This window comes from Haliotis rufescens, unplaced genomic scaffold, assembly GCF_023055435.1.
Source record: "Haliotis rufescens isolate VD_foot unplaced genomic scaffold, xgHalRufe1.0.p SCAF_16, whole genome shotgun sequence".
Taxonomy (NCBI): domain Eukaryota; kingdom Metazoa; phylum Mollusca; class Gastropoda; order Lepetellida; family Haliotidae; genus Haliotis; species Haliotis rufescens.
The window spans coordinates 163-72251 of NW_025963846.1; the positions used below are offsets into that span (position 1 = coordinate 163).

The window sequence follows — 72089 nt, forward strand, 5'->3', positions numbered from 1 at the left end:
AGTCCCGATACTGCTGTTATACATACCACGTTAAGTGCTGCTACGTCTACGTGTACCCCTCTACTACGTCTACAGTCCCGATACTGCTGCTATACATACCACGTTAAGTGCTGCTACGTCTACGTGTACCGCTCTACTACGTCTACAGTCCCGTTGCTGCTGCTATACATACCACGTTAAGTGCAACTACTTCTACGTGTACCGCTCTACTACGTCTACAGCCCCGATACTGCTGCTATACATACCACGTTAAGTGCAACTACTTCTACGTGTTCCGCTCTACTACGTCTACAGCCCCGATACTGCTGCTATACATACCACGTTAAGTGCAACTACTTCTACGTGTACCGCTTTACTACGTCTACAGTCCCGATACTCCTGCTATACATACCACGTTAAGGGCAACTACTTCTACGTGTACCGCTTTACTTCGTCTACAGTCCCGATACTCCTGCTATACATACCACGTTAAGTGCAACTACTTCTACGTGTACCGCTTTACTACGTCTACAGTCCCGATACTGCTGCTATACATACCACGTTAAGTGCAACTACTTCTACGTGTACCGCTCTACTACGTCTACAGTCCCGATACTGCTGCTATACATACCACGTTAAGTGCAACTACTTCTACGTTTACCCCTCTACTACGTCTACAGCCCCGATACTGCTGCTATACATACCACGTTAAGTGCAACTACGTCTACGTGTACCGCTCTACTACGTCTACTTGTACTGTTCAGACACTTGACCGTCTACACCGCCTCTGTTGTCTAGTGGATAGAGAGGAATGTTGATGGCCGCGTCAAACCAAAAGACTTCGAAATATTGTCATTTGTTGTTACCCTGCCCGACACTCGGCATCAAGTGAGTGAGTGAGTTAGGTTTAACGCCGCTTTTAACAGTATTCCAGTCATATCGCGGCGTGTCAGCTTAATGTGGGAGGAAAGCCGAAGTGATGCAGGTCTCAGACGTTTTCCACTTCGGTGAAACCTACGAGCACGGTGTGGTGCTGACAAACTTAGAAACATAATTTGGGCGAACCGGGATTCGAACCCGGTTCTGGCGTGCCCAAGGGACGCAACTCTGCACAGCGAATCGCGGCGCCCTAGACGACTCGGCCCTTCCCCCCCCCCCCCCCCCCCCCCCCCCCCCCCGTGCCCCCCGTGCCCCCCGTGCCCCCCGGCATTAAGTGGACAAAACAAAGACTGGTTAATACGGAGTCAAAATATTGTTTCTGAGTGGGCTAGCACTATAATTTAACGGCCACTCTGTCTCTCTCTCCCTTTCTTTGTTAGTATTCCGTGTCCCCCCCCCCCCCCCCCCCCCCCTCCCCAACAAACACTGTGTAAGATTGAAAACTATGATAAGGAGAATTAAGGGGGCCCTACTGCAAGTTACGTGATTAACACCAAACAGGAGACGAACACGGAAATTTCTGCTTCAGGCCTCCGTGTAACAAGGGAGGTAACTCTGCATGTCCTGTTTATCAGATTTCTCCGCGTCGATCGTGACTATCTTCACTCAACACAAGACCCACACTCATTGTATGTAACAGTGTCGGGGCAGGTTCTCAGTGCGTCCGATCCACACGTGCACGTCAACGGTCAACAAAAGAATGTCTATTTTACAAAGGGAAACTTCTGCAATGTACCTTTTGCAAGGCGAACGCATTATATGCAATATTTTTACCAAATGTCAGGGCTAACAATTAATATAGATAAAACAAAGGCTTTATGGATAGGCGCCCTCGCTGGGAGTAGATTAAAAATATGTGATCAGCTCAACTTGGAGTGGCACACTGGAGACTTTGAAGTTCTAGGTATTATTCTTAACCCGGAATTAAAGGATTTATGGGTAATCAATACTCGTAAAATATTAGAAAATATCACTAAACTTTTAGCAAACTGGAGAAAAAGGCATTTAATTATAACATTAATTGGGAAAATTACAGTTATTAAAACACTTGCTTTACCACAGCTAGTTCACATATTCACGACATTCCCAAATCCGCCCGATGCTTTTATTAAGAAATTAGATTAAAAAAAATTGATTTTCTTTGGAACGGAAAAACAGATAAAATAAAAAGAGAAAATATTAAAAAAAATATATAAAAATGGGGGACTAAGAATGCCTGATATTAAAACTTTTGTGAAATCTCTAAAGATCTCCTTTTTAAATAAATGTATTAAACATCAGAAATGTCAGCAATATGACATTCCAGTAAAAGATTTACTAAGATTAGGTTCAAATGCTTTTATCTACACAAAAGCTTCTAACCCTTATTGGAACAATGTTATTAAAGCTTGGTGTGAATATTTTGGAAAATATGAATTAGACATTTCTCTTATTGAAAACATTATGAATCAACCATTATGGTTAAACCACTACTTAAATTCCCCAAAGTTTTTCATAAAAGATTGGTATAATAAGGGTATTTGGTCCCTAAAACATATTTGTCAGGGAAATAGATTTATTCCATTTGAAATTCTAAAAGAAAGATACAATATTAAAGGGACCTTTTTGCATTATGTTCAACTTATTTCAATTATTCCCCAAGCATGGAAAACAGCAATTAAAAAACAATTTGATGTAGATTTATACTTTGACATGTATATTCTTCCTTAGGACTTATTGATTTGTAAAAAAGGTTCAAGACACTTTTATGATAAACTTATTTTTTCTGACTCACAACCTAAAATATGTAAGAAATGGGAAATTGAATTTGGTGAATGCTTAGAATGGGCTATTTTTTTTGTCTCTTTTAGAAAAGACATTAGAGATATAAAATCGATAGATTTTCAATTTAGATTTCTGCATAGAATGATATATACAAAAAAAGAACTTTATAAAATGAAACTTGTCGATGATGATTTATGTGAATTTTGCAAGATAGAGAAAGAAAACTTGATGCATGTATTTTATGACTGTGAACATGTGTTCGAATTCTGGCAAAACTTGGAGTCTTTCTTGAATTCTGTTGGAAATAATCATATACTTTTTACAAGATTTAATGTATGTTTTGGTGAAATAAGTGCAAAACCTGCAAATAATCATATTATTATGTCAGCTAAGAGACACATTTTTATTTCTAGTTTAAAGAAAAGGAAACCCTCATTGGACGTTTTTAAACAAGTATTAAAAGATGCTATTTATTTGGAATATCTGTCAGCAAAAACTAATAATAAGCTTGGCACTTATAACAAAAAGTGGATTTTGTATTATGGTTTACATGATGCCTTGAATCTTACATAGATTGCTGACTGTGTGTTAATATGGATTGTTTCCAATCTCTCTGACTCTATTGCCAAAGAAAGACTGGAATGTTTTTCCAAGAATAGGATTACAATACTATAATATGGTACTGTTTATAATATTCTTTTATTATTAGCTTATCTTTCTATGATTGCTCATAAATACTACTTTCATGCCAGAACATCTAGCTCGATCCTACACGATCAAGGCCTATCCTCCAAATATGCGGTGCCAAAATGTTAATAATGCTATATATGTATATATCACTGTGTATGTAACCACTGAAACTGGAATAAAAATGATTTGAAAAAAAATATATATATGGTGGTGTAGGGCATTGCTCATGCTATCACTGACTGTTTTACCTGGTCCAGGCTGGAATATTCGCAGGCCGCCATGATATAGCTAGGGTATTGCGTGTCATCGTGCTCGAGCGGTGAAGGACATTGCTCGTGCTATCACTCACTGTTTTACCTGGTCCAGGCTCGAAAATTCGCTGGCAGCCATGATATAGCTAGGGTATTGCGTGTCATCGTGCTCCGGTGGTGTAGGACAATGCTCATGCTATCACCCACTGTTAAAACAGTGGCTTGCTGGCCGCTATAGTATAGCTAGGATATTGCCGACTGTGGCGCACAAACCAATCATGCATATGCAAAGACATGATTGCATGAAGCTCGTGTATCTATCTGACAACAATTTTGATTCATGATTAACGAATAATGGCACACAAAATAACTTTACATATAAACATAAAAATATTATGTCGTAAATCAGCAAACAACAAAATATGTAGCACTCAAGCCGAGCCAAATAAATCCCCATGCCAGCTTGACCCTTCGGGTTTTTATGCGATTGCGACTCGAGAAGGTAATTAAAGGTGAGGTGAAATGGGGTTGAACGTCGCGTCCAAGATTACTGTACTTATATAGAGACGCGCATGTACGTGTGTGTGGCTGTTTGTACTAGTCCGGACTGATGCCGATTTATAGTGCTAGCTCACTGAGATACCATGCCGCAGTTTAACATGAATACCCCACTCAAACACAGTATACTGACTCCGAGCCGACCAGTCCTTGTTTTAACCGAGCGCCAGGCAGGGTAACAACAAGTACCATCTTTTAACGTCTTTTTATGACGCGGGCGGGGATCGAACCCCGGACCTTACACCCTCCGGACGGACGCTCTACCACTAGACCACGGGGGCGGTAGAAGGTAATGAAACTCTCAGTTGAATGTATATGTGTCACCGGGCCACAACGGTAAAGGATATCATCGTTCGGTCTTACGTTACTCTTATTGTTATGAAGTAACGGACGTCCGGCCAGCGGGTACATGCTTGAGCAATAGCTCCACACAGTCTCTGCTTCTCCTTCCTTCCTCGTTGACACGCCAGCTCCATATGTACTGAGGGTCAATAGGGACGGGTATATCCTGGTGTATTCATACAAACAACGCATGTTGTATTCCACCCTGATACTAGGGAAGGAAGCGCACCTGTTGGCCATTGTCATATTCTACTCAGGTTGCCTGGGATTTTTTAGAGACAAAAACATTTTTCTTTACTTTTAATTTCTTTTTGGGGTGGTGGTTGGGCGAAGGGTGTCACTGGTTAAAAAACAATTACTTTTTTATGAAGGAAAACGGCCGTTCAATATACTTTTTGCTCTAACATGTTTGTTTTTCCAGGACCGCCTATGTATTTAAACCCCATTTCACCTCATCCCCAGCATTGGGCGGTCGGGTAGCCTAGTGGTTAAAGCGTTCGCTCGTCACGCAGAAGACCCGGGTTCGATTCCCGACATGGGCACAATGTGTGAAGCTCATTTCTGGTGTCCCCCGCCGTGATATTGCCGGAATATTGCTAAAAGCGGCGTAAAACCATACTCACTCACTCATCCCCGGCATGATTCAAATGATTCGTTCCTGAACAAGGAACAGTCAAAGGTTTAAAATTATTTCTCAGTGTGTCTGATGTGTATATGTTGAAAAAAGTCTGTGGATAAATGACATAACGCTAAACATATTTCCGTCCAATCAAATCACCCTCATGAGCGAAAACGATTTTGTGCAAGTGGTCCCTGGACCAATAGGCTGTCATAAACAACACGTCCTTGGCATTTTACTTTGAACTGTTTGACACATTGGTATACATTGTATCACTAATGCGGGTATAAGGCTTGACACATTGGTATACATTGTATCACAAATGCGGCTACCAGGCTTCACACATTGGTATACCACTAATGCGGGTATCCGGCTTCACGCGATTAAAAAAACCAGATCACATTACATATCACATTACGTGTTTATTCATGTATGAAGCTCCGCACATATATTAACATATAAAAGAATATTGCATTGCCTATATCATTTCAACAACAATGGACGGTTTGTTATGTAGTTCCCAAATATACATCTCAGGGAGGATTAATTGCTCTGTTGGTAATCACAATTTGAAGGCACGCCATGGAAATATGGCAATAAAACAGGGTGTTTTACTTTGCAGATGTCGTTGTAATTGCTAACGATGACGGACGTAAATCAGATTTGAGCTTTTCTGGAGCACATACAATGAATCATACAAACTTAAGTCGTCGAGAGTTCAACTCACTCTCATCCCAGATCATAGAATTATATAAAGCCTAAGGGACGCAACCCTGCACAACAAACTGACAATAGGCAGCTAGGTCACCCGTGTCTCTTCAAGGCCGAGGTAAATAAAAATATATACATATTCATAATAAGGTTCGACTGTACATGAAATGCACTGTCTTAGCACTTTGCTTGAATAACTGCATATTATGCATATCTGCATGTGAATAGCATACAACTGTCTGAGTGAATACAGCGGTGAGTCAGACCTAACAATTCTTTCAGTGGGGTTTCAGTGATGATTCAATAACCCGTGATTTTGTCAGATCCCACCTTTAGAAGAGAAACAATGATAAACCGTGTTAAAATACTTGTGAGTAAATAGAATCATGGCAACACTTACACTGGTATTACTTTATCAACTAACCCATCACATAATACTTTCCAAAGCAACCACAGCTCTACACGGAATGGGAGACACACGAACAACTCGTCTCAACTCAACTCATGTCCATAAATATCTCTCTGGTTCTCTTTTCGCTTTCCTCGTCTTTCACAACTGTCTGTTAAATTCGTGTGACCAAACATCACAGGACCATGGAGCCAGTTTGGTCATGAACTCCTCTTCAAGGCAAGAGACCACGTCACACGCTGAGACAGGGGTCTCTTCTGCGGTTCTCCAAACGTCAACCCACGTTACGTGTTGTGAAGCTGGACATCTCGAGTGTTTGTCACTGCCGGACAATCTTCAAAAGTTCAATGTCAGGAGCTGTTTCAATGAACATTTGTTCTCAAGGACTGTGGTTTCCCAATGACCACACGGGATCGCCAGAATTTGATTCCAGGGATTCCCCAAAGAGTTCAAGATGCCTTCTTCCGAATGGTATGTGAATATTTGACCCTGAGGGGTTTTCTGAGCTTCACGTGAGAGAACTGTTGCCACCGCTTGCCTCTACTGTGCTCAGTTGGGTTGACATCCGGCCCTTTCAATCCTTCTCTCATGTAATGTTCCACTAATTCTTTGAGGTTGTCGAAATCCCTGCCGCCAGGAAAAATGTAGAGGCGAACCCGGGTGCCATGCTGACGCTCGAAGATTAGATAGTTACGTAGTGCATTCAGATGGCTGGAAAAACGAAAAGAATCCTATTAAATCTCCGCCATGTATGAAAATACAAATATAAAAGCAAGAAGGAAATAAGAACAAATCTTCCTCAATAGTCATTGAAGAAAATCCTTTAATGAATTAACTACTATATACACGCGTATCAGAGACCCGTCCATGATCACAAGTAAATGTTTACATGTGTGTCTTTGACATTCACCAGTTCAGTGGAACCCTACAACACTGGTATGGTGATGACAAACACAGAAACATAACCGCGGCAAATCTAGGATAGGAACACACGATCACAGGCTTCTGGCACACCTAAGGGAAGCAACTCTGCGCATCACAACACAATTATGACTTACCTAACGGTGATGACGTATTGTCTTTTGCGCCCAATCCACCAAACAATGAAGTTGCCATCTTCCTGCTGGTACCGTTTCATGGTTGAGCAGATCTGGTTAAAGAAATTTTAAATGTATAAACACATCAGAAGATCTTTACTTCTTTTGAAAATACAGTTTTAGAATGCAATGAATTTGTTTTGTAGGTATATGAAATTGTTTAAAAAAATAAGGGTTCACCGCTATTAGTGTCAGAATAAACATTTCTGTTTGTCTTTGATATGTTTTCTATCATGGTACTTTACGAATGAAATGAAATAAACCAATAGTCGTAAGACCTGACCAGTGCAAGAACCGGGATATGTACCTGAGTCTCTATCTGTGCTTGTCGTAAGAAGCGACTAACAGGATCGGGTGGTCAGGGTCCCTGACTTGGTTGATGCATGTCACCGATCCCAATTTTGTGGAATATTGCTGAGTGCGGCGTTAAACAACCAACAAACTATCATCTCTATCTAATATTCCAGCTATATGACGACGGTCTGTGAATAATCAAGTCCGGACCAGATAATCCAGTGATGGTATCATGAGAATCGATCCACGCATTTGGGATACGATGACATGCATCAACCAAGTGTAGCGAGCCTGACCTCACGATCCCGTTAGTCGCGACTTACGACAAGCATAGTCGCCTTTTACGGCATGGGTTGCTGAAGACCTATTCTACCCCGGATCTTCACGGGTACCCTCCTTAATATGGCTGGTATAATATGCATGAGGCGTGACATGCAACACACTCATTATCTGAATAACTGCTAAATCCAAAATAACTAAACATAATCAGTGTCTCAAAAGTCCCTGAAATGTAAATATACCTGTTTCTTACCGATTCTTCCGTTTCCTGTGGACACCACCCGGGCACTGCATCCAGATCACATAAATCCCTGACGATAGGCCTGTCATGGCTTGTCCTCAGTCTCTTCATTGGTATCGGTGGAGACGGTGTAGGTGGGAGAGACCGAAGCTGGTTCTGGGAGATGTCATCAATGTAAGTATACTGTGAGTCATCAGGTACACCCTCTAGGTATTCCATATCATTAGCACTCCAGTGTCGGTTCATTGGGATCGGTTGTTTTTTGGGTGGAAACTTGGTCATCTGCTGCATGTCAGAGTAGGATGCATCCTGTTCTTCATCTTCAGCACTGAATCGTGCGTACACGAGTCCATCTGAGTTCATCTGAGATGGCATTTCTGCAGGCATGCTCTCCGACCGATTCATTGCCATGTACTCGCTTAATTGCACATGGGGTAATCCTTGTGGTGGGTTGACGCCTGAAGAGGTTGAGAACCCAAAATACCCATTGCTGCTCTGTTGAATCACTAAAGCGACTGTCTGGTGTCTATTAGAATTTTCACTCTCCGTTGAACTCTCCATAGGCTCACCCTCCATTGCACTATCCTGTTTAGATGTCATTGACCCACTGTTTCCTCTGTAACTAAGGTATCCATCAGCATCAGTGTCTATAACAGTAAAAGCTGAAGCATCACTACTCGATCTGCTACGACTGTCAGTATCAATTTCCATCAGCGAACTCTGCGATGCAAATGTTGCATAGCCATGGCTGTCCTTTGAAACAACACACTGAGCAGGAGGTCTCTTAAACTCGTCTGGAACTGACTTTGGTCTCTCCTTCTCTTCCTTACTGTCTCTTTTAGCAGGAACAGTAATGGGTTCACCTTTCTGCCTTAACACAGGAAGAGAATGCGACCCATGCATACCCTGGAGTTCTCCTTTCTCCTGAGCCACAACATCTATATAACCATCCTTCCTTTGCTGAAGAACACACGGCTTGGGCTTTACATTCGTCATAGGCATTCGTGGGAAGGAGGAAGGTGGGGGCATTCTGTCATGACTAACATAAATTTCATTTTTCACACATGGCAAAGGCTTTGAATGAGGCATAGATGATGCCATAGAGCTTGGGCTTTCTGGACGAAATGTCGCAGACTGGTTTGAAAATCGGAGCACAGGGTGTGTATGAGGAACGTAATCAGACACTTTTGGTGTGTGCCTATTTGGCTTAGAGTCTACTGACTTCCTCTGCGGCTCACATCTTTTCATTAGTGTAATGTCATCCTCATCCTCAAAGGATGCGGATCTGAAATGATCAGGTTCGAATAGGTACCCTTTTGGGTAAGTACCCGAGGGCAGTGTTCTTAGAGTCGGATACGATTCAACCACTGAGCAAGATGGCTTCTTCAACAACGTTTGACGGTCCACATGTGATGAACTACATGACCATTCAAAACTTGGGAAATGATGCGGACTTGAGTTTGAGGAGCTTGGCAAGTTCTGACAAGGCAACGGCTTTATTGCAGATTCTCTCTCTGAGAGATTATTGTATCTGTCGTAAGTTTCAGGATGAGCATAACCTGTATTTGAATGGACTTTGGGTGCAGTGACAGAACATAGATTGTTAGATGTTGATGCTTCATCTGTCACTGGTATATTAAAAGGGAGCGATGTTGCCTGGGAAGTGGAACGGTATCCAGGGTCGTACCCACTTGGGTAACTTGGTGCACCCTCAGCCACACATGGTTTTGGAGTAGATATCTGGAAGCTGCCATAGACGCTTCTCTCGGATTCATCTGTAATTTCTCCTTTCTTAACAGATAGCTGTGTTCCCTGAAATAAAAGCGAGTTTAAATAAAATTAATAATTAAAATAAAAAAGTCTTCGCATCAAGAACAAATCTACAAAACAACATGACTGAATAATTAGTTCGAGTGGTAGAATTGTGTGAGTGGCGGTTGTACTTGTAGGCAGGATATCCTTACCCTTTTCGCGAACACCTGGCGCCAACACTGATTTTAAGAGATCCATGTATAATTTTGACTGCTATTTTGCCTTTTCTGTCCAATGGAATCGTGACTGATAATTTTTGGATTTTTTAAAAATTTCAACCCATTCTTATATCCACATATCTTAATCCGTGTAGTTTCATCAATGATCATGCTATTAGTTTCCACTTAATTCTGTGTCGTGAAGTTCAAAATAGTCCACAACGCTCAATGAGCCTAGACGCGCGGGGGCATTTAAGCTCGGTCTAAAGACCTGAGGTAATTTATACAGGCCACCTCACGAAATGCGTGCATTATTATTCGAGCAGCCAAAGAGACAATCCTGTGTGAGTTCGGTCTGAAGACCTGAGGTAATGTATACAGGCCACCTCACGAAATGCGTGCAATATTTTTCGAGCAGCCAAAGAGACAATCCTGTGTGAGCTCGCGACTCAAAGGTAAACAAGTCCCGTTACAGGGTAAGGATAGTTACAGAATAGTTAAAGACACGAGATCTGTTCTGTTTACAGGTAAAACAGTAACGCCATTATTATAAACATACCGAGTAAATTATTACATATTCTTGCTATAATAATTACATTGGTGCACAAACGACGTAGAAGTTAAGTATAGTTGGCAATTGTTATTGGTATGTGCTCATATATAATCAACTAACTCAGTTAACATCGCAATATCATATTAATCATTACAAAGTAGCAAATATCAATAAAGAAGAACGTGACATGACGGTGATAATGTTATTCTAACTCTGTGTAAGCGATTGATGACATACAATATAATATCAGTGTAAGGGACCCCAGGCATACAATAAGAAAAATGTTGATTGTACCTTAAGATGATAAGCAGGCGTTTGCCAGGTTATCTTGGGGTTTGGACCCGTAATAACGTAGCTTGGCAGGCCCGAGAGAACGTTTTCTAGACTTGCTGCCAAAGAAGAATCCTTCTTGGTGGTCACCGACAGGTACTTGAACTGTCCTCTTTCGTCTTCAATCTTGACGTTAAGCTGCATGGAATGTAAATCTGAAAGGGAAGGGTTCACAATCGTTTACAGTTATTTAACAACATCCATGCAGTGTTATATCTTCCCATCGGTGTCGGCACACCTTCATAACACGTGCCCTGCTTTTCAAACACATTGTCCAACAGAAGCTTCTATCTTCGTGTATGAGTAATAGTTGTTTGCAAATACCACTTCAAAATACCTCCATTGTCTACACCATGGATAGTTCAGGTATTCACTCAAAACAGAACATTTCGTTCCAGGTCAGTAGTTTTGAGACCGACTGGGCGTGCTCGCGGTTGGGGATTGACACAGTCCTCTGTAATTACATACATGTATAAGGGGTCGGGCTGACCTTTGACGAGTTGAAGGGACGTATCGGATTTAATGCTGGGGCAATTCACTGACATAGACACATATATAAAGACCATCTGACACATGCTGCTATTTAGGAAGGCGAAACTACCAATGATAGCTGAAGTCATTAACAATTCAAATCAGTTTGCTTTGAGTGTGACGGACCTGCCTGCACATTGTTGGATTAGAAACGGAAACAAATAATAAATACATAATCAAGCATCCTAAAATATGAGGTAAAGGCAAGCAAAAAAGTAATATTTTCACCAACACACCGAATTTCATTTTCAGCGTTGTTGCAGCGGCGTGTTTTCTGCAAAGGAATCTTCTATGCTACTTGAAGGAGGGCGATACAACGATCCCATTATTAAGCCTTCAGACAAAGCAGAGCAGGGTCGTATAACTACGGATATCTACGTCACAGGACCTGGCACTCGTTCCCAGGGTCATAAGGGGTCAGATGTAAATCACGTTTTGCCCTCGCTCTCCACTCTCTCCCCTCGGCTGTGCATGCAGCCTGTGTGGGCATTCCCCAGCCCGTGCATTCCCCAGAAATAAACAGCCCACATCATTTGTGATAGGAAAGGACACTGGGAGGTGTTGAAGAACAATGGTATAGCCTGCATGCTGTCAGGTGCCGGGGGGCGTTTCATGTCAGATGTTTTGATAGATACTGTATATTTCCCTAGCTCACAAGGACATGATTTAAATGCATCATGGCTACTGCTGACTCTGGTCGTATCACGAGTTGTTTGCACAGGCGTCGATCTATTTCCTTATGAAATGAATTTATGTGTACCGCACTTTATTCCCGGAAAAAGGGAAGTTAGACCATTCCTCAATAAATTATGTGTATTTTTTTTCATGGATAGTTCATGGTGACTCAATGATAGTGATTAATAAACATATGCTTATAATATAGACGTGCTCTTTAGCACTCGGAACGTGTACTCAACAGGCGTCATTCAAAATTAGCATATCTTTTTTGGCTTTAACAAAATCAGTAAATGCGCTTAAGTGTTACTGGATTTCTGGTCCATCACTTGATTGTCTTGTTGACCCTAGAAGGTCCGGGTTAGAAATGGTCTTCAGCAACCCACGCTTGCCATAAAAGGCGACTACGCTTGTCGTAAAAGGCGACTAACGGGATCGGGTGGTCAGGCTCGCTGACTTGGTTGATGCTTGTCATCAGTCCCAATTGCGTGGATCGATGCTCATGATATCAATCACTGGATTGTTTGGTCCAGACTCGGTTATTTACCGACCGCCATCATATACCTGGAATATTGCTGAGTGCGGCCTAAAACAACCAACCAACCAACCAAATGTTTGTCAGGCAGCAAACACATTTTTTGTGTGGAAGTTGTGCGAGTTGCGGGTGCTACCTGTAGAACCGGATATATGCTTTACGCGAACACCTGGTGTCATCACTGATTTTCCGTGATCCTTTTATATACTTTTAACTGTAATTTTGCCTTTAATGCCCAATGAAAATTTTTTGTCAGATGGTCGAGTCTAGTCATACTCTGACGTTAATGTTATATATTAACATGGTTTCGTCTCTTTTCTTTACTCACATTTCACATCAAATCACAACACCCCAACCAAACCCATATATATTGTTTGTTGTTTAACGCCACACCAAGCAATATTCCAGCTATATGACGGCCGTCTGTAAATAATCGAGTCTGGACCAGACAATCCAGTATACATTGTTTGTTGTTTAACGCCGCACTCAGCAATATTCCAGCTATATGACGGCGGTCTGTAAATAATCGAGTCTGGACCAGACAATCCAGTATAAATTTGTTTGATGTTTAACGCCGCACTCAGCAATATTCCAGCTGTATGACGGCGGTCTGTAAAAAATCGAGTCTGGACCAGACAATCCAGTATACATTGTTTGTTGTTTAATGCCGCACGGAGCAATATTCCAGCTACATGACGGCGGTCTGTAAATAATCGAGTTTGGACCAGACAATCCAGTATACATTGTTGTTTAACGCCGCACCCAGCAATATTCCAGCTATATGATGGCGGTCTGTAATTAATCGAGTTTGGACCAGACAATCCAGTGATTGAGATCATGAGCATCGATCCACGCAAATGGGATACGATGATATGCATCAACCCATCAGCAAGCCTGATCAACCGATCCCGTTGGTCGCCTCTAACGACAAGCATAGTCACCCTTTACGGCAAGCATGGGTTGCTGAAGACCTATTCTACCCCGGATCTTCACGGGTCGAAGTTAAATTAACAACAGTTATATCAATGCTATGTTTTTGAACGACGTTATCACACAAAATAATGGCCACTGTTGTTAGCTTTGTAATTAAAAATCATGTTAAAGGTAAAGAAGGAAGTTTCAAGAGGCAGATAATTTCTTATACGTACAAAATCCATCTGTAAAACACTGTATCACATTTGTTTCGACGGCACCCAAACGCGTTCATCCAGATCGACAACTTCTCGCTAAGTAATATTCCCAGGAGGAAATGGAAAATCAATGTTAAAGGTGAACATTTCCTGTAAAAGGCTTTTCTGAACAACCACTCCGTCCCGTAACCGGCCATTGTGCGGTTGGGTTTTACCATAAACTCGGTTTGTCATTAACACCTGCCGGGTGAATGCCATATCCGGTTTAACCTGAATCCTGTTACGGCTGCAAGCTCCATGCATGACATGAATCACGTGAATGATTATGAATAAGGGTGTTCTTGAAAGTGAAGGTAATGTGCACATTTAAACAATTTCATTTCCATAGATTTATATATGGTTCAAACTTTCTCAAGCGAAGATTGTCAAGTGTAAAGAAACATACTTAGTTATATACAACGAGTTTGCCTTTTACGCCAACAGAATCTGTGTCGGTCTGGCGTTAATGTTTTATATTATTTTGTAACATTTTCACATAAGCTGAGACAATAGTTTCTTCTTAATCTAGGGATGTGAACATTAGCCTAAACCTTTTAAAGAAGGACTAACGAGGTCAGGATCGGTAAACATGTAAGAACAGCAGAGTGGGCAAGCGGTCAAAAGCGCCATGCTAGCAAGCGCCGGGTGCTGAGATCTATCCCGCTAGTGCCCGGGTTGTTATTCAGCCTTGGGACGAATGTTTACAGGTCTTTACAGTGTTGTCACTACCCCTAGTGTACAGTACATACACCCTGTGCACTCAAAAGAACCCACTCGTCCGATTGTAGATGAGTGAGTGAGGGAGTTTTGTTTAACGCCGCTTTTAACAGTATTCCAGTTATATCGCGGCGTGTCAGCTTAATGTGGGAGGAAAGCTGGAAGTGATGCATGTCTCAGACATTCACCGCTTCGGTGAAACCCACGAGCACGGGTATGGTGCTCACAAACCCTGAAACTTAAACGGGGCGAACCGGGATTCGAACCCACAATCATAGGTTTCTGGTGTGCCTAAGGGTCGCAACTCTGCACAGCGAATCGCAGCGCCTTAGACGACTTGGCCACCCGTGCCACCCGTGCCACCTTAGACGCCTGGACCACCCGTGCCACCTTAGACGACTGTGCCACCCGTGCAACCTTAGACGACTGTGCCACCCGTGCAACCTTAGACGACTGTGCCACCCGCGCAACCTTAGACGACTGGACCACCCGTGCCACCTTAGACGACTGGACCACCCGTGCAGTTTAAAACAGCAATGGTTAGTTCCTCTTGTATATAGACGTGAAGGTTATTCAATTGTCGTGTTTCATCAAGTTCGTACGGAGTTTTAAGACAATTGTTTGAGTCATAAGATTTGTAATTAATCAAATTTTCCTGCCGTCCTCAACACGAGTTGTGCTAAAACACCTACGCTAAACTCAACCACGCTGAGTCTCAAGACTCTGGAGAATAAATCAAAAAGGGAGTCCAACTCAAGTCTAGAATGATTTGGCAAGTCTAGATTGTCTCAGCTCTACTCAATTAAGCATTCTTCTGGGATCCGTTCAGATTTTAGTTTTACGTATTTTGTACATGTTTATTCATAAATAATACAACTTTAATTCTGGGACTATATATAATGTTAATCTAGACCTAAATATGTAGTATTGCATACGTTAATCCATATTGTCGCGGATATGTTATGTATCTACTACTACCGCCTCCGTGGTGTAGTGGATAGAGTGTCTGCCTGGAGAGCGGAAGGCCGATGGTTCGGTCCCCAGGCCGCGTCATAACACAAGAGGACCGCCTCCGTGGTCTAGTGGTAGAGCGTCCGCCCGGAGAGCGGAAGGTTCGGGGCTCCATCCCCGGCCGCGTCATACCAAAAGACGTTAAAAGATGGTACTTGTTGTTACCCTGTCTAGCGATCGGCATTAAGGGGTTGAAGCAAGGACTGGTCGGCTCGGAGTCAGTATACTGTGTCTGAGTGGGGTATTCGTGTTAAACTGCGGCATGGTATCTCAGTGGGCTAGCACTATAAATCGGCATCAGTCCGGACTAGTACAAGCAGCCACACACACACACACACACACACACACACACGTGCATGTACGTCGCTATATAAGTGCAATAATCTTGGACGCGACGTTAAACCCAATTTCACCTCACCTCACATAACACAAGATGGTACCCGCTGTTACCCACCCGGCGTTCGCGTGAAGGGGATAACACAAGGGGTGGAGTCAGCACAACCCGTCTGAGGGGGTATCCATGTTGAACTGCGGAATGATATCTCAGTGGACTAGCACTATAAAACCGTCAGTCAGGACTAGTACATGCACCCACACACGTGCCTGCACGTCGCTGTGTAATTGAAATAATCTTGAACGCGAAGTTTAACGTTTCTATCTCACCTGAACATAATCTAAAATATTCATACTTACTTGTATCACCCCAAACGTCACCATTGTTTGATCTAACATAGCCTCTGCCTGAAGCCATCACCAAGGCCTGGTACATTCTTACGCATGCATGACTCGTATTACCACATCTATACTAGCAGCAACAGCTGTTACTGTAGGCGTGTCCAGGTATGTATTGAAAGTCTCCATAGAAACACACTTGTTCGGTCAATATGTAGTCAGACACACACGTTTCCATAACTGTACTAAGGCTGTGATCATCTATACTGTGTTTGTTTTGTTTGTTTTTTATTTAACGCCGCACTCAGCGATATTCCAGCTATATGACGACGATCTGTAAATAATCGAGTCTGGACAAGACAATCCAGTGATTGACGTCATGAACATTGATCCACGCAATTGGAATACGATAACATGCATCAACCAAGTCAGCGAGCCTGACCTCCAGATCCCGTTAGTCGCCTCTTAAATGCATTGTCAACTTTTACGGCAAGCATGTGGGTTGCTGAAGACCTATTCTACCCCGGATCTTCACGGGTCTCATCTATGCTAATTAGACATGATATACCTGTATATCGTGATTGTGATAGTAGCATTCATGTGCCTTTAACAATGTATATACGTCCATAATTACCCAATCTCCAGAGAAATCAATTTAGATTGCGTGCGTATTGACCGCGAAACAACCACGGGTTTTAATGTGTACAGTGCGAGACATATACCCTTAGGTTGATAAATGCCTTGTTCTGAAACTCATTAACCTTGGCGTCTTACTAATTACTCAAATTAACATGTAGTGAGTCATACTTGGCTTTCGGCCTCGCAACGCAACACATTCGCTTTATACTGATCTCCTTGAATATGTTGCCTATGCACGTATAACGCATGAGTCATTTCACTAGTTTATTAATGCTATTGATTGTGTTTGTATGTGTGGCACTCTCTATCCCAGCAGTTTAACGAGGCAGCCCTGCATCATGGCATCCCTGTTGCTAAGCTACAGGTAAATCATTGATTCGGAGGGACATGCGCAGTCAACTGATAGCAAATTCCAGTCAGGGCGTGGTCCTCATGCAAGCTTAAGGGTACTCCATGACACGAGGTCGTTACAGTGTCTGGGCAAATAGCTGATCGTGATCACGATGGCTTCCTTCGATGTAATTGATCAATTTACTAGAAATGCATAATTATACCAGAGACCATATAATTATATGGTCTCTGATTATACGTACAATAAGTACGATGTAACACCCGCTCGTATTGTTTCAATATCATAGAAATACAGATGTTACTAATTGAAGCACGCTCATTGATTTTAATATTTAAGTGTTTCGTATAAGAAGTAATTGAGTTTGTAGTGCATCTATATATATGTTTGAATAAAGTCTATGAAAATGTATTAATACACATCTTCAACACATATATTGTTTACCGAAGCTTAAACACTTCCCGGTGGTTATTTTATAGACACGGAGACAATTGTAACATGTTGTCATGTTGAACTTTAAAATCGACATTATAAATACTAAATTTCCGCTCTGTAGATTACTGTAAACGGTTAGCGTGTCAGATTGTAGATTTGAGTGCATAGTATTCGAAGCTAGTCATATGTCGATGAGTCACACAATAAAGTCAACATTACTGTGCTGCAGTACACGACAGGACATAATTTTATCCCCATGCATGTAGACATACATCTAACGTGCACCCGGAAGATGGGACAACTGTCCCCCTATTTTAAAGTATACTAGAAACATTATGCATTTTGAAGTTTTATAGGTGATCGGCTGTAAACGTATAGCATTTCTACAACTTATTTGGTGATATGTTGCAACAAAAATAATACGACTACCTAACTACATATGTGCATTCATTTAGATTGTATGTTAAGTGTCATCCCAGATGAAAAAAACCCAATGTATCCGCTCTTGCTGTTATAATATCATATTATGACACGTGTAAAAAACACCATACAATAATCTGTATTATAAATAACATTCCATATGATTTGTTCATAAAAACCTTGCACTTTACAGATGGGTTTATTAAGTGAAAGACAGGATCATATATCTGTGTGCTTTATGTCGGATAAACGATTATATGAGATTGAAAAGCATTTGATCGTGTTTGTCTTGTCAAATACAATTTCAAACAAAAAGAGATTTCAAAGGAAATGATAATCAGTTAACGGTTCTAATTCATTAATAAGTCATTGATATTGACCACAATAATGGAATTACATATTCATTCAACAATAGTAAAATATTAACATGTAAATTCTGCAGGTATTTTTTGTTTTTGAATAACCATTATAATCAATAACAACAATCTCTATCACCAATTTCAAAAAGGCCCATCAGTAATATTTATATGTACAGTTCTGTGTCTTTAAGCTCAAACAATAAGCGACATAAGGAAATCAATGAGATAGCAATTCCCAGGACATGCTTCCTGTCGCAAGTTACCTAACATTATCGTAACAGCGGCATGAACACCAGGAAGTGATATCGGTAACAGCTCGTCAATTCCATCCACTCTATTGTTCGTGCTCATGGCGATTATCTGCCAACACGGCCAGTTGTCACTCCAGCGTATAATGTACCCCTGGGTGGTTACAGCCATACTAAATCCTATTAGACCTTTTGCAGTGATTTACTAATGCTTCGTGAAGATTGTTTGTAATGTGGATTACATTTTTAAGCTTCATGATACAGAATTGTCTTTCATTGTTAAGGTCAAACACCTTTAACACAGCGTATGTAATAATAAAAACAATTTGTGTGAATGGTAGAGTGAACAATCGAGGCAGCACAAGCTGATACTGTCCAAATGTTCAATTTTCTCATGTGTAATCACATCACAACGCTGCAAAGAAAATTAGATAATAAATATCTCTAAAATAAATGTATTTCTCCTGATATGCAGTGGGAGATTTTGAGCACATTTTTTGTGTGCAATGTTCATGTTTCAGAAGACAATATTGGCATAACCTGTCTTCAAAGGGTATGTCATAGAGTATACCAATATTCACTGCATGTCTAAAGCTAAATGTAAACATAATTTCATGATCTATAAATCTTCATTCAACCTTTCACCAAGGGAATACACGGTATTTGTAGTTTCAAAGTAATATTTCTTGTCACGGTGGTCAATATACGGAATGAAAGCGAAGGGCGTATCTGTCTACTCTACAAGCGCGTTATCCGTTCATCATTTCCGAAATGACTAAATGACCCTTCATAGGGTTTGGTCGAGTTACGTTTGGTGTTCGAAGAAATGTGTTACAGATAACCATTTAGAATCATGAGTCAGTTCAGTTCGACCTACTGTTCTATTATTAAAACCCCGATGAACAAATCCTTTCCCTTCACCCAAACATCAGCTTGTGTGTAACCAAATATTATGAGCATCACGTCAATTAGATTTTTATATTGAATTCATGATCATTTGAACGATATGAAAAAATCAACAAATAGCGCGTTACTTTGTAATATTTGAAGTGTAAAATAAATAAATAATATATTTCAATAAAGATATATAATAGAAGAAATAATTCTGGTTCCTGAGGTGATTAATTAAGAATACCTGTAAAGAATTCATGTTTTCATGGAAAATTCATTGGGAGTAAGGATTCCAAAGGAAACAATGAAATGAACTCGAGGAGAAGAATGAATAATTCATGACATTGGTGTGGCATTGTCACTTGTCATTGTTATTATGAATGACTCATAGAAAACGATTTTTCTTATGAAACTGTGCCTATACATTAATTGATTATTGCCTTAATTTCCCGTTCTGAAGACAGTCGTGTTTGGATAGAACTCGCAGCATTGTTACAAACAGATCGAAATTTCTCTTTGTGAAAATTACATGCCATTATTGAGATTGATCAAGCATGGCCAAGCAAATATTATAAATACAAGCGACGAAAACATTTCAATAATCATCAGAAATCTCTTCTGGAAGCAGAGTCCATTGTACGATTCTGACATGGGCATGCGTTTATGAATCACTGTGAAATATTGATGTACCAGGTGTTTGCGAAAAGATGATCATATCCTGCCCTAAGGGTGGACCCCGTCACAAACACATGCACAGGCAGGTCAATTATTCAAATGTGTTAACACTGGAAATTTTATTTTTATTTTGTCAAAAATGTGTAATATGTTGAAGGATAACATTACACCCGTCACCTTTGCAGAGGGGAACACCGGTACATAATAGCGTTCTCAGCAAAGACATTGCATGATTTTGGCCCCGAGGCCATCGACTGACCAGTGCTCTTGCCCAAACTAATCATATACTACATTTAATATGAAACTGTTTTGCAACAGATATCATGCTTTCAGTATTTTACATCCTTCATAGAATATTGTAAGTCGTATACTTGTTTTATGCAATTTTATATTAAACGTAATATATATTCAGAAATCATAACTATAGACACTTTTAAGGGTGACAGGTGAATAAGGTTTTATTCACTGCTAGATTACTTGACAACGTGAGTCATATAACAATAGATGGTTAAAGATTGAATATATTCGCACATATAGTGAGTCACTTCAACAGATGTTACATGGATACATATTTTCACGATGCCAATCAATATACACGAACAATATAAAAAGTTCCAATTATTCATTCAAACATACAAATACAAAATATACTTGATAACCTGCATATTATATCAGGGTAAAACAACTTTAATACACCATGAGCGTTAAACAAAACATGAGGCTCAGATATAATTTCTACACGTACCTTTGCATGCTTTCACTACGAGATCGACACAGTCCTCTCTATTCTGTCGTCTCAATGCATTCAGAAGGACGAAGACGGTGCTCCCACTTCTTTTACCCCAATCTCGGAGCATACGACATCCTGGAAATACCTGAGCAACCTGCGCATGGCGTCTGATCTGCTCCAGTTCAGCTACAGAACTGATACCTAGCTCTTCCGCCACCCCTTCCCAATTGCCGGTCACCCCACGGACCTCATTGAATAGCTGCAACCCCAGGTTATCCAGTGCCTGACCGGGTAGCTGATCCACCCGCAGATCCAAAATCTGTGGGGACAGATTTTCGATCGAGGACACCCGTCTCTCGAGATCCATCCTCCAACTCTCGCTCATGATGAAAAATGTAGTCCGTTCGTATCTATACAGATATAAAGTCCTTCTTGGAAAGTTATCTTTCAATCGCGGAAGTCCCTTTGGATGACATGCCCGACCTCAATCGGCCTCGTCACACCGCAACAGGTCCACGGTCACATCGTATCGATATAATGTCGGGATGTGTCATCTGGCGTCTAATCAAGTCATTCCCTCTTTTTCATCATAGCTTCTGTTGATATTGAACACTGTTCGCCGTTGTAAGCGAGTGTTTACTGTTTCGCCGAAAGGTGTTGTGACTTGAAACATGCCTACACACGTCACAAGAAGACTGGTTGCTGATTGGTTGTTGTAAATAGGTCGGGGGAAGTCGTTCTATTGTCAACACAATACGTCATGACCAAGAGCAGGTCGTGTGCATGAACTTTTACCGATCGTCTTGCGACACGCTCTGATTGACACCATGTAAAGAGAATTTTTTTAAGCTACACAGATGAAATTCTGAGGAAATAATGTCAAAGCGAACGGTTTAATACAGATGTATGTTTGTTGTGTGTTCATGCTTTTATGCTGGTTTTGTGGATGGCATGGGTGGATACAGGGGGGGGTGCGGGGGTGCGCACCCCCCCCCCCTTTATTTCGAAAAAAATCTTTATTTCTGTATAAATTACCACCAAAGACAATAAATAGATCTTAATTGTGCTGTAGCCGCCCATGGATGGATGTAACTACACGTAGTACCATACAGCGAAACTTCACTGAGCCGGCCTGTTTCAGTTAATCTTCTGAATGAATGAATGAATGAATGAATGAGCGAATGAATGAATGAATGAATGAATGAATGAATGAATGAATGAATGATATATTTACAGATGTACTTCCTTTGAATGTTTTAAGTCTATTTATTTTTACAAAATGTGTGAACCTGGATTGGTAGACAAGTAACGACTTATATTCATACCGCTTTAGTTTTACGTACAATGTCATCAATTATAATGTACAGTCAAGAGTAAGTAAGGTAATTATTGAGCATAAAGACACAGTTGTCGACTCTGAAGAGAAACGTTGTCAGCAAAAATCAGATACATGTGAGATTAAGCGATAGTGTGCTCTTAAAAAAATTTAAATCTAGATTTTCCATGATTTGTCACGCCTTCCTAAAATGCTGTTCAAAGTGAATTCACTAACACTTGTCAAGAAAACGGAGTTAGTTTAGGAGATTTCTACTCTGCATTAAACCGATCTGGTATCCATTATGACCTACTTCAACGAACACAGCGTTGTGGATCAACAAGGAAGTTGACTGAGGTAAATATGTACCTGTTTTCTTTAATGAAATACATGATATCGAGACCGCCTCCGCAGTCTAGTGGTAGAGGTCAGATTTTTTATCCCCTGTCCCGTCATATTAAAAGACTCGGCTCGGAGTCAGTATAATGTGTTTGAGTGGGGTATTCATGTTAAACTGCAGCATGGTATCTCGGCATTAGTCCGGACAAGCAGCCACACACACACACACGCACACGCACACACGCACGCACGCACCCACAGACACGCACACGCACACGCACACACACACACACACACACACGTCGCTATGCAATAATCTTGGACGCGACGTTAAACCCCAGTTTACCTCATCTCGCATGCTCTGTAATATATATATCGCCAGATCCTGTGAGGTGAGGTAAAATGGGGTACATGCTTGGCAAATTATAAGCATATGATGTTTGCAGTAGTTGTTTGTTTGTTCCACGCCGCTCTCAACTAAAGTACAGATTTATGACGGCAGCATGTCTGTTTGGTTTAGTTGTTGTTTAACGCTGCACTCAGCAATATTCCAGCTATATGATGGGTCTTCAGCAACCCATGCTTGCTGTAAAAGCATCTATGCTTGTCATAAGAAGCGACTCACGGGATCGGGCGGTCAGGCTCGCTGACTTGGTTGATGCATGTCATCGATCCCAATTGATGCTCATGATATCAATCACTGGATTGTCTGGACCTGACAATCCAGTGGTCATGAGCCACGATCCTAGCAAGTGGGATCAATGACATGCATCAACCAAGTCAGCGACCCTGACCACCCGATCCCGTTAGTCGCTATATGGCTGGAATAATGCTGATGCGAGGTGAATGTTTTAACATACACACTTGTCACCTGTAACAAGCACGGGTTGTGGAAAACCTATTCTCTTCCCGGATCTTCACGGGGCCTTGGAGTAAGTAAACATGGAAAACTGAACATGTGATGTAAATGTATACAGAAGCATGGCATTGCATAAACAATTACCCGTGAAGATTCCGGGGTAGAATAGGTCTTCAGCAACCCATCCTTGCCGTAAAAGGTGACTATGCTTGTCGTAAAAGGCGACTAACGGGATCGGGTGGTCAGGCTCGCTGACTTGGTTGATGCATGTCATCGGTCCCAATTGCGTGGATCGATGCTTATGATATTAATCACTTGATTGTCTGGTCCAGACTCGATTATTTACAGACCGCCGTCATATAGCTGGAATATTGCTGAGTGCGGCGTTTAACAACAAACCAACCAAAAAACCCAACCATAAACAATATTTATGTCCACAATCGTGTTTACATGTACCTTACCTCAGAACTAGCTTAAATAACTGTTCTCGGCCGGAAGAGCGGTAAGTTGTCATACGCAGCTATTTAACCTAAAGGCAGCGGATAACGCTTGCAAAGTTTGAAGGGAGTTTGCGCTGTGATCAGATCAGATTGATTTTTGTATGTAATGGCGGTGTTATTATACCCATTGCACAAAACACGACTAGTTTGATTTGTTGGTTGTGTAACGCGGCACTCAGCATTATTTCAGCTATATAACGGCGAATAATCGAATATGATCCAGACAATCAAGTGACTGATATTTGAGCAACGGTCCGCACCATCTGGGTACGATGACGCGTGATATATCAAGTCACCGAGTCAGACCATCCGATCCATTAACCTGTTACGACCAGCATAGGTTAGTGGGGACCAGTCCTAACCAGAATCTCCTCGGGAGGCATGTGGGAACAGAAACCGAAACAATGAAAAATAAGCATGTGTACAAAAGCATACAAACCTCGGATATATTAAAGTAGATTTTTACATTTTCCTCACGCATTGCGAACTGGAGAAAACAAAAATTTGATTTTCTTTGTTCCTGTAATTTCACTCATGCCCAAATAACACATATTTTCGGGCATTCTAGCACAAGTGTTGGGAACTATACAAAGAAAACATATATAGACGACCCGTGAAGATCCGGGGTAGAATAGGTCTTCAGCAACCCATGCTTGCCGTAAAAGGTGACTATGCTTGTCGTAAGAGGCGACTAACGGGATCGGGTGGTCAGACTCGCTGACTTGGTTGATGCATGTCATCGTATCCCAAGTGCGAGGATTGATGCTCATGATGTTGATCACTAGATTGTCTGGTCCAGACTCGATTATTTACCTACCGCCGTCATATAGCTGTAATATTGCTGAGTGCGGCGTTAAACAACAAACCAACCAACCAACCAACATATATAGACAGCGACATCTATGATCTGTGCAAATATCGGATATGACAAATTTCAGTGTGATTTGCACGGGTTACATGGTGACATAATATCCGGAGATGACTGTATTGACTGCATGGAAAAATACATTTTATACATTCAGACTGAAAATATTTATAAGACATTGAAACTTCAAAATGTGATTTGTTTGGACCAGCACCAGACCCCCCGATCCCCCTTTTATATCGACCCTTACTCGGGATCTATAGAACACGGAATCCCCACAGTGCATCGGCTCAAGTATATTTGTTCTGTCGTATTTAATATGTACACGTTGACTCTACACACTGTTGGATATGCAAATATGATTAATGAATATTCAAAATTGTTTATTCATTATTCATAAGGTTCAACAGTATTAATTATTCATAAGGTTCAACAGTATTCATTATTCATGAAGTTCAACAGTATTCATTATTCATGAGGTTCAACAGTATTCAGTATTCATGAAGTTCAACAGTATTCATTATTCGTGAAGTTCAACAGTATTAATTATTCATGAAGTTCAACAGTATTAATTATTCATAAGGTTCAACAGTATTCATTATTCATGAAGTTCAACAGATTTAAGTATTCATAAGGTTCAACAGTATTCATTATTCATGTGGTTCAACAGTATTCATTATTCATGAGATTCAACAGTAGTCATTGTTCAAGAGGTTCAACAGTAGTCATGATTCATAAGGTTCAACAGTTTACATTATTCATGAGGTTCAACAGTATTCAGTATTCAAGAGGTTCAACAGTTTTCATTATTCATGAGGTTCAACGGTATTCAGTATTCAAGAGGTTCAACCGTATTCATTATTCACGAGGTTCAACAGTATTCATTATTCAAGAGGTTCAACAGTATTCATTATTCATGAGGTTCAACAGTATTCATTATTCAAGAGGTTCAACAGTATTCATTATTCATGAGGTTCAACAGTATTCAGTATTCAAGAGGTTCAACAGATTTCATTATTCATGAGGTTCGACGGTATTCAGTATTCAAGAGGTTCAACAGTTTTCATTATTCACGAGGTTCAACAGTATTCATTATTCAAGAGGTTCAACAGTATTCATTATTCATGAGGTTCAACAGTATTCGTTATTCATGAGGTTGAACAGTATTCATTATTCATGAGGTTCAACAGTATTCATTATTCTTGAAGTTCAACAGTATTCATTATTCAAGAGGTTCAACAGTATTCATTATTCAAGAGGTTCAACAGTATTCATTATTCATGAGGTTGAACAGTATTCATTATTCATGAGGTTCAACAGTATTCATTATTCATGAAGTTCAACAGTATTCATTATTCAAGAGGTTCAACAGTATTCATTATTCATGAAGTTCAACAATATTTATTATTCATGAGGTTCAACAGTATTCATTATTCTTGAAGTTCAACAGTATTCATTATTCAAGAGGTTCAACAGTATTCATTATTCATGAGGTTGAACAGTATTCAGTATTCATGAGGTTCAACAGTATTCATTATTCATGAAGTTCAACAGTTTTCATTATTCAAGAGGTTCAACAGTATTCATTATTCATGAAGTTCAACAATATTTATTATTCATGAAGTTCAACAGTATTCAGTATTCATGAGGTTCAACAGTATTCATTATTCATGAAGTTCAACAGTTTTCATTATTCAAGAGGTTCAAAAGTATTCATTATTCATGAAGTTCAACAATATTTATTATTCATGAGGTTCAACAGTATTCATTATTCAAGAGGTTCAACAGTATTCATTATTCATGAGGTTCAACAGTATTCATTATTCAAGAGGTTCAACAGTATTCATTATTCATGAAGTTCAACAGTTTTCATTATTCAAGAGGTTCAACAGTATCCATTATTCATGAAGTTCAACAATATTTATTATTCATGAGGTTCAACAGTATTCATTATTCTTGAAGTTCAACAGTATTCAGTATTCAAGAGGTTCAACGGCATGCATTATTCATGAAGTTCAACAGTATTCAGTATTCAAGAGGTTCAACAGTTTTCATTATTCATGAGGTTCAACAGTATTCATTATTCATAAGGTTCAACAGTATTCAGTATTCATGAGGTTCAACAGTATTCAGTATTCAAGAGGTTCAACAGTATTCAGTATTCAAGAGGTTCAACAGTATTCAGTATTCATGAGGTTCAACAGTATTCAGTATTCAAGAGGTTCAACATGAACGAGGTTAGGATATACGTATAAGCATATGTGAACGGCAAATGCGATTTTTTTAGAAAAATCAGTTTCCGTATGATGGAACTAGTTATTTCATTCATAATTGTATAGATGAATAGATACGCGGAAAAGAGAAGTGAATCAGAACAGAACAGGACACAACTTTATTCTCTCAAGGCTACATAACAAAGCGTATAATGAAGTTGTTATCAGAGATCAATATGCAAATATCTGGCCCCAAATTAAAAATAATTTATCAGAGGTACGTGGTGCCACCGACCAAGTTCCAATGGTAATCGTCGGTTTGAAAGTCTTAACTGTAGTGAAGAGTAAATACACTCTTCAAAAAAAGAAACGCGTCGTTAAAAAATAAGGATATTTACTAAAGCGGATGTAAAAGTATCTACATAGAATATGCGTGAACACAATCAAATGAAATTAGACACAGTGATCGCCAAAAGCATTGTCGTCATTGTCAGCATTAATTCAGTTTAATCATTGCACATGTGTAGCCACAAGGGGGGCGTCATGGTCAGTACTTGGTCACACCACCTCTTGAAGTCGTCACTGCTCGTAACCTTGGCACTGGTTGCACAAGTCGTCGGATTTTTTCGTGGGGAATTCTTCGCCATTCTTCCTGTAAGGCTTTTGCGAGTTGTGCCAGTCTGTAGGAAACGCTGGTGACGTTGACGGACGCGTCGATCAAGTTCGTCCCACAAATGTTCAATCGGGTTGAGATCAGGCGATTTGGACGGCCATGGAAGGACATTGATGTTCTCATTAACAACTTGAAGGAAATTAACTGTTGCACGTGCTGTATGGGGCCGAGCGTTGTCATTTTGGAACAGCTCCCTCTGGCGGTCCAAAGTTGGGAGGAGGTGAGGACGCAGAATTTGGTCTATGTATCGGTTTGCTGTAATATTGCCCTGGACAACCACTAACTGTGATCTAACCGTGTAGGATATGGCTCCCCACACTATGACACTCCCTCCACCAAATCGGTCCACCTGTCGAACGCAGTTCGGCGCAAAACGTTCATGTCGACGTCGGTATACACGTTGTCTCCATCCCGTCGTTGATGAAGAAAACGTGACTCTTCGCTGAACCAAACGCGTCGCCAGTTCCTGAGATCCCATACCTGTACTCTGTTGCACCACCGGACACGTCGTTGACGGTGTAGACGTCGCAAGACAGGTCCAACTTTTGGACGTCTCGCTCGAATTCCCATTTCCCTCAGACGATTTCTGATGGTTTGGTCGGAAATTCTTCGCATACCAGGCACTTGTCCTGCAGTGTCCGTTGCTGTAGCAAATCGATACCGAAGTTGATGCAACCGGATGTACCGATCCTTAGCAGGGGTGGTCACTATTGGTCTTCCACTTTTGGGATGATCTTGAGTCGAAGTAGTGCGGGTATATCGATCCCATAGTCGAGATATGGTGCTTGGGTGAACGTTGAAGTGTCTTGCAACGGCAGACTGGGACTCCCCTGCTTCCAAACGTCCAATGGCGATATTTCGGTCAGCTGCAGTTAATCTTGGCATTTTTCGATCTCCGATCACGTCAGAAAATTCGTAATGAACTGATGAATTTTGTACGGTCTTTCATAGTCAGTGTCTCTACTCTTGTTTCCAACATTTTGCACGTGCATTGTGCTGAAAACTTTTTCTGAAAGCAATTTCCGTGCATCCTTTGCATTTTTGCTGATAAACGTTTACAAAAAACATTTTGAGATGTGTTTGCGCGCAGTGCACAACAAACATGACATGATTAACAGGAAACAAACATAAGAGTTGGAATTCTCAAAACACCTATGCGTTTCTTTTTTTGAAGAGTGTACATTTATTGGTAGATTTTGCAAATAAAATTTTTCTCAATATTAATTATCTTATAGAATGCGCTCTTTGATGAGGAGTCTATGTCAGATTTCCATTTTTAAATATCTTGGTCTTCAACACAATTTTGTACTTTCAATTTCGGTTCATTTGTTTTTTCTATTGGATGAGATGTTAAAATGAAATTGTTTCCTGTCTGGGGGAGAATATTTTGAATACAAATGAGCAATTTGTTTTCTGTTTTTTTTGTTATACATATTTATCTTTTAAATGTTTTTGCCCACTTGCTCATTTTAGAGAACCCATCAGTGTATATATAGGAGTGTGCTTACTTCCATGTTCCGATATAGGGGTGTGTTTTTCTTTACTCGAAGTAATTTTCTTATGAAAGTCAGGTAAACATTTTCAATCATATGGAACCACTAATGTTAGTATATGACTTACAATGGTATCATAAGCTTGAGTTGGGAACTTTACAGACAGGTTGTTAGTTCATAGATTATGATATTTGACAGTTCATAGCCTTAAGGTCTTTTTCACAAAGTGATAGTGTTGTTGATATGAAAGTGCATCTTTTATGGAATATATCTCAAAGATAATCATACCCTTTAAACATTATTAATATTGTTATTTTGTAAGATAAATATATTTTCATATTCTTTCTTTTTCCATTGAATATTATAATTTTCAAGATTTATGTTATTCTTTCATCCATCCCAATATTCGCTTAAAACATGCAATTGTTTCTGTAATTCCAGTTTTGTAGAAACTACAACATCTTTCCTGGGCCAGAGCGTTAACTGACTTTATAGCTAAAATGGAAAGAATTATCATTAAACCGCCCGCATGTTATCAGAAATGAGCGGGCCACTGTAACTTGATAATGCCCTCATATTACTTGACGACGGGCCATTATCACGCCCGTTGTTAGGTGACGTCAAAGGATAGGATCGGTGACGTCACGTTCAATAGTGACGTCATCTGATTAGTTCTATGACGTTTCCATATAGTAAAAGTGGGTAAGTGACATTCGTGTTGATTGCAGTAAATGTTTCAAACACGATATTGTTGTTTCTTTTTATTTGATAAAAAATTCCATCCATTTTAGCTATAATAACGGTAACGATATTTTTCTGGGCATTATCATTTGCAGAAGCTCTCGGTCTTTTCAACTGCCCTTCTTCGTCGGGCAGTTAATGGAAGACCTCGGGCTTCTGCAAATGATAATGCCCTGAAAAATAGCGTTACCCTTATATTATAGCTGAAATGGATAGAATTATCATTAAACCCCCGCATGTTATCAGAAATTCTACCATGAATTTGGAATTTACTGGATTCTGATTGGTCAATCAGAGGCTATTAAATCACAATAAACCCCCTCTGATTGAAACTGCTGGTTTGACGGCCACATCACTGCGGAAGCTAATATTCATGGAATAGTACTATTTTCAGTCATTGTTGGTAGGCATAACCACGCTAAACTTAAAATTTGAAACCTCACGCTGCGCGTTCGGTTCCAAATTCAATTAAGCGGGGTTAAATCTACAGGTAACCTAGCTCTACATTGAAAACACAGTATGTTTATCTCCTAATCAGCGGGCTACTATAAGAGTAACGCTATTTTTCAGGGCATTATCATTTGCAGAAGCCCGAGGTCTTTCATTAACTGCCCGACGAAGGAGGGCAGTTGAAAAGACCGAGGGCTTCTGCAAATGATAATGCCCTGAAAAATAGCGTTACCGTTATTATAGCTAAAATGGATGGAATTTGTTATTAAATAAAAAGAAACAACAACTTCGGTTTTGAAACATTTACTGCAATCAACACGAATGTCACTGACAAACTTTTACAAATATGGAAACGTCATAGAACAAACCAGATGACGTCACTATTGAACGTGACGTCACCTATCCCTATCCTATGACGTCACCTAACAACGGGCATGATAATGGCCCGTGGTCAAGCAATATGAGGGCATTATCAAGTTACAGTGGCCCGCTCATTTCTGATAACATGCGGGCGGTTTAATGATAATTCTATCCATTTTAACTATAATGTAACTTGTTAATGCCCTTAAATTGCTTGACGACGGGCCATTATCACCCCCGTTGTTAGGTGACGTCATAGGGTAGGGATAGGTGACGTCACGTTCAATAGTGACATAGCTTGTTTGTTCTATGGAGTTTCCATATTTGTTAAAATAGGTCAGTGACATTCCTGTTGATTGCAGTGATTGCAGTGAGATTGTTTCAAAACCGATATTGTTATTTCTTTTTATTTGAAAACAAATCCCATCAATTTTAGCTGTAATAACGGTAACGCTCTTTTTAGGGCATTATCATTTGCAGAAGCCCGAGGTCTCCCATTAACTGCCCGACGAAGGAGGGCAGTTGAAAAGATAAGATAATGCCCTGAAAATAGCGTTACCCTTATAATATAAGTCCAGTTTGTTTCCACCCTTGCCGAACTAGGAGCTATATTTTGGCTGGACTAACGAGTAATAGTATTTAAATTAACATATCTCGCAAATCACGTGAAGCACGTGCACATGTTCACAGGGAATAGGTAAGTTGCATTCCAGCTATGTGTTCCCAACTGTTTTCTGCTGTTTAGCAAATTTGTTGAAAACCATTATTTATTTGGTGGCGTTTCGAGGTTCGGTCTTGACTGCCGTCGAGTTCGGACGTCTTTTGCTTCTCAGCAACTTGTCTAGTGTTATACAACACACTTATTGTTTATGATACTTCCTCTTTTGTTCTTTGGCTTTTGATTTCTCTTGTGTTGGAGTGCATTCAAACTTTTAATTTCTATTTGGTGTTTGCTGATTGTTACAGTCAGTTGTTGGGGATTGTCCTCGACAATGGCTGACAACAGAATGGAATGTGAGGAAGGATTTAAAGTGGTGGCTTCAGGGAGGAAGCGAATCGGCCGTATTCCAGATGGTACTTCTAAAAAAGCCTGTGTTGCCAAGCAACCAAATACTGTCCCTCCTACTGCAAGGTCTGATCTTACTTTTGTCTTTGATGAGCCAGCGCGGGTCAAATCAACCACTGTTATCTTCAAAGCCGATGTAGATGAATATGATGATGGTTCACCGACCCTCTGTCAACTTATGACACAGCGTGCTTTGGCTAGAGCCTTGGCTAAGATCACTACAGAAATAGTCAGTGTTAAGCGGATGGCCAGGGGAGATGTTAGTGTCACTGCAAAAACCGTTGAGGCTGCCAAAACACTTTTGCAAGTCACAGAACTTGATGAACATTTTGTCACCCCTCATGAGCCTGAATCCTTAATGAGAACACGTGGAGTCATCTATGGTATTGATCTGGATATTGAGATGAATGAAATTGAGGACGAGTTGAAACCTGTGTTACCTCTAATGTGCTCTGCTGTGCGTCTGACTCGTGGGCCTGATAAAGTTCCCACCAAATCTGTTCTTCTTACATTTACTGGCCAGTCTTTACCGGATCATGTTGTCATTTTCTTCCAGAGATTTCCAATCCGGATATATGTTCCTCCTGCTCTTCGATGCTTCAAGTGTCAGTCCTTTGGGCATGTCTCTGCTAAGTGTAGAAGCACTCATCATGTGTGCGCTAAATGTGGAGGGAAGCACAAATACGAGGAGTGCAATGAAAGTTCCCTTAAATGTAAGAACTGTGGTGGTGCACACTCTGCGGCATATAAAGGTTGCATTAAATACCAGGAAGCTGTCCAGATTCAGAAAGTCCGAGTGGAGGGTAAGTTGTCTTATTCTCAGGCTGTTCGACAGGTGCGTGGAGATTTTGATGTCGCTCAGGTTCCAGCAGTCCCTAAACCACCTCCTGCAGCTAAACCACTGTCTCAGGTTGTTACAATTTTAGATGTTGTGTCTTCTCCAGTCATGGCGACTGCTAGTACTCAGACTGAGACTCTTGAAGTTGAATGTCAGACTGATCCTGTTGTTGACATCATGCCTGAATCATCTTGCAAACCTCTATTTAACAATGTCTCTCCTGTTGACTTTCTCAACTTTGTTATTTGTATAGTTGCTAATCTTGGCACTACTCGTGCATTCAAGTCTGATGGTCTTCAGACGATAGCGTCAGCTGCCCAGTCCCTCTTGGGGTTAAGATTGTCCCCTGATGATCTGACGAGCATGGTTAAGGGTCAACAATGGAAGTCTTAATCCATCCTTCTTATGGATCTCTTGATGCTATATCACTCAGTGCTAACGGTCCAGGATTTAAAGTTTGTATTAAGTTTTGACCCAGATGTTTTGTCTTCAGGAGACATTCTTAACTCCTAACCTAAAGCGTGTGGCAGTTTCACTACTCTATGAACTATCTAGGTACTTAGCAAACCTTTATTATGGGCAAGGTGTACATGGGCCTAGTTGCCCGAACACCTATAAAACTTTCTAAAAATCAATTGGTGGCGTTTCTTTTGCCCGCTAGTTTATATATGTTTGTATGCGTATTCGAGAATGCCCCTTCCCCTCACTAGCAGTGTGCACCGGCATCTCGAAATGTACATTAGCTGAAACGCGTGGTCCAGCTGTTTAATTCATCCCAACTATTTGTTGTGCTATGCTGTGCTAGGCTGTGCTGTGCTGTGCTGTGCCGTGCCGTGCCAGGATCTGCTGATCGTGAGTTCAAATCCCAGATTCGCCCTGATTGTTATCTTTGGTTTGCCAGCACCATACAGTGCTTGTAATGTATCATCAACGTGTCAACTTTCTAAACCTCCTGGGGCGGTCGGGTAGCCTAGTGGTTAAAGCGTTCGCTCGTCACGCCGAAGACCCGGGTTCGATTCCGGACATGGGTACAATGTGTAAAGCCAATTTCTGGTGTCCCCGACCGTGATATTGCTGGAATATTGCTTAAAGCGGTGTAAAACGATACTCACTAACTCTAAACCTTTCGGATCTCCTCCCATATTAAGCTGACACGTTGTGGTGGAACTGAAATATTGTTCAAGTCGGCGTAAACCACAATTGACTCACATGGAGATTACCTGGGGATTTGTGTTGATAAGAGGATGAGTGATAACGTTTCAATTAACCGGACACCAGACCAAAATTATACAGAGAGAGAGAGAGAGAGAGAGAGAGAGAGAGAGAGGTTTATTTTGTGTCACATGCACAAGCGGTCATGGAATTTCTTTTTGACATCTTGAAGGTTAAAAATAAAAGCTTGTACATCCAGCCTGTATTCATTGTGAAAGTTTTACTTTTTTAAATACGGACGAATTTCGAAAAACAAAAAATAGCCACTGACCCTACAGGCAACCACGGACAGTAATTACAGGTGTCCCATTCTTAAGCATATCGACCAGCAAAGCCGCAGGGATTGTAATCCTCCGTGATCAATTAGTCTCTCCTATCACTGAATAACGTACAGCTTGTTTGCTTGTCGTTTAATGCCGCACTCAGCAATTGTCTAGCAATATTCAAATATTCTCGATCAGACAAACCAGTGGTTGGAACATGAACCATGAACCATGAACAACGCCCCTCTCCGTAGGGTCACGATGACACGCAATCATAGAAGTCACCGAACCTGACCATCAGAACCATTTTGGCGCCTAGTCCCTTGCAGCCATTCCGCCATGTCTAAACCATGTTACTTGTTAACAATGATCAAGATTTTTGAGTGTTTTTATGCTAAAAAAAATACACCAGACAATCCAATGATTGACATCATGAGCATCGATGCACGCAAATTGGATACAATGACATGCAATAAACTAAATACCCGTGTCAGACCACCCGACACATGAAGTCGCCTCTCACGACAGGCATGGTTGCTGGGGACCTCTATTCTTACCCGGATAAGATATTTTACGTAAACATCCTAAATTTACAGTGATCAAATCACTTGTTCAGCTCTTGGGCAATAAAAATATTGCCATGTGATTATATGAAGTACATATATTTCCCGATAAATGAACAACAGACACTACAACACGTGCTGCACGTGAATTCCGTGCCCAACATGTTGTTTACCTGTTGTCACAAAATACTTGTATTTGATTATTATAGTCAACCAATAAATAGCTGATCGCCGCAATGTTCAATGAGTGAGTATGGTTTTACGCCGCTTTAAGAAATATTCCAGCAATATCACGGCGGGGGACACCAGAAATAGGCTTCGCACACTGAACAAATGTGGGGATTCGAACCGCCTCTTTAGCGTGATGAGCGAACGCTTAAACCACTAGGCTACCCCACCGCACCAATCTTGAATGGAAATAAATAATTACAATGTGCCCTACTGCACCAACAAATCCCTTGTATCAAAATATTATACCCTATGGGGCGGGGTGCACTTAAGAGAATACATGCTTTAGGGATGCAAATAATTAAAATCAATTTGCGTTTTATCGTCGTGTTATCTATATTCAAAAACATATATCCAAATGGTTCTGTAATATGTTTTGTTACTTTGCAAGAAATAAATTATTACCACAACGCAACTGACGCATCGCAATTAGTCTATACGTTCATACAATTACGCCCCACAAATGATAACAAACAATAAAAGAAAATTCGAAAATAACGACACACATTTTCCAGTATCAAGAAAACGTGTCAACTTGCGTCGTTCCATTTGACATAGTACTGCTGAAATGAACACTTTCTCATATATATTATGGACAAATCCCCAAACACTAATATCACCAGCCTCGTCTTCTGTCTATCACAAAACAACCTTGCATCACTCCGACTTTCAGTTCAAGCCGAGTTGAAGCTCACTCTCTCACAGAAACACGGACCGCCTCCGTGGTCTAGTGGTAGAGCGTCCGCCCGGAGAGCGGAAGGTCCAGGGTTCGATCCCGGGCCGCGTCTTACAAAAAGACGTTAAAAGATTGTACTTGTTGTTTCCCTGTCTGGCGCTCGGCATTAAGGGGCTAAAACAAGGACTGGTCGGCTCGGAGTCAGTATACTGTGTCTGAGTGGGGTATTCATGTTAAACTGCGGCATGGTATCTCAGTGAGCTAGCACTATAAATCGGCATCAGTCCGGACTAGTACAAGCAGCCACACACACACATACACGTGCATGCACGTCGCTATATAAGTGCAATAATCTTGGACGCGACGTTAAACCCAATTTCACCTTACCCACACATAAACACGTAAGTGTCCGTGAAGCCTATGGTGATTGTACGCCCGCTTCATCAATTATTTTGCTGCACGCATTGAAAGATGCCGAAGCTGTATTGTATACTGAGAGGCACAAATAACGCATACTCAAATTTAAGTGTCAATATTTTTTTACTGAAATGAAATATACAAATGGCAATCAATACAAATGACTAATTAAAGATTACACTGATGAATTTCATGAACAGTTACTGTGTGACAAATTAAAGAATTAATGTCTATGAAAATGACGCCAAAGGCGAGTGGTGTCAATAACGAGTGTGTCCTAGTGCAGCAATGCACGCTTGAAGCCGGCGAGGCACTGAGAGACACAGTCGACGAATTGCAGCCTGAGGAATACGTCTCTAATGATGCAGAAGAGCTTGAGTCAGTTGTGGAACCGTCTGTGGAGGATTTTGTTGACGGCGGACACGGCGGCCAAGTTCATCCCACAAATGTTCTATAGGGTTCAAATCTGGGGACCTTGAAGGTCCAACACATTAACGTTGTTCTGTTGCAAGAAGGCATTTGTTATCCTGGCAGTGTGAGGCCTTGCATTGTCATGTTGAAAGACATGGCGACGTAAACCACGTTGAGTCAGTAAATGGCAGCAGAACAGGCTGTAGAACGTTGTCGATGTAACGTCTGGCATTAAGGTTCCCCTGAATAACAAGATCCGAGCGGAAATTTGCATTGATTGCTCCCCAAACCATAACACCCCCACCTCCAAACCGATCACGTTCAATAACACATGGTTGTGTAAATCGTTCATGTTGGCGTCAGTATACACGTAAACGTCCATCAGGGTAGCTGACTGTGAAACGTGATTCATCAGAAAAAACAACTTGTCTCCAATCTCTACCACCGAGATTACCTCCACCAGCTGCCAATCGCTGCCGTGCTAGCCTGTGTGCCTGAGTCAAGATTTGTCCAGGTGGGTAGGGAGGGTCGTCGACACCTCAAATTCCTGGCAGCAAGACGACGACGCACTGTACGGTCACTGATGTGTCTTCCAACGTAGACCAATGGTTGCATTTGCCGTTGACCTGGCAGACGTGAAGCGATTTCTGAGGTGGCTGTTAACGATTTGACGATCTTGTTTCTGTGACGTCACGGGCGATGCACCTGGTCGAGGACGGTCCCTTACGCTGCCTGTGGTTCTCAACCGTAATCTCGATATTGTCGTTTGATGGCAATGGAAATGAGCAGCAACGTGTTCTTGGGTACGATCAGCATTTAACATCCCAATTGCTTCTTTACGCTGATCTTGCGTTAAACGTGGCATTGTGTAGGCAAGTGATGGCAAAATGTCATGGTGTGCATTTATAGGGCCTACCTTTGAGGTTTGCACGTGCATCATGCCTTTCACAAAATGTGCCTCGATAGCAGCAATCCCAGTGGTGTGTTGCGTTTTGGTGATTGGCTTCGTTTCCAGATACAGTTTTTGTTTGCAATCCATATGACATGTCTACAGTAAAAACCAACAATGAACAGTGTCAACAAGGTAAAATGTAAACGGACCTCATATGTTCTTAAAAAAATATATCTTAAAATTGAGTATGCGTTTCTAATGCCTCTCAGTTTACATTGTATTGCTTGTTGTTTAACGCCGCACTTAGCAATATTACAGCTATATGAGGGCAGTCTGCAAGTAATTGAGTCTGGACCAAACAATCCAGTGATTGACAACATGAGCATTGACCCTCCCAATTGGAATACGATGACAGGCATCAACCAACTCAGCGAGCCTGACCACCCGATCCCGTTAGTCGCCTCTTCGACAAGCATAGTCGCCTTTTACGGCAAGCATGGGTTGCTGAAGACCTATTCTACCCCGGATCATCACGGGCTTTCCGAAGCTGTAAACGATGTGTAATTATTACCGAGGCAGTTGATTTAAACGATAGAAGTTAATGCATGCTTTCTTGAAAGATTGAGTTTTTATGATTTTGTTAGTTAAAAATGTCCTCTGGTTTGTATTTAAGAGTATTTAACCTTTTCTAAGATAGGTACATGTATATGTATATGTGTTTGTTTATTGTGTGTGAAGCTACTAATTGCAACAAACCATTATATGCTCAAATATTCGACCTTACTGTCCTTAAATTTGAATACTGAAACCTTGCTCAAGATCAACTTTATTTTTGGTCCGATAATTCTCAAGGATAATATTATATTCCAAACAGCCTGCGTATGAACTAATCACGACCACTTTAATTTGTTTTGACGTCAGAAACACTGACAATTTCGTCGGGTTTTTGGTCGGTAACTTAAACACACAGCCAAAACTCAATGAATGTATACTAGATAAATATCATGTGTCTATCAATGTTAGGCTATGTACTTGTTGTCAACGATATGAATTACTGGACATCTAGATTTCAAACAAGGGCGCTTATTTGACTTCAGACCCGTGGAGATCCGGGGTAGAATAGGTCTTCAGCAACACATGCCTGCCGTAAAAGGCGACTATGCTTGTCGAAGAGGCAACTAACGGGATCGGGTGATCAGACTCGCTGACTTGGTTGATGCATGTACATCGATCCCAATTGTGTGGATCGATGCTCATGATATTAATGACTGGATTGTCTGGTCCAGACTCGAATATTTTTTCAGACTGCCCTCATATAGCTGTAATATTGCTGAGTGCGGCGTTAAACAACAAACTAACCAACCAACTGGCTTCACTTTCATCATTCGGATGCTTCATCATTTGGATTTATGTAGAAAAACAGAAAACCTAAAATACCGGCACTTTCACCGATGGTTAGGCAGAACATTAACTTTTGGGTGTACTGAATAGTTGAATGTAAAACAGTTTGGTAATACTATGGGAAGAAATATGAACGCTGTAAAACTTTTCACAATGTATACCTTTTGAAACTGCGACGTCATCCCAGTGTGGCACTGACAGAAAAACTTGGTGGCACGGTCAATGTGGCCTTTAGCAGTATTCCAGTTATATCATGGCGTGCCAGCTTAATGTGGGAGGAAAGCCCGAAGCGATGCAGGTCTCAGACGTTTACCACTTCGGTGAAACCCACGAGCACGGATATTGCTGACAAACCTAGAAACATAATAGGGGAGAACCGGGATTCGAACCCAAGGGACGCAACTTTGCACAGCGAATCGCGGCGAATTAGACGACTGGGCGCTGTCAGCGGCATTAGAGGTACATTAAGATTGATGCATTGATACATTGACACAGACATCACTATATACAAATATACAATATATATCAACAGATTTTCCAAGCAGTGGCTTCAGTAAATAAAGATGCATGACAGGGTTCAGTTACAAGACATATTGATTTTCTTAGTGTTCCTTATCTTTTGCTATTAAAAAGCAAATTCGTTTTGTACATATTTATTGAAATGTCAAAATATTCTCTAATTAGATAGATAGATATTTTATTCGGTATTTTAGGCCACGTGGCCTATTGTACAGTTGACATTTTAAGTTTCATTTGTTTAGTCACGTGACATACATGATATATAAAAAACTATCTGACAGAGAATATATGTTTCAACAATATGGCCATTGAACGTATAACAGCAGAATTCTTGGATTTCATAAGACTGATCATTAACATCTTGTTTTTATGCCTATTGTTAAATATTGGAATATACATTTCTCTAAGATGTTCATACTTATCACATACTAATAAAACAAAAAATTCATCCTCAATTTCTCCTAATTGGCAGTTTTTACAGATACCCATTCCAACGTCCCTTTCTTCACATCTACGTCTAAGATTTACACTGAAATTGTGTAATGACACTCTGACTTTACATAATGCCGTAACAAGCGATTTATCATCTAACATACGTATATACGTCTCTGGTTCTGTAGCAGACTTGATATCCTTGTAATGGCTAAAGAAACGAGAAGAAGATATACTATCGTGCCAGTTTTGACTATACATAACCTGTAACCTTTGTTTAAAAGAGTACAAGAACAAATTTGTATCCCCTACATCATGGGATATCCACACAAAGGAATAACCACATGAAAATATTGAATATCTGATATTGGAGACTCAATTCGTTTTGCCTTTGTCGTCAAGAACTTTCAGTAGTTTATAACATTGATAAGGATATCTTACCGGCTCCATCCTCAGTAATTGTAACCGACATTTTGTCATTCGAAGTTGACTTAATACATGGATGGGATAACGTCCTGTTTCACCTAAAATAGCTTTGTTGGAAGCATATTTTCAAAGCATTAAAAAGCGCTTAAAGTAGGAAGCATGTACTTTTTCAATAGCGTCATTATATTTTGCGTCCCATATTTCTGCTCCATATAGCAAGATTGGCGCGATGTTGCCGTCACATAAAGTACAAGCTGTAGAAAGGGATACATGTATATTTTGCGCCCCATATTTCTGCTCCATATAGCAAGATTGGCGCGATTGTGCCGCCAATTATAGTACAAGCTGTGGAAAAGGATACATGTATATTTTGCTTGAAAACATTATAGGTAGGTATAATTGCTTTTGATGCTTGCCATGCTAGTTGTTTGCCCGCAACTGACCATGATAGTTTAGATGATAGCGTCAAACCTAAATATTTATAGTAAGTAATAATTTTTAAGGCGATATTATTATATGTCCATTTTTCATTTTTGGCAATGGTACCTCCATTTCTAAAAACAATTACATTTGTTTTTGACAAATTAACTTCCCATCCCCATCTACTGCAAAAAGAATGTAATACATCCAGTTGTTTCTGTAGACCATTAACAGACTATGAAAACATTAATAATATAATATCATCAGCAAATAGAAGTAACATTAAATCTCCAATATCTTGTGTGACAAACACACCATGATGACATTCGTTATATATTTCTGTCACGAGCTCAATAATGAAAAAATAAACAAAACCGGACTTAATATACATCCCTGGCATACACCACTAGATGTTAAGAAGCACTGTGTTCTACCAGATTGTGTTTTAATACAAGCCTTTACCGATGAATACATATTTTTAGAACTAGAAATTAATTAGCTGTTTTTTGTCATTTTGAAATAGTGACAGATAAATAGATAGTGGGGCTCGTGACCCATGACGTTTCAATCGGAAAATATCACATCCATACTGAGATGAATGATAAAATTATATATAGGGGTATAAAACATTAAACAGGTGCTATAAGATGTCTTTTAGTGGCGACTACTGATGTCGAATCAAATTCTGCATCCGTAGCTCTCACATTAACCTAGTGAAAGAAAAGTACGTATGTAGGGGCAACGGGATTGACGACTAACATTTTATCAATCAATGGTTATTGTTAACTATCAACTGTGAGAATCGTACAAGGATAACACAACTGTTAAACGTCTCCGGCAGTACATTGCAGTACGTTGCAGTGCCTTCGTACAGTACCTTAGTAATTAGTCTTAGACGTATTCAGTGCATGGATCAATACTCCACCGTTCCTTCCGTGATATTATATTATGCAAACAACATATCATGTATACATTCTTTCGACGCAGCCTGTTGCCAGGAGTATAACATTCGAAGGAACTGAAGCTCTTCATTATTTGTTTAAGCAGAAAAACATCATCAGTGATAGCCCTTTGCCTGTAAACATTGGTTTATCGTGGCAAGATAATTATTCCTAAAATGAAGACTCAACCCAGTTTAAAGCAGCTGTTATTACTGATGTAATTGCAGCAGAAAAACGACAGGAGTTGTATTCAGTGGCCCGTGGATATCGTTTAACGAACCCACCTATGTCAACTGTGGGCTATAAACCTACCACATGGTCTGCAATATGGTGTCTCGGGCACTGTCTGGCGTCATATTGCGCAAGTGCTTCGTTTAGTAAAACTGAGGGGATTTGCGAACTACACAATGTGAAGTTATACGATGGTACTGCAACATTCGTGGAAAGTAACGACTGGGTTTACTTGGAACCAAAATCAGGTAGGATTTTGTATTTGTTTTTCTCAAAACTATATGAAATCATTTTCATAAGATCATATTCATCTGTTCTCGAAAATACTTGAAAAGGTTCATCTATTCCCAGGTTATAGACCACTGAAAATGTTCTGAATAATAATAGCTCGGGGATCATGAACTATAACTGTTAATACAAAATATTTGTATTAGAACAAAGACAAGTGTTGACGACAAACTATGCAAGAAAGTTTGTCTGTAAAACATAACACCAAAACACATCCGATAGTTTGCACGTGCCGCTCGCAGTAGCGCCACACACGTGCGTATGGTGTCATTCCTGATTTTGACATTTTCAATGAAGGTCGATTTATCTCCGTGGACCATTATTTCTCTCAATCTTATTGAATTTGCTTATCGTAAGTTGTGATTTACTTGATTTCGTTTGTGTATGAACTAGCGATGCGCGTCTGCAACGCGCGGAGCGTCTTCGGGATCTTGGCATGGCGGAAACTGGCAGAAGTTCAATGTTTCCCAGTCTAAGATTAGCAGACAATGTAACATGTACCAAGAAACCTTAAATGTAGACGATCGACCCCGTTCATGGCGTCCCAGGTCAAGGACAAGAGTAGGGGATCGACTGATCGGAAACCCTACTCTACCCAATCGAGCGAATCAAATTAAATTGCTGCCAACTTTTGTCAGGCTAGTGGAGTACGAGCTACGCGTCAGACGATCAGAAAACTCAGCTCCATACCTCATGGAGTTGTACGTGTTGTACCGCTCATTACAAATTGTGATCTTGCCTACAGATGTCAATGGTGTACACAATGTCAAAACTGGGGTAATCGTCGCCTGTCACATGTCATGTTTTCAGATGAGTCCTGATTCACTTTGCATTTCCTTGATAGCCGTTGTCGTGTCTCGCGCCCAGGGACCTCATAATTTGGTTTGGCGGTGATGGTGATCTCGTAATGGTGTGGGGTCGCATCACTATGACTGAGCGAACCCCACTCCATATTGTGCAAGGTAGGGCAACTGGACAGTACTATCGGGACAACATACACACACCAGTTGTTTGCAACGCGTGTGGGTCAACGTTTTGTCGTTCAGGACGACAACGCCCGTGCTCATGGTGTGGGGGTGGGTGGGATTCGCTGTCCAAAGTTGCGTCCCTTGGGCACGCCAGAAACCTATGATTGTGGGTTCGAATAATCTAATCTATGTTTATGTTTCTAGGTTTGTCAGCACCATACCCGTGCTCGTGGGTTTCACCGAAGTGGTAAACGTCTGAGACCTGCATCACTTCGGGCTTTCCTCCGAAATTAAGCTGACACGCCGCGATATAACTGGAATATCGTTAAAAGCGGCGTTAAACCCAACTCACTCACTCACTCACTCACACTGATTTCAGCATCGTTCGGTGTCATAAGTGTGCATGGGTGGCCCAATCCTCTGGGGCGCTGCAAAACCTAGTGCAGAGTTGCGCCCCTTAGTCGTGTCAGAATCGCATGCTCGCGGATTTGTACCCAGAGTAATAATAATTCATGCATGGTCATCACGATACCAGTGCTTATGGTATTCGCTAAAGCGGTAGACCTTAAACTGCATTGGATGATAAGATCCCGCGAACACCAGGGCCCACTTGCACAAAGCGATCTTAGCGCTAAGATGATCGTAACTCCCATACTTTAACATAGGCTTACAATAGTCTTAGCACTAAGATCGCTTTGTGCAAATGGGCCCTGGCATCATTACTATATGCATGATAGTGATTCATAAACACGTGCTCATGATATAGTCGGAATCGTACAATCGACTCTGCTTTATGCAGATATTTCTATTGGATATGGAAAGGGTTTTTGTCGATTTATTTACTTACTTTTATTGAAACACATTCTCTATAAGATGTTGAATACAGTCAGTGTGATGTGAGAAAAAGGATCAAAGGAGACCTGTTGTTTCCTCACCAGCCAAGTGGATATGTATAGAGATTCAGACAGCTTCTTGCTCAAGGCGTCCGACGTTAAGTAATGCTTGAGAAACACAATGAACAATGGATACACAGTTTTACAGTTAGTTGGCATTCACCTGCCAATGTTATCGCTTAGAAACTAATGGGTGTTGTTAAGTATTTCATTAAAATGTAGTAACTTCTTCATTAAGTAACAAGAGGGCGTCAGACAAGACGTTATAAGTGAGCGTGAGTTTAACGCCGCAGTAAACAATATTTACGTTATATCACAGCGTGTCAGTTTAATGTCCCAAGTGACGCAAATCAAGGACTGTTGCCACTTAGGTGACCATGGGAATGGTGCCAGTGTTGACAGGCCAAGAATCATAATTGGTGTGAATAGCCGATTCGACCCACGATCAGTGATAAAAGGGACAAAACCCTTACCATTGTCATAAGAAATCTCGCTGACTTGGGTGTATCTCCCATGCATTGTGTCTGCTGTGTTGACTTTATACAGTCTGTTGTCTATTACAAAAACAAGAATGCCTGCTACATCCCTTTGGGCTTTCCTCATCGCCAAGCTGACACATCGATGTATACATGAGACCAAACTCACTCACTCACTCATATAAGACCCGGGTTCGATTCCCGACATGGGTACAATGTGTGGAGCCCATTTCTGGTGTCCCCCGCCGTGATATTGCTGGAATATTGCTAAAAGCGGCGTAAAACCATACTCATTCACTCACTCACATGCGATCAGCCACAGTGACCACACCACCAAGGTTTTTATTCTGGCAATCTTAGGGCTTTTTATTATAATTTTCATGTTTTCCCGCCCGCACTTTTTAGAAACGATTTTATCAAATTTTATTTCTATATTGCACCGGATTCGGACTTTTGGTACACGCCATTCCATTCGTATTATGTCCCTTTCACAGGGCAACCAAACCTTGGGTGCCATGGCCTTCGTTAAAGAGACCTCACATCGCAGATTAGAAACAAGATGTGTAGCCGACTAAAGGAATAAAATAACAAATACAATCCTCCCTTCCTGTTAATTCTGAAAAAAAGAGTAAAACTTCTAACTGGCCTTATGCATCACTCACTCCAATAAACATTTGGAACTTTCTCGAAATGGGCATATTGAGCCGAGCCAATAAAGCCTATCGTGATTGTACGCCCGCTTCATCAACTATTTTATTTGATGCCGAAGCTGTAAACGGTTTTCCATCACCATTCACCGAGGCAGTCTATTTAAATAATATAAGAAACTGCATCGTTTTCCAGAAAGGCTTTATGAAATGGGTGATTAAGGATGTCCGCTTGTCTGTAACGGTAAATTATCTCAGAGGATTACAATCACTGCGGCCTTGCTGACTGACAGCTTAAACGGTGAAAGTGACATTCTCAAATGTCTGAGAAAGGGACACCTGTGTCTATTGACCATGGCTGCCCAACGTAAGCGGCTGTTTTGAGTTATGGGAAATGTGTCCGTGCTTTTTCCAAGATTGGTACGTAAATCTTTAATAGAAGGAAGGGTGTTTTATGTGCATTTTGTTGCGCTTGACACACTTGTAAACAAAGGCGACACATTCACATGTACAGGTTAACAGGGAAAACATTAATAGTGTTATAATCATTAATAGTGTTATAAAAGAGTCGTATAAAGTTATAATTAATATTTAAAAAGCCATTTAAAATAATTTAACCATAATTATGGCTATGAACTTTGTCAAACTTTATACATTATATGTGTTATTGTGCCATTTAATTCGTAAATCGACAAAAAACGAGCGCTTCAACGAATTTCCCTCAATTTATAATGTGCAGTGACCTTACATTGATGAACGAGTTTGCAATGCATAGTTATAAGAACATTCCGCCGCTGGCGTAACCCATTTTCTAGGCTTGACAGAAACAGCCGAACGTGAGATTGGCAGAACCTCTCCCATTCCCAATATTCGACATGCCGTTTAATCACACGTGTAATATACTATTGACAGTTTTATTCACAAATCGTCAAAAGAGAGGAAGTAAGCGGATATTAACGCCATGGTCGCTATTTCGTGTAGTTGGGAATCTCCCCGAGTCAGTGATCGATAGAGTGAACCTCAATCTACGCCGTCGGTTTGACAAGTGGCTGAAGTAAATACTGTAAGCTCCCGATAACATCATCCTTAACAATAAAACAATATCGTTCCATTAATCTTTAGTTTGTTTGTTTGTTTGTTTAACGCCTCACTCAGCAATATTCCAGCTATATGACGGCGGTCTGTAAATAATCGAGTCTGGACCAGACAAGCCAGTGATTGACATCATGAGCATTAATCCACGCAATTGGGATACGATGACATGCATCAACCAAGTCAGCGAGCCTGACCACCCGATCCCGTTAGTCGCCTCTTACGACAAGCATAGTCGCCTTTTACGGCAAGCATGGGTTGATGAAGACCTATTCTACCCCGGATCTTCACGGGCCTTTATGTTTAGTAATCGGCGACAGCACAAGCCAACCAGTGGCTGATACAGTGAGCATCGACTGAGGACGTTGGATTGAGAGATCACCCCAGCTTGTCCTTATCCAAAAACGATTGCCATTGCGACCAGCCGATCCTCATTTAAGCCCCTTCTTAATTTCAACACGGCAAAGCTGCATGGGACCTAGTCTGCTCTATTATGCACACGGGACTACACGAACAAGCAGCAGCTTAGTTTAACAGTAACATATATCGACGAAATTGATGGCTGAGAATACGTTTTCGTTTGTATTTGAGACCGCCTCCGTGGTCTAGTGGTAGAGCGTCCGCCCGGAGAACGGAAGGTCCGGGGTTCGATCCCCGGCCGCGGTATACCAAAAGACGTTTAAAAATGGTACTTGTTGTTACCCTGTCTGGCGCTCGGCATTAAGGGGCTAAAACAAGGACTGGTCGTCTCGGAGTCAGTATACTGTGTCTGAGTGGGGTATTCATGTTAAACTGCTGCATGGTATCTCAGTGAGCTAGCACTATAAATCGGCATCAGTCCGGACTAGTACAAGCAGACAAACACACACACACACACGTACATGCACGTCGCTATATAAGTGCAATAATCTTGGACGCGACGTTAAACCCCATTTCACCTCACCTCGTTTGTATTTGACACTGCCCTGCATGGAACCACTGCCATTTTCCTTATGGTTACCTACATTATTATATAATTATATACTTTTTACAGTTAATTATAAAATCGTTAAACCGAATAAAGTCAAGAAAATCTGGACAATGTCAAGGATACCGTCGAGGTTTATCAGGTTTCCTTGTATTAAACACTTTATTGAGTTTCATGGCGAAAAGCATCACAATTGCATTTACTGGCATTCGCGTATAAAAAATAACATTCTTTTCTTTGCATATGATCGCATTCATAGTGTCATTATCATTATGTTATCTTAAAAATGGAAATATTAACGTAGTTAAAGACATTCTGTAATGGGGGCAGTTTTAAGAGGACAACTTCCCCATAATGTCATGGCTCCATTATTACATTCAAATAGCGGGAACATGTCCTTATTTTAATATCATGTAAAATTTGTGAAATTGTAATTGTAAAATTAGAACACATTTCCGTGTTATCTTGATTACGAGATAAAGAACTCGCCATTATGCCATATCCACTGCTACACTCGTGGGTTTAACTAAAGTCGTTAACGTCTAAGACATGCATCACTTCGGGCTTTCCTCTTACATCAAGCTGACACGCCGTGATATAACTGAAAAAAAGCGGCGTGAAATCAAACCAGTCACGCATGCCATCGCACATCCGCAAAAGATTCCACTCCAGTGCCAAGAAATGACTACATTGTCTGAAGATTAGTATAATTATGGAGAAGAAAGTTGGAAAGCTATATGCAGAATATGGCTGAGTGCGGCATAAAACAACAAACAAAGAAGCAAACAAAGTAAGACTGTGCTATAAAGAGGTTTTTTTCCAAATTTCGTTATCTTCGATATGCCCTTTCGCTCTGTTCGCTAATACAATGTTTTTTCATTAAATAGGTTGAACGTTTTTCATTTTGGTTGATCATATAATAAAAAATATATATAGACTTTTAATGAGGTCAATTATTTATGGATTCGAGACAAACAAGGTATCGGTCCAAAAACCTGTATATTTGTACAGCATCATCATAATAAGCACATGCGTTTGATAGGGTCGGAATCGAACAAAGGATCGGCGCTTTTTTGTGTAGTAGTTTCTTTAAAATGAACTCACATTGTTTTGGTCTATACTTTTTGTGAGATAACTACGTCCAAAGTGAGAATACGCTGTATTTGCCCTTGGCTATTGGAGTTGCCAACGAAGTGAAACATAACAACTTATTATCAATCAGTATTTAACACAAAACTCACGATTAACCTTTTAAAACATCTATCATAACCCAGGCTACAAACATGTACAATCTCTCATCAAACCATTCGCCAGTTAGAAGTATCCCAACAGAGGCAAACACACACGTACATCTCCTTGGAAATGACAACAAAATGGGTTGTCTGGATGGTCCTCAGACAGGAAAGGAACTGAACCGACCTGTCGTTAATGCAGCTTCCAGCCTTACAATCAATGAATTGCAGACCGAAATTACTTCATTTGTTTGTTCTTCATTCATTGTGCTCTAGATCAGCTTTGCAAATTCTTTGCTCTGTTTCTGAGACAAAAATAATCAGGGGCGAAACTACCATTGTAGCAGAAACGCAATTCCTTACACCTACAAAAAGCACGTTTTTTACACCTAAAAGTAAGTCTCAATTTATCATCAATGCAGTAAATTATTAATTCAAATTCTACACGGTCGAGCATCATATTTATTATCTAACTTGAAAATCGGAATCTTTATGCATACGAATGTACATGTTAAAATACACAAAAGTAATAAGGATTCGTTTTAAACTTCAAAGATCACAGATATTTCTTGAAAGAAAGTCGAAAAATGTGTGTGTGTGTGTGTGTGTGGGAGGGGGGGGGGGGGGGGGGGGGGCTGTAGTATTAGTAAAATCCACATCACATACCTGATAAACAGACGATCTGTCAACGATCTGCTGCATGAACGTAATCAGAAAATGTAAAAGCATAAACTCCAATAAGTATTGCATCTCAAGAAGCAGTGCATGTTGACAATAACCCCTACAATCAAGTGCAGAAGTCAAGTCATGTCAATTGTTCACCTGAAAAAAAACCGGGAACATATCATGGTACAAGTCAAAAAAGCAAATTGCATGGGACAAAGTTTTCACTGATGCGTCAAATTTTGAAATGTCTCCCACATGTCTACCATAAAACCTAATTAAAGGACAAAAAAAAAAATATTAAAAAAAAAAATAATTAAAAAAATAAATTAAAAAAATAAAACCTTTTGAAAGCTTTGCTTGAATGTTGTAATCTGGATCCCAAAACTTTTGAGCAAGAGTCGTATGTCATAGGTCGCTCTTTAAATCGGAGCATGCTCGATAATACCTCAAAATTTAAAGTTGTGAAATATAGACACCAAAGGCTGGAACTGCTTGAACATTATTAATCTTGTACAAGTGTGTGAGTGAGTGAGTATGGTTTTACGCCGCTTAAAGCAATATTCCAGCAATATGACGGCGGGTACACCAGAAATGGGCTCCACACATTGTACCCATGTCGGGAATCGAACCCGGGTCTTATATGAGTGAGTGAGTGAATGTGGTCTCATGTATACATCAATGTGTCAGCTTGGCGATGAGGAAAGCCCAAAGGGATGTAGCAGGCATTCTTGTTTTAGTAGCAGACAGTACACGTCGCTGTATAAAGTCAACAAAGCAGACACAATGCAGGGGAGATACACCCAAGTCAGCGAGATTTCTTATGACAATGGTAAGGGTTTTGTCCCTTTTATCACTGATCGTGGGTCGAATCGGCTATTCACACCAATTATGATTCTTGGAACACTGGCACCATTCCCATGGTCACCTAAGTGGCAACAGTCCTTGATTTGCGTCACTTGGGACATTAAACTGACACGCTGTCATATAACGTAAATATTGTTTACTGCGGCGTTAAACTCACGCTCACTTATAACGTCTTGTCTGACGCCCTCTTGTGACTTAATGAAGAAGTTACTATGTTTTAATGAAATACTTAACAACACCCATTAGTTTCTAAGCGATATCATTGGCAGGTGAATGCCAACTAACCGTAAATCTGTGTATCCATTGTTCATTGTATTTCTCAAGCATTACTTAACGTCGGACGCCTTGAGCAAGGGTATGGTGCTGAAAAACCTACAAAACATAATCGGCGCGAACTGTCATTCGAACCCACAATCATAGGTTTCTGGCTACCCAAGGGACGTAAATCTGCACAGCGAATCGCGGCGCCTTAGACGACTGGGCAACACGTGCTCCCTTCTTCCGCAGATAGCATACTGGACAGTGCAATGGTTGGATATTCTCTACAGGCATGGTCCTCATCCTCTGCTGCATGAAGGCACTCGTGAAGAGCAACCTCCCCGTGGTGAGTGCTGGGTCACGCTAATAGCTCTTCCCCCGTGTGGACCCGGGGTAGAATGTGTCCACAGCACCCCATTGCTGGTCGTAAAAGGCGACCGAATTGGGCAACCTGTTTGCCGTGGGTTGCGCCCCTGTGTCGTTGGAGGAAGGTAGTTTGGCGGTTGAGGGCACTGGTTCCAGGAATAGCGTTCCTTTGCCCAATACACCACTTTGACCCTGACTTCACCCAGACGGGTGGTAGAATGGGCCCGATTCTATAAATCGGCTGGTCATACCGAGCCCTGTGCATTCTATTTTTATTTTGTACAAGGTTGTTATATTCAATTGTTTATATTTTGGGTCTTGGTCAAACTGTTAATTGTATTTCAGTAACTTTTAGCTGTAAATGAATAAGAACTATTGCCTAGAGTCAAAAATGCACAGAGGACGGTGGCTCATGGGCCAATCTGGTGGATCTATTGATCTTGCATTGATATTTCTGCTTGAGTATACCATCCCAGTACCCTTGGTGCTGTTAGTTGGAGACCCACTAGCACATAGCATTGTCTTTATGATACTCCGTGGTGGGTGGGGACCTGGGATGGCGAACCACTATAAACTTACCGTGATTCCACCAAAACAACTCAAACGAACTTTAGATGGCAGTACCTCTGATGATGACTCTGTTACAAGAAACAAGTCTGAATTTTGGTCTCGATTTTTGGTCATCTCTTCGTCTGATGATGGACCTCTTAAATTGAATCCATTTGTGCTTTCTAAAGCTATTTACGGTATTGCTGGAGATGTTGTGACAATGGAAAGGATACGTTCCGGCTGCATCTTCATTGAATGAAAATCAGCATCAACAATCAGCTACGCTGTTGGCTGTCAAACATCTGGTTTCTGTGCCAGTCATGTCTCCCCGCACAAATCACTAAACAGTTCAAAAGGCATTGTCAGAGATCGGGAACGTTGTATTTCAGACATGTCTGAAGATAACATAACTTCTGAACTGAAAGACCAGGGTGTTACAGGTGTAAAACGTTTTACAAAGCGACAGAATTGTCAAATAGAAAAGTAGAATACCTACCTTTTTACATTTTCTCTTCCTGTTCCACCACATTCTATCAAAGCAGGTTACTGTAATATTGGTGTGGATACGTACATACCGAATCCACTACGGTGTTACTCATGTCAACAGTTTGGGCATGGAGCCTAATCGTGTAGAAACAGAAAGAAATGCCATCGATGTGGAGAACCTGCTCATGAAACAATAGACTGCTCAAATGATCCAAAATGTGCAAACTGCTCTGGGAATCACGTTGCATCATCCAACTCTTGTCCAGATAATAAAAATGAAGCATGGCAAGAATGTTTCTTTTTCTGATGCCAAACGTTTAGTAATGTCGTCCACTACCCCCACTGCACCCGTATCACCCGTACACCTCCAAAAACTTCAAAATTATTTGCCTCTGTTCAATGTTACTTGGGTTAACTCCTACAACTTTTCTTTGGTACAGTCAGGTTCTTCTTCTCAAACAGAAGATACAGCCCCATCAACATCTATGTCGCCACCTATGACAGCAGCGCCGACATCATCACTGGCATCAAATCCAAATCCATCACCTAAAAAGTAGACTACTCCAGAAGTTCAGATCGTGTGTCGAAGGGTCAACGTGACCCTATTCAAATTTACAATAGGTTTCAAACCTTTAAGACATGGATGTCTCTCCTCATCCTAATGGGCGCAACAGAAGTAAGTCGCCTAGAAATGGGAGACGTAGATCTCCGGTTCATCCACCTGTAACTTGAACATCATGAATCCACTTATTAAGTGGAATTGCAGAGGTCTCAGGGCCAATTTTAATTAATGACATTTATTAATCCAAGATTTTACGCCATCAGCAATCTGTCTCCAGGAGACATATCTCAAAGAGACTGACAACTTGGATTTGCGTCGGTATAGTTCCTACCATTCATTTTCTCCTCCGGGTGTTAAAGCTACTGGAGGATCTTCTGTTTTGGTGAAGCAGGGAGTGATCCACAGCCCTGTTTCACTTCATACCAATCTTCAAGCTGTTGCAGTGCGACTGACTTTGCACATTACATTTACTCTGTGTTCTCTGTATATTTCTCCTTCCTCTGTGCTTCAGAGATCGGATCTTCAAACCTGATATGATCAACTAAATAAGCCTTGTATGATCATGGGGGATTTAAACGGACATAACCCATTATAGGGAAGTGTTAACTTTAATCCTTAGGGGAAAGTACTTGAAGATTTTATTTCTGATAACAGTTGATGCATTTACAATGATGGATCAAATACTTATTTACATCCTGCTACTGGAACCTATTCCGCTTTAGATCTGTCCCTAACAGATTCAAATCTATTAAACGAATTTACGTGGACGGTCAATGATGACTTGTGTGGAAGCGACCATTTTCCCTCAACATTATTAGCAAATAATGCAACTGATGTTCCACCTACATCTAGGTGGATTTTTACAATCGCAAACTGGCCTTCTTTTCATGAACTCTCTACTGATAGATTGACACCGGATATGTTCAGAACTGTTACCGACCCTATTCAATTGTTCTGGGATAAGTTGAATGAAATTGCTGAGATAACCATTCCTAAGTGCTCTGCAAATCCACACATTCGAAAACCATGGTTTGATCAAGAGTGCAAACAGGCTAGGAAGTGCAGGAAAAAAGCGGGGAAATATTTCCGCCGACATCCAACTGAACATCATTTGGATCGTGTTAAAATCACAAATGCCAAGGCACGCCGTTCATTCAAACAGAAAAAGCGTAAGTCTTGGAGGAATTATGTCTCTAAAATAAATTCTCGCAAGCCGATATCCAAGGTGTGTAACATGATTGCAAAAATTAAAAGTAAAGGCTCAATTTTCCTCCTTCATGGCGTAATGCAATAGTTTTTCCCATACCTAAACTTTGCAGGGACCATAGAGATGCATCTAATTATCGACCAATATCACTAACTAGCTGTGTGTGCAAAACCATGGAACGTATGGTAAATAATCGACTGGTGTGGTACTTGGAAACTAACAATCTCATCAGTAACATTCAATGTGGTTTCTTTCAAAATAGAAGTACCATTGACCATCTGGTATGTTTAAAATCCTTTGTCAAAAATGCAATTGTGCAATTTTTAACAGACCGACAATTTCAGGTTCATGTGGGTTCCACCCTGTCTGACCATTATAATCAGGATCAGGGAGTTTAGTATAAAGATTGATAGTCTGTCAAAGGTTTTAATTGATTCCATTGATGGTTCCCTTTTTGTGGACGATTTTAATATTTCATGTTGTCGAAAAAATATGCGTACCATCGAGAGACAGTTGCAGCTACATGTATGTCTCAACAAAATCGAAAAATGGTGTCTTGAAAATTGTTTTAAGTTTGCAAAAGCTAAGACCAATTGTATTCATTTTTGTAGGAAATACAAGCACCACAGAGATACAGAGCTCTTTTTACATGGCACTCCTATCAAGGTTGTAGAAGAGGCCAAGTTCCTGGGTCTCATTTTTGATAACCATTTAACATTTAAGCCGCATATTAACTATCTTAAAATTAAATGCCTGAAGGCTCTAGATTTGTTGAAAGTTGTTGCCAACACAAAGTGGGGAGGTGATCAGTCAACCCTCCTACACTTGTATGGGTCTCTGATCCGCTCTATATCAGATTATGGTTCAATCGTTTATGGTGGAGCCTGTAAGAGCAATTTACAAAAATTAGATTCAATTCCCCATCAGGGCCTACGACTTTGTCTAGGTGCATTTCGAACATCTCCCGTGGAAAGCCTATATGTTGAAGCTGATGAACCATCTTTGAAGCAACAGCGTATCAAATTAAATCTACAATACCTAACTAAACTACAATCTAACCCATCAAACCCTGCATCAAACTGTGTCTTTCAACCCCTTTATGAAGAACTTTTCACAGTAAGCCTAAGCTGGTTCCACCATCAGGCATTCGGATTAAACCCCACTTTACAGCTGCAAATATTAATCTAGATAATATTGCTCCTTTTAGGCTATTGTCTTCTCCTTGGCAACTGATCAGACCGGAAGTAGATTTTACCCTTTTTCAATTTACAAAATCAGACACAAATCAGTCGATATATCAACTCCCACCGTTCCAGTTTTACAGATGGATCCAAGGATGGTAGCACAGTCTCCAGTGCTGCTGTCATTGGATCCAAAACCATATCATCCCGATTACCTGACCATAGCTCAATTTTCACAGCTGAGGCCAAAGCGATTTTAACGGCTTTGGAATATATTCAAAAACAATCTAGCAGTAAACGGTTCATCATCTTTTCAGATTCACTTTCTTCTCTACAGGCAATAAAATCTAGCTTTTCACGTCATCCATTTATTTTAGATATTTTAGAACTATATAATGACCTTGCTACTGGCCAATACGACATCGTCTGGTTGCCCAGTCATGTTGGAATCACGGGTAACACTATGGCGATGCTGCAGCAAAAGCAGCTCTCAACAAATCTGTGACACCACTTCTTATACTATACAGTGACTATAAACCTGGAATTAGATGATATATCAAAGACCTAATGCAAAAGAAGTGGGACACTCAAATGGGTATAAATTAGTTACATGCAATAAAAGTAAATATCGGTTACACCTACTTGGGTTGTAGAAGTAGGTGTATCTCGACTTTCGGAAGAAAATGTGGAACTACGGAACAACTGAATGAGAAGATTGATTTCATGGAAAATAAAGTAAGGATGAATAATCTGATCTTTCCCAATATTCTTGACGAACGTAACGAGGCCACGGGTACCACTGAAGAAAAAGTGCGTGAAGTTATCCATGATGTTCTTGGAATCGAGGAATCAGTTGATATATAAACAGTGCTCGACGCATGTCTTCAAAGTCCCGCGGTAATCGTCCAGTACTGGTGTCATTCAAAGACTATCAAACCAAGGCACGTTTTCTGAGATCAACTTCTAAACTGCGGAACCAGGATGTAAACATCTCGCAAGATTTCACGGAGAGGATTCGACAAATGAGACGGATGTTAAAACCATTCCAGGACAAAGCACGGGAAGATGGTAAATATGCAACCTTACATTTTGACAAAATTCAAATTGACAATAAACTGTATAAATTGAATCCAAATGAAAAGGAACTCTATGCAGTGAAAACGTTACCATGGAAACCTCGTTCTAACTACACAAACACTGAGAGCTAAGGGTGTTTTGCCAAGGCTGTAAACAAAGCCCTGGTGCTATTGACATAGTTATTTGTAATAATGAAGGATTGAAAAGAAAAATGACTAATAATTGTATAATGGACTTTATTAACAGATTTCATATCATATCTCTTGTGGAGACATGGGCGAACTATGATGGATGTCTTCAGCTTTCCTGGATATCTACAGTGTGAAAATCTCACTGAGCGTCAGAGGTATGTTTGGTCTGATCGTTTTTACAGTGAATACGTAAATTCATGGAATAATCTCAAGGATTCTACTAAGAAGAATTTCTACAATCAAATCATTAACAATGATGTAGATAATGTTTTTAACTGTTTTCAGAACACACTTGAAATTGCTGTGTTAAATTTAGAAAACCGTGTAACGGAGCTAGAACTGGACAAAAACATTGTGACTGGTTCGATGAGGAATGTTTGCTGGCAAGATTGACAGCTCGTCAATTGCCGCGTGCATTTCATGCAAGCAACGAGGCATGCGACCGGCTGACCTACATTTCTGCACGGAAACACTACAAGGAACTCTGCTCGCGCAAGTCAGCTGTCTCGACACATGTGTTTGTAAACAAACTGGAACAATCACTCCAATCTAATAATGTGAAACATTTTGGTCGTTATTGAGACCAAAAACAAAATCACAATTAATAAATATTACACCACTTGCGTGGATTGAACATTTTGAAGAACTGTTTAGTGGAACAAACCATGATCCAAACTCACTTGATTTTTATGTTCATGTAAATGATTTCATTTCAGGTATAACTGACAATTTCATTGATGCAACTACTGATATTGATAATGAACTTGACTATGACATTACTATGTCTGATATACAGGATGCAATCTCCAGTATGCACTGTGGAAAAGCCCCGGGGTACAGTGGCTTCCCAATAGAATTTTTTAAGAATGCTCCCATGCAGTGTTTAGATATGCAGAAAGAACTGTATAATATGATTTTGTCAACTGGTGTTTATCCTACTCAGTGGACAGTTGGTGTCATTATTCCTATCCATAAAAAGGGCCGTGTAATAATCCAGGAAACTTCAGACCAATCACTTTACTCGAAGTCTCGGGTAAAATCTTTTCTAAAATTCTGTGCACTTTCTATATGGGCTGAAAATCAAAATTTTATTATTCCTGAACAGTCAGGGTTTAGAAAAGGTTTTCAAACGGTAGATAATGTCTTTGTAATTGATATTATCATACAGAAACACTTATCATTATATAAAGGTAGACTTTATTGTGCTTTCATAGATTTGAAAGCAGCCTTCGACTCTGTTCATAGATCATCTTTATTTTATAAATTGTGGATTGGTAATATAAAGGGGAAAATGTTTAGACTTTTGAATAATATGTATCCAAATGTGAAGTCATGTGTTTTGGTTAACAATAGATGTACTCCCTTCTTTGACTTTTTTGTTTGGTGTACGGCAAGGTTGCCAGTTGTCACCTTTCCTATTTTCATTTTTTGTAAATGATATAGTACAGTTATTGAGTGTGGATAAGCAATACTGTGTTAATTTAGACTTGCTGGGTCTCTTTATACTCTTATTTGCAGATGACATTATACTATTTGATAGCACTGTTCTCGGGTTACAAAAACGTTTAGATAAGTTGGGTGGATTATTGCAATAAGTGGCAATTAAGGGTTAATTCTAACAAGAGTAAAATCATTATTTTTCGTAAGGCAGGTAGGCTTAAAAGCTATGAAAAGTTTTTTCTTAATGGCAGCCCTCTTGAGATAGTCCCCAGTTATAAATATCTTGGAGTACATTTTTCTAGCTCGGGTTCCTGGTATAAAACTCAAAAGATATTATCCAAACAAGCTTGGAAGGTAATATTATTGTTACAATCACATATGTACAATTTTCACCAACTTCCCCTGAAAAGGTTACTTCGTATTTTTGATGTTAAAGTACTGCCCATATTATTACATGGCTCAGAGATAAGTGGATTTCATCCCTCTAAAGATATTTTAAATGTTCATGATAAATTCTGCAAACTTATTTTGAAACTGAGAAGAACTGTTCCTAATATTGTAGCAAGAGCTGAACTTGGGAGATACTCATTAAAAGTAAATCAACATCTGAAAATCATTAAGTACTGGCTGCGTTTATTAACTCAGAACGAAAACAGTATATTATATCACACGTATGTGTACCAGTATGACCGGGCAGAAAAGGGTCTAGATTGCTGGGCTCTGAAAGTTAAAAATCTGTTATTTTCCTTTGGATATGGTGTAATTTGGAATAGACAATCAGTTTCTTGTATTCATTCATTTATATCCGCTTTTAGAACAAGATGTATTGATATTGATAACCAGTGTCTCTTTGAATCTTTTGACAAATTATCTTCATTATATTTGTATAAAAGAATTAAGCTATCAAATGAATCTGAAAATTATTTAAGTGTTGTGAATATTGCTGCATTTAGGATTACTCTCTCACAGTTTCGCACGTCGAGCAGTGATCTTATGGTATCACAGGGTAGAAAGTTAGGTATTCCAAAATGTGAAAGACTTTGTCCATTTTGTATCCTTCCAAATGTAGAAACAGAATACCATGTTTGTTTAGTTTGTCCGTTTTATGACGATCTTAGAAGAAACTTTCTGCCAAGTTATTATTGTACATCTCCATCAGAGCATAAATGTAAAGTTTTATTTACCACCAGTAATGCTTTCACAATCAATAATCTTGCCAAGTTTACATTCTTTGCTCTTAAAATGAGGAGCAAGCAGTTGTCCATTATATAAACTATTAATTCCACAATCATATGTACATGTATATGGTCTCAGATACACTTATACTGATTAGTATTGATATTACTACATGCACTTCTGGCGCAACATGTTTGAATGCTTGAATATATATTGTAAAATGGGCCTGTGACCTGATTTACTTAAATAAACCACAACTACTACTTAGGTTGTAAGTCCAGATTTGAAGAGGTCATTATGCGACGATGTCGTATTGGCCATTCGCGCTAAACACATGAGTATTTATTGAAAGGTGAAGATCCTCCATTCTGTGTCCCTTGTGATGAAAGAATCACAGTCAAGCATGTCCTGCTTGACTGTATCGATTTTTCCCATCACAAGGGATAACTATTTTTAGGGTTTCATTCATACAGGATCTTTTTAACATAAGTTCTCGTTTAATTCTTGGTTCTAAAAGAAATAGTGTTGATTGATAAATTTTGATATGTATTTATGTAAAAAGTAGATTTATTAATTTGGAAGAATGAACTAATAACTGAGATTGTTGGTGGCTGTACCTTCAAAGGGGGTTGAAGTAACGTAAAACAATTGTCCAACTGCGAGGGTACGTAAGTCCCATTTTATTCGAAGTATTTTTCATCTCTCTTTGATTTTAATCGTAGAATACTTGTTGGTTTTAAATGCTTTGGCTTGAACTTCCTGGCAAACACCAGTAGCCAGAGGGATGGTGTAAATCCTGCCGGGGTACCATGCAGGAAGCAGATGTACCATAAGTCCCCATGGTCCCTAGTATGGTGATCTCTAGCCCAATTATATATTAATGTATTGTTAAGAATAGTCAGATTTTTATGGTAACATGCTAGTTTTAAATCTACATCTGTGATAGTCTAGTGTTTTTACTGTCCTTTGTGGACAGATTTTAATGTCTATATGTATTATATATAACTTGATTTAGTCACTATGTGGCTGGAATATTGCCGATGTGACTTTAAATCGTAACTCACTCACTCACTCTGTTGCCTGAATCTCTTCTGAAATTGGAAACACTGCGACAATGCCTGCATCACGAAAAATAAACAAAGGAACCGTGAAGATACGGGGTAGAATAGGTCTTCAGCAACCCATGCTTGCCGTAAAAGGCGACAATGCTTGTCGTAAGAGACGACTAACGGGATCAGGTGGTCAGGCTCGCTGACTTGGTTGATCCATGTCATCGCTCCCAATTGCGTGGATTGATGGTCATGATATTGATCACTGGATTGTCTAGTCCAGACTATAATTTACAGACCATCGTCATATAGCTGGAATATTGCTGAGTGCGGCGTTAAACAACAAACCAACCAAATCAACCAACCAAAAAACGAAGGGGTATGTCAGCACCATACCCGTGCTCGTGGGTTTACGCGAAGTGGTAAACGTCTGGGACCTGCATCACTTCGGGTTTTCCTCCCACATTAAGCTGACATGCCGTGATATAACTGGAATACTGTTAAAAACTGCGTAAAAACCAACTCACTCACTCATGCACTTATTATCACAGAAAATAACGCCAGATATATCACACAAAATTTGCATCCGTTCAGAATTGTCGACACTCTAGAGTTTACAGAGAGTTCACATCCCTTTGATCCACGATATCGGGTAACAGGAGTTTTCCGAGGTTTTTATTCTGAAGAGGGATTTTGCGAAAGCAGAACGATTACGTTTTTAATTGAATGGTTCGACGAACATTAAACTACGAGCATTAAAACTGTTTTAAGAAATTATCATTTATTATTTAGTTGTCAGATTTATTCTCATGAATAAGACTTTTTAATGTTTCAAGAAATCACATAAGAATTAACAAGGAAGGTATTATTTTCAATTTAATCATTTTATCTGTGTTCTTGGTGAATATGTGGCAGTGACTTAATTAATCATTCTACATTAAAATCAATTATTATTTGCTAGGTTGCCAACTGATGTCTGGATTTTAGTGAGTGAGTTGTGTTTAACGCCGCATTTAACAGTATTCCAGTTATATCGCGGCGTGTCAGCTTAATGTGGGAGGAAAGCCCGAAGTGATGCAGGTTTCAGACGTTTACCACTTCGGTAAAACCAACGAGCACGGGTATGGTGCTGATAAACCTAAAAACATAATCGGGTCGAACCGGGATTCGAACCCACAATCATAGGTTTCTGGCGTGCCCAAGGGACGCAACTCTGCACAGCGAATCGCGGCGCCTTAGACGACTGGGCCACCCGTGCCCCCGTCTGGATTTTAGGGCAACGAAGTCGTCTATGGCTTGAGTGTTTACCTTTGTCGTCATCGGTGGAGAACGGAAGCTTGCCAGCCATATCCTTCAAACAAGGGCACATGCAAATTTATCATCAGATTCTTTTAATGAAATATGACATTTACGTTTACCATTGTGTAAGTCGCCATTACACAGAACAGTTTGGAAAAGAGTTTGTTTCAAGTTTCACTTAATAGCAATGTAAAGCAGCATGAACTTTATCCTGGACATTAAGTTAAATTCTTAATGGATAACATTTCGATGAAGTTATTGTAAAATACAATACTTTCAGATTTGTTTGTAGATCACGTAGCAAACGTTCTTTGAGAAGTTGTAGAGCAGTAGAACGTGCGAACAGTATCAAGGCAGAGTATTTGACACTAGGATGGTTTGGTTTGTTGTTTGACGCCGCGCTCAGCAATATTCAAGCTATATGACGGCGGCCTGTAAATAATCGAGTATGGACCAGACAATCCAGTGAATATTATCATGATCATCGATCCACGCAATTGGGATAGATTACAAGCATCAAACCAAGTCAGCGAGCCTGACCTCTTGATCCCGTTAGTTGCCTCTTACGACAAGCATAGTCGCCTTTTACGGCAATCATGGGTTGCTGAAGATCCCATGAAATGCAGGTTGCTGTATTTGTTGTTACATGTATTCGGTTTTAGGAACTGGAGAAAAATGTTTTGTTTTGTTTGTTTGTTGTTAAACGCCACACTCAGCAACATTCCAGCTATATGACGGCGGTCTGTAAAATAATCGAGTCTAGACCATGCTTACCGTAAAAGGCGACTAACGGGATCGGGTGGTCAGGCTCGCTGACTTGGTTGATGCATGTCATCGATCCCAACTGCATGATATTAATCACTGGATTGTCTGGTCCAGACTCGATTATTTACAGACCGCCGTCATATAGCTGGAATATTGCTGAGTACGGCGTTAAACGACAAACCAACCAACCAACTATTCTCAGTGGGCAGACAGATTTCACTCGGCGTGGACAACAAATAAATATGTTTCACCCGTGAAACTGAAACATGGTGTGCAATTGTGGTATTTCGTAACTGTTTGGTTGATTTGCATTGGGCATAAAACGACAAACAGCGGTGAAAGTATATGAATAGATCACTGAAAATCATTTATGACACTAGGTGTCCGCGAAAAAAGATCACCTTGTCCTTCCCTACCAGCAGCACCCGCCACACACAATTTGCAATGAAAGGAGTGAGTGAGTTTGGTTTTACGCCGCTTTAATCAATATTCCAGCAATATCACGGCGGGGGACACCAGAAATGGGCTTCACACATTGTACCCATGTCGGGATTCGAACGCCGCACTCAGCAATATTCCAGCTATATGACGGTGGTCTGTAAATAATCGAGTCTGGACCAGATAATCCAGTGATTGATATCATGAGCATCAATCCACGCAATTGGGATCGATGACATGCATCAACCAAGTCAGCGAGCCTGACCACTCGATCCCGTTAGTCGCCTTTCACCACAAGCATAATCGTCTTTTGCGGCAAGTATGGGTTGCTGAAGACCTATTCTACCCCGAATCTTCACGGGTGTTAAACTTGTACATACTTGTAAAACATTTAATCAGGTACTCTAAACTCACTTTGAGCCGTGACTAGTCATGTCGAATCATGTTAACGTCATTAAAACTCGCATAACAACCCAGTGAAAGAAAAGCACATTTGTATGGTCAGCGGGATTGGAAAATAACATTTTATCAATAAATGGTTATTGTTTCTTTGCGTTCTGTATAAACTGAGATAATTGTACATGGATATCATATTGTTAAACGTCTTCGGCTGTAACTTCCAGTAGCTTTAGCAAAATTAATCCTAGACGCCTACATTGCATGGATCAATCATCCCACGTTCCTTCCCTGAAATTATTAATGCAACCAGCATATCGTGTATGCATTCTTTCGACGGAGTGTGGAGCCGACGGGTAAAAGGACTCGCGGGAGTGTAACATTTTAAGGAACAAAAACATCTTCATCATATGTTTAAGCAGAATAACATCACCAGTGATTAGCTTCTGCCTGTAAACATTGGTAATATCTATCTGGCCACGATAACACAATTTGTTACAATGAAGACACAACTCTCTTTAATGCAGCTGCTATTCCTCATGGTTATGGTTGCAGCAGAAAAACGACAGCAGTTTTATTCAGTGGCCCGTGGATATCGTTTGACGAACCCACCTATGTCGACTGTGGGCTATAAACCTACCACATGGTCTGCGATATGGTGTCTCAGGCACTGTCTGGCGTCATATTGCGCAAGTGCTTCGTTTAGTAAAACTGAGGGGATTTGCGAACTACACAATGTGAAGTTATACGATGGCAATGCAACATTCATGGAAAGTAACGACTGGGTTTACTTGGAACCAAAATCAGGTAGGATTTTGTAAAGAAATGTATCTATACTATACACGATAACTATGATCCAGAGGATCAACACAACGCGAAGAAATCTTGTAGCATACCTACCTATTGAGTAACCATACTTTCATAAAGCGCACCTATGCAAACCAGAAGGTGAAACAAATTGTTGTTTGTTTGTTTGTTTGTTGTTTAACGCCGCACTCAGCAATATTCCAGCTATATGACGGCGGTCTGTAAATAATCGAGTCTGGACCAGACAATCCAGTGATTGACATCATGAGTGTGAGTGAGTTAAAACTTAACGTCGCATCGGCATTGCTTCAGCAATATAGCGACGAGTGACATCATGAACATCGATCCACGCAATTGGGATACGATGACATGCATCTAGCAAGTCAGCGAGTCTGACCACCCGATCCCGTTAGTCGCCTTTTACGACAAGCATAGTGGCCTTTTACGGCAAGCATGGATTGCTGAAGACCTATTCTACCCCGGATCTTCACGGGTCGAAACAAAATGTACTTCAGTAACAGGATTGAGAACATGACATATTTGGGTTTAAAATTAAATAAATACTGAAGTGCGTCCCAATGCCACGATCCAGTCTTTTCTCACTGCTCCAACAGAACCGACTTCACAGGTTCGATTGCTATATTTATTTCATATAATATAATTAAGCACATGTATATTATGACAAAAAGAATTGAGCTCCTGCTGATCTCAAACTAACACCCCCACCCCCCGGCGCTGCAATTTGTCATGTTTTCTAGCAAAGTCCTTTGCCCAAGGAGAACCCACATGCGCAACATATGCTATGTGCTTCAGTGTGAAGCAGGACCGACGCTCTAGAAACTCTCAAATGTTGTTGTTGTTGGTTTGTTGTTCTACGCCGCACTCAGCAATATTGCAGCGATATGACGGCGGTCTGTATATAATCGGGTCTGGACCAGACAATCCAGTGATTGACATCATGAACATCAATCCACGCAATTGGGATCGATGACATGTATCAACCAAGTCAGCGAGCCTGACCACCCGGTCCCGTTAGTCGCCTTTTACGACAAGCATAGCGGCCTTTTACGGCAAGCATGGATTGCTGAAGACCTATTCTACCCCGGATCTTCACGGGTCTGGAAACGCTCAAGAGCCAAGCTCCCGAACACGTCCACAAGGACTCTCCGCGAGAAACGTTGTTTAACTTCACCTGATTTGTGACCTGTGCGCTGTAAAAATTGTATATTGTATATGACCTGACAGATGTGTTGACCTGGGACGGATGGACAGTGGTGTTCAGGGCCCGGAGTGACACAAGGACGTCCATCTACGCAGCATGGTTGTACGACGCCGTCTACCACGACCAGCCACTCCTACCACCTCGACTGAAGCCTGGCTGTTTCTCATCCAACACATCTCGTCCTTGTGATAATCATTTCAGAAGCAAGATTGTCACTACGTGGGAAACAGCTGGTGTACAGCTGGTACGTACATATCTAGTATATTGCACAAACAGCATTGTACGCACGGATATGGGCCAGGATTCAAAGCAATATTAACGATCGTATTCGTTTTAATGATGAACTATTCAAGTTTGACTCACCTTTGCCAGTTTCCCCCTTTCATTTATAGAAGGACCCGTGAAGATCCGGGTTAGAATTGGTCTTCGGCAACCCATGTTTGTCGAAAGAGGCAACTAACAGGATCGGGTTGTCAGACTCGCTGACTTGGTTAAGGCATGTTTTCGTATCCCAATGACCCGTGAAGATCCGGGGTAGAATAGGTCTTCAGCAACCCATGCTTGCCGTAAAAGGCGACTATGCTTGTCGTAAGAGGCGACTAACGGGATCGAGTGGTCAGGCTCGCTGACTTGGTTGATGCATGTCATCGTATCCCAATTGCGTCGATTGATGCTCATAATGCAATCACTGGATTGTCTGGTCCAGACTCTATTATTTACAGACCGCCGTCATATAGCTGGAATATTGCTGAGTGCGGCGTTAAACAATAAACAAATAAAAAAATCGTATCCCAATACGATTGATGCTCATAATGTCAATCACTGGATTGTCCGGCCCAGACTTGATTATTTACAGATCGACGTAGTATAGCTTAAATGTTGCTGACTGCGGCGTAACCAACAAGCAAACCAAAAAGTTTAAAAAAAAGTAAATTTGAGAAATAGTTTAACATTTAATAGTTGTTTTTTGACGTGTGCTTTTTTTCACAAACACATCACGCACACGTACATACGTAGACATAATTAGTTTGGGGATTTTTGTTAAACGCCATCAGGAATATATCCCCATATCATAGCACCTTGTGTAGTATGGAATCTAGGCCAAACAGACTAGTCACTGAGGTACCGATCATTTAATATTTCGATGGTGAAAAAATGACATTGTCCCAGAAAATACTTTATAAAACAATTTTGCTTCATAGTTTTAAAAAATACACTGTATGCCAAAAAATGCATTGTTGCAATGGGTTTTTTTAAATATTTAGGCCCGAAGTTTTAATGTGAAAAATATCTGCTGTAGCTGAAAAAAAAATCTTGTACAATACCCAAGGCCCCCGCCAGACTATCGAATGTAGAGCAATGATGCGTGTGATCGCGGCATGATGAGAGAAAAATTAGCCAAGTCACCGAGCATGATCACCCGATTCATTTGTGTGTGTGCGTGTGGCAAGTAACATTTTTCTTGCAACATTATCAGTAAACAATATTGTTTTTCAGGTGAAGGTTGTTCTGATGAAGAACAGTCGTGTTCGAAGTGAAATCATCTTTAATGGAACTGGTACCAACAAGATGTCCTGGTTTTCCCCGAATAGAGTGATCAATTCCACATGGACGGATCTCACAAAGTCAACTTTCAAATATTTCAGTATCAAGGGGTAGGTAGTCGATAAATGGATGTTCACACATTATTAACAATTCCTGAACTAAATTGCGTATCGTATTCGTGTTTCCGTAAGGTCAATTATACATTGAATATAATGAGTGAGTGAGTGAGTTGGGTTTAACGCCGCTTTTAACAGTGTTCCAGTTATATCACGGCGTGTCAGCTTAATGTGGGAGGAAAGCCCGAAGTGATGCAGGTCTCAGACGTTTACCACTTCGGTGAAACCCACGAGCACGGGTATGGTGCTGACAAACCAAGAAACATAATTGGGGCGAACCGGGATTCGAACCCACAATCATAGGTTTCTGGCGTGCCCAAGGGACGCAACTCTGCAAAGCAAATCGCGGCGCCTTAGACGACTGGGCCAGCCGTGCCCCCCATTGAGTATAAGGGCAAATACAAAATAAATGAATGAAATTAGAATGTAATAAGAAATGCCCAGAAGTAGAAGAATCAGTCTCGATTATCCGTCGAATTAGATTCCATTGGGCGTAAAAGGAAAACGGATGTTAAATTATAGCAATGGATTGCTGAAAATCAGTGACGACACAACGTGTCATCACCAGTCCGAAAATAGTAAAATGGTCTCGATGACGTAAACGTATATGGAAGTATTTTCTGTAATGCTGATTTCCTGACATCTTCCCGAGGCAAGGGAGTTAACTGACTATAAAAGTCCACTTTCCGACCTTGCCGAACTAGGCTTGAACTCCTGGGCTCGATCGTAGCGCCACCAGTGGCTTTTACGAGTTATGTCCCTTTATGCCTCTCCTATTGACCAATCAGATTCCACCTCTCGTGTCACTTGCATTTACTTCAAACAAAATGGCGGCGCCCTGTCAAGACGATCTGATCGATAATAAAGATCTATATTGTGATAAAACGGGTCTTACATCGCGAAGTGTAACAAATCACATGAGCACCTTGATTAAAAACATTAAAAGATTTGGAAAATATCTGTTGACAACGAGTTGGCAATGCACATGCTTTGCAAATCCTGCAATTGACCGAAATCTGCATGACCGTTTACGAACCGGATTATGATTTTGTTTCGCGATTGTGATTGGACTATGCACAGACTCGTTAGTCCAGCCAAAATGTAACTCCATAATACCAGCCTTGTTCGGCAGCGGTGGAAACTGGACTTTTAATGTCATTAAACGCCCTTTCCTCTGGAAGATGCTTTCCTGATTACTTGCCAAATCTGTCATATCAGATCAAGTACAAGTACATTGTGTGTGCGGCCCGTGAAGATCCGGTGCAGAATAGGTCTTCAGCAACCCATGCTTGCCGTAAGAGGCGACTAACGGGATCGGGTGGTCAGGCTCGCTGACTTGGTTGATGCATATCATCGTATCCCAATTGCGTGGATCGATGCTCATGATGTCATTTACTGGATTGTCTGGTCCAGAATCGATTATTTCCAGACATATAGCTGGAATAGTGCTAAGTGCGGCGTTAACAACAAAAAACAAACAAACAAACATTGTGTATTTGAGCCAGACCGCCCGATCCCGGTAGTCGCCTCTAACAACAACCATGGGTTGCTGGAGACCATATCTAACCCTGATCTTAACGGGGTGCATTATGGTTAATTATGTTTACAGCGAAACCCGGTTAGTCCAGAAATCGTGCCTTTTCTGTTTGGGCGTTATATCATAAAAGGAAGCCATGGTTCGTTGATCGGGAAATCTGTTAAACTGAACGATTTATTTGAGATCGATTCGGTCCGGATTGAATTGTGATTTTGCCTTCTTATGCAAATTGTGTGGTACCTGTAGAGCAGGATATGCTTACATTTTTCACGAAGCCCGGATAAGCGAGTCTGGTTATTCCCTGGCATTGACGTTTTATATTTGTGTAAGTAACAGTCTGTAACAGCTTCCCAGTGGTCGTCTATTCGTCACAACTTCTAAACTAACACATCCTCGAAAACATTCTTTACAGACACCCAAGTGCTCGTCGTTTTGCGATCATTCACGATTACATTTCGTGCCCCGAAGATTTGATGTGGATGGTGGTTATAGATGGAAATGAAAAAAGACATGTATGTCCATGGGATAACCCAGGAATCACACCCAAGTTCCTCTACACCACCAAGCGTAAGATGAGTGTCACAGGCAATTTAACAGGTAAATAACAATTTATGACTACAAGTTTACATCGGTATGTACGTATGTGCTCGCGCACACGGGCACACACACACACACGGGCACACGCACACGGGCACACGAACACGCACGCACGCACACACGCACACACACACGGGATTAAACCTTTCATGGAGATTGGATGAGTATGGTTTTACGCCGCCACTAGCCTACCCGACCCCTTTAATGGAGAAGCGTTATGAATGGCTTGAGGAACCTCGTTGAAGCTGAACGGGCTCACCTTTGAAAAGATTAATCTTTTCTGATTCTATTTTTTGTATAATCTGTCCGAAGAGCATATTGGCTTTTGTCATGGTCTGATTGTATGTCGTTGGCCATGAAGTGTGGGGTGTGCGTCGTCTTCTCTGAAACCACTGCGGCTACGAAGCCATAGAGGTGTTATTTCTATCGAGATGGTGGGCAACAAAACATAAATCTTAAATGTCTTTGGTAAAAATATTACTGCAAAAACAGTAGTTAAAGTATATAATAACAATTCCCTGAAGATATATGACATGAATGTACTCGGGGGTTTCACAAACGTGGTAAAATTGCAGATTGTAACGAATTAAATAAAGTTTACTCATTGCTGACATTTCAGATAACATATCAAATAAGAGTTGAAGACTTGCAATAGATTATCATACGTTAATCGAGAGTACAGTGTATATCAATCATGTGTAAATCTAATATTTATATTAGATCTAATATCCATGGCAGAATGTTGGAAATACGAGTTGTCGTGTTATGATAATATATTCCAATTTCTGAAGAGATTAGTAATGTGTATTTGATGATATAAATGCATACACAATTGGTAATCAATTATCTTCTACAATCACAGCATGTACCATGTACATTAGACTCATGGAAAATACTATTTCAGCAAACTAATCATAGCGCCATTATCACAGTTACAATGAAAGGAAAAACAAATCCAAATCGAACTTTACAGCACATCGTATCCATAAGCGGTAAACCCAAATGCACAAAAAGGTATTGCTGTCATCATTGTAGAAGTTATGATTATGTTTTCAGTAGTTGCATTATGTTTGTATCGCGTGTACCATCGACAGAAACAGGGGCCGAGCTACCACATGTGGAACCGACCTTGACACAATTTGTTTACAATATGGCGTCGACTCACGTTAGATGTCGTGGCCACCCTTTTGAAATCTCCTTTTGCGACAAAATGTTAAACAGTTAGGGCAAGTCACTCACACGGGCAGGTAGTTTGAGCAATCACACATGTCATTTGATTTGAAAAAAGTAGCAGTTATTTGTCTAAACGGGCGAGCATGTAGGACAACCGGTAGACAAGAAATCGCGGGACAGATATGATGCGAACGTGCCCTCTCGATCACTTCGGGCTTGGCCGTTCAATGTTTGGTTTTGATCATGAACTTCCTGCCCATAAAAATACACTATACCACCTTAATATTAACGACCATAGCTATTTTTCCATATCTTTGATTTGAAGATTTTATGTAAATCAGCATCATAAACAAAAAGACAATCTGCACTGTCGTTTCGTCTCAAGCGCCGTGCTAAATCGCCGTGACACACAGTCGATAAACATATGCAATACTTGAACAAAAAACTTCCGTGGCCGACTAAACGTTAGTACTCTTACGCCAATAACTGTACAGTGGGGACAAGTAAATCTTTCTGACCAGTCCGATCAGATTTCTTTTTCAAATTGGCTATCTGATATGATAATAGCTACGTGTATGTGACATGGGTGCATAATAACAAATTGCCTTCATTCGCATGAAGTTCAACATGGCAGAAAAAGATCGAGAAGCGCGGTAACCACGTTACTAATCTCGCCATATTTCGCAATCCGTAGCACTGCATAAAATATGAGTTACACGATATTAACGCTGAGATGATTAGGGTGATGATGGTTATAATTTCATTCAATGAATGTATTGGAAATATACACTGTCGTTTTCTCATGTGTACCGACCATTCCGCCATTACCGATAGTCAAAAAAAGTATACAAAACGTGTAAATAAACTTGTTCGTAAAGGAGTGAACAGAAATTCATTTACGTGAGTAAGTATACAGTTGTGAGAAACATGTATTCTTACCACTCTGGTCATATTATTTCTTATGAACAAGGATTTGTCTGAAAATATTTACGTGCATGTGACATGGGTGCATAATCAAAATTCGCCGTCATTCGCTTGGTGTTCAAACATGGCAGAGAAAGGCGAAGAAGAGCGGTAGCCACTTTACTAATCTCTCCATATTTCGCAATCCGTAGCATTGTATAAAGTATGAGTTGCGCGATGTTAAAGCTAAGATGATTGGGGTGATGATGGTTATAATTTTGACTTTGTGCACTTTAGGGTTTGATATCTAAATTCACAGTTTACAAAGGGCATTTTCTCGGGACCATATGTGGTCCCTTAGCACTATGCAGGTGTGAAAAGTGAGGGACCATATATGGTCCCGTGGCACCAAGAGGGTGAATTGCGGTTGTGAGGGCAAAGAACAATGGACTTGGGGATCAGTCAGTTCCTGGTTGAAGGAGGATTGCTAAGGGCATTTACCAATGGAGTTTTGTTCACAATGAAGGGTTCTTACTTCATGACAGACAATTTTCAAGAATATTAAAAAAAATATTATCATAGTGCAGTTTCTGAAATTGTATCCGAAAAAATTGTACCCCAAAAAATACATCACTTGGGTCCGACAGCTTCAAGGAGAACGAAGATCAACTGTGGATGGACTTGGTGTGTTCTGGCATCTTGAATTACTTCTTTCGTCGCCTGCATCTAAAAAGTTTCTCCAAAAGAACCGTCGCCCTAGGCGCACGTCCTGCAGTTCTCGTCCCCCTCTCTTCCCCCTCCTGATCGCTATGACGCCCCTGTCTGTGGCGTCGGCTCTACCACCTAAAGGAGACCCGTGAAGATCCGGGGTAGAATAGGTCTTCAGCAACCCAAATTTGCCGTAACTGGCGACTATGCTTGTCGTAAAAGGCGACTCACAGGATCGGGTGGTCAGGCTCGCTGACTTGGTTGATGCATGTCATCGATCCCAGTTGCGTGGATCGATGCTCATGATGTCAATCACTGGATTGTCTGGTCCAGACTCGATGTTTTACAGACCGCCGTCATATCGCTGGTATATTGCTGATAACGGCGTTAAACAACATTTTCATGGTGTGGGGTGCTTTCTGTGGCAATGCACGTTCCAGGCTTCTTGTCATCCGTGGCAACCTCAACGCTGCTGATTACCGCGACCAGGTACTGGCACCAGAACTTCTGCCTTTTATGGCAGCACATGGACCCGGTTTGATCTTCCAACACGACAATGCCAGACCCCATACAGCAATTTTGACAAGGATTTTCCTTCAGAATGCGGGAGTCAACGTCATGGACTCGCCGTCAAGGTCTCCCGACCTCAATCCCATCGAACACGTCTGGGATGCTCTTGGCAGAAGTCTGCGCACTCTCCAGAACCAACCACAGAATTTGCAAGATCTTGGCACCATTTTGCAGCAACAATGGCGTCGTTATCCCAATCATGTGTTAACAAGCATCACAAGGTCCATGCGGAAGCGTTGTGTGGCAGTTGTCAACGCACATGGTGGCCATACATGCTACTGAACTTGTGTGCCATCAGATTCTCGTGCTTTGGACTTATGATTTAAACTGTTGATGTTATTACCGAATACCGTAGTTGCTTGGAACAAATTATGGTTACCATGGTTAATTAAAATCCTTCTTTGGACATTAATGATTAAAAATTACCTTCTCTGATACATTTGTCCGTTGTATATCATATATGGGATTACTTTTAAAAATGTGAAGTTTTGAATTTGACTCAGTATATTATGTTTGCTTCTTTCAGATTTCGAGTACGGAGATGCAATGGTG

At 40.6% G+C, this 72089-nt stretch overlaps 2 protein-coding genes across 4 annotated transcripts; one reads left to right on the forward strand and one right to left on the reverse strand.

Moving 5' to 3' along the window:
• Nucleotides 1-5547: 5547 nt before the first annotated feature.
• LOC124146131 lies at nucleotides 5548-21765 on the reverse strand. Of its 3 annotated transcripts, none has more exons than XM_046516258.2 (5): nucleotides 21098-21765; nucleotides 10991-11181; nucleotides 8186-9985; nucleotides 7321-7412; nucleotides 5548-6973 (listed from the first exon to the last, which is right to left on the reverse strand). In XM_046516258.2, the coding sequence occupies exons 1-5, from the start codon at nucleotides 21465-21467 to the stop codon at nucleotides 6712-6714; spliced, it is 2715 nt and encodes a 904-aa protein (XP_046372214.2). In that variant the 5' UTR covers nucleotides 21468-21765; the 3' UTR covers nucleotides 5548-6711. The 3 variants fall into 3 exon arrangements, with proteins under 3 accessions (XP_046372214.2, XP_046372218.2, XP_046372215.2); XM_046516262.2 differs by lacking the exon at nucleotides 21098-21765 and adding an exon at nucleotides 13916-14082; XM_046516259.2 differs by lacking the exon at nucleotides 21098-21765 and adding an exon at nucleotides 11794-12144.
• Nucleotides 21766-63126: 41361 nt separating this feature from the next.
• LOC125380914 lies at nucleotides 63127-66047 on the forward strand. Its single transcript, XM_048396678.1, has 3 exons — nucleotides 63127-63166; nucleotides 64412-64632; nucleotides 65886-66047. The coding sequence occupies exons 1-3, from the start codon at nucleotides 63127-63129 to the stop codon at nucleotides 66045-66047; spliced, it is 423 nt and encodes a 140-aa protein (XP_048252635.1).
• The last annotated feature ends 6042 nt before the right edge of the window (nucleotides 66048-72089 follow it).

Coding starts and splice junctions, on each gene's coding strand:
- LOC125380914 (XM_048396678.1), top strand. CDS start 63,127: ATGGAAAGTAACGACTGGGTTTACTTGGAACCAAAATCAG. Junction 63,167..64,411: donor TTACTTGGAACCAAAATCAG/GTAGGATTTTGT, acceptor ATGACCTGACAG/ATGTGTTGACCTGGGACGGA. Junction 64,633..65,885: donor AAACAGCTGGTGTACAGCTG/GTACGTACATAT, acceptor ATTGTTTTTCAG/GTGAAGGTTGTTCTGATGAA.
- LOC124146131 (XM_046516258.2), bottom strand. CDS start 21,467: ATGAGCGAGAGTTGGAGGATGGATCTCGAGAGACGGGTGTCCTCGATC. Junction 11,182..21,097: donor CGTAGTGAAAGCATGCAAAG/GTACGTGTAGAA, acceptor CTTCCCTTTCAG/ATTTACATTCCATGCAGCTT. Junction 9,986..10,990: donor CGCCTGCTTATCATCTTAAG/GTACAATCAACA, acceptor CTTTTATTTCAG/GGAACACAGCTATCTGTTAA.